General features: G+C 41.1%; 1 protein-coding gene across 4 annotated transcripts; it reads left to right on the top strand.

Annotated features, from left to right (window-relative positions):
- Positions 1-29,587: 29,587 nt before the first annotated feature.
- quo (quattro) lies at positions 29,588-70,297 on the top strand. 4 transcript variants are annotated; one of them, XM_070549334.1, is made up of 23 exons: positions 29,588-29,793; positions 44,621-44,818; positions 45,778-47,233; positions 49,127-49,315; positions 50,335-50,458; positions 51,701-51,794; positions 53,133-53,219; positions 53,327-53,443; positions 55,050-55,148; positions 55,225-55,373; positions 56,614-56,752; positions 56,928-57,050; positions 59,498-59,695; positions 59,786-60,542; positions 60,621-60,759; positions 60,842-61,091; positions 63,265-63,354; positions 65,119-65,343; positions 66,903-67,073; positions 67,574-67,751; positions 68,764-68,880; positions 68,956-69,210; positions 69,472-70,297. In XM_070549334.1, the coding sequence occupies exons 1-23, from the start codon at positions 29,791-29,793 to the stop codon at positions 69,708-69,710; spliced, it is 5,397 nt and encodes a 1,798-aa protein (XP_070405435.1). In that variant the 5' UTR covers positions 29,588-29,790; the 3' UTR covers positions 69,711-70,297. The 4 variants fall into 4 exon arrangements, with proteins under 4 accessions (XP_070405435.1, XP_015814954.3, XP_015814956.3 ...); XM_015959468.3 differs by having other exon boundaries at positions 49,130-49,315; positions 59,786-60,759; XM_015959470.3 differs by having other exon boundaries at positions 51,701-51,788; positions 59,786-60,759.
- Positions 70,298-72,089: the final 1,792 nt, after the last annotated feature.

Genomic DNA, 72,089 nt, shown 5'->3' with positions numbered 1-72,089 from the left:
CCAACACCTTCACATCATGAGGTATGGATTCTTGTATTCGTTTAGAGAAACGATCTTGTTATGGGAATAGGCTTTTCTGATGAGTGCATTTTGATTTTTAAAAAATCAGACTTCCCTTCATTAAAATGTTCTCTTGTGTAAACAACTGAAATGCAAGCCTATAGGGGACCGATCCACGCGACACTCAACATCAGGGAGGCTTTGGTTTTTTGCACGTCAATGTTCGAAAACACGATTTGTCGCACGACAGTAAACGCATCATCATTTGGGCCTTAATTTTGGTTGGTTTTCAAAAACTGTACAAAGCACACAAAAATGCAGATTACTGGAGGTTGAAACAAAACTTTCTCAGTAACACACTATTTGATTTGAACAACACGTGTTTTTACTGGGATACTTTTATTGTGAAGTACATTTTTTGTGTCACGCATTAGAAACAGACTTCAGAGAGCATTGCCGTGTCTCTCCTTACACCTGCCGATCCTTTTTATCCTCTTCCACCTTCTTGGTAGAGATTAAATAAAAGATGAAAACAGGAAGCTGACATGATGGAAATGAAATCTCTGGGTATCATTCATCCCTCCACAGGGCACCACAGCTGGCACTCGCTCTAGATGGTATACACACCACACTTTGCTGCAGAGGTGTAAGGATTGAGCCCACATTTAAAGTGCATCAATGCTGAAGGATGTTACATGTTGAACACTTCAGTTTTCCGCATGTTCTAATGACAAAACACAGCTTGATGCTTAAAAATGCGGATCTCCACATGTGATGCTTGGCGTTTACTTCAGTTGCATGCTTCTTTATCATACAGTGCTATTGCTCAGCTGCCATTGTTGACTAGCTGGAATTTATTTAGATGCTTTCCTTTCGGAAAGCAGGTCAGGGTTCATAAACTCTCATACTCACTGCTATTTCCCTGCTGGATAATTTCTCTCAAAAATTACTTTCTGTCATGGGAGTTTGTGAACGAAGGATGCAAATCCAGAGTGGCCCAAGTAGTGGGAGATAGGATAGGTGATGGAGAAGTATCTGACTGGACCTGGACCTGCCTTAGGCTCAGAGGCTGCGAGGTTGCATGAAGACCAAAGAGCACAATTCCTGGGAGCTACACTTCCCAGAAGAAAAGTGACTTGTTGTTCAAGTATCCAAGACTTGTGACTCCTCCTCTTCCTCTGTGGTACTTGGCAGGATCAAATCTGGAGAATATTGCCTGAAGCTTTCTTCCTTATTCTGGGATCACCTGGGATGTTCCAGGTTTATTTTCTGTGGTTGGTTAGCAACCCATCATTAGAATAACTTCCAAAGCATTATTATTCTCTGTCTAGTTCCTCCTCTGCCAGATTCTACAGTAACGAAATATTTGACTCAAGTGAAGATTGGCCTGAAAAGCATTAGATCAAAGAGCCATTGTATTTATTAAATAACAGAAAATATCCAAAGAAACAGAGAGAGGAATCCAGAGGTCTAACGTGAGACTAATTTCACATCTACACAGACACAAGTTAAGAAAAAAAACTCAGCTGAAAAAGCTGACAAACCCAACACTTCAGTCCCTGTGTGGTAGGGACTTTTGGACATACTGTACTAGTTTGTACATTCTTGTGACATCAGAAATGTTGCATTTACAACATAGAGTTCAATATCTTGTTTATTTTCCCTGTTTTTGGTTTCAGAATGGAGGCTGCACAGTGGCGCAGTGGCTAGAGCTCTTGCCTTGCAGCAAGAAGTTCCTTGGCTCACATAGCAGTGGGGTCTTTCTGCAAGGAGTTTGATTGTTCTCTCTATGCTTTTGCAGTGTTAAAGAGTTACAATTTAATTAATGACCATAGACATTAAAGATCCATATCTAGTATGGACCCCATCTAATGGACACTGGGCTATTTGAATAAGAAGATTGGTTCTTTTTATTACAGGGAAATTAAATAAACACTTTGCATGAACTGAGAGACAAGAGAAGAGAGAGAGACTTTCAAACGTTTAAGAAGTTTATTATCTAAATGATTTTAAACTGTTTAACAGAACTAACTCTCTAATGATGGATGCTTGTGGAATGGAATGTGAGGTGAAGTGTGTGTTGGTGGGATGTCAGTTCAGAACCTCCGTTCTGGAGAAGCAAGTCTGAGTGGGAGATGATGTTTTGCTCCTAACTGTTCAACGTTTGAACCGTGGTCATAAAACAACATGAGACGCCATTTATGTCGCTCTACATACCCTTCAGTGAGACTCCCGTACAGATCAGGATGCCAGGTTCACGACCTTCCACTGGTACAGGAGCCGATGAAACAGCGTCGACAGCACGACAAACCAGTCTTTGGATAGTCTCCAGGTAAAAAGCGACAGATTTTTCACAGCGTCAAAAGGGACCCCCCTTTGGGTCAGCGGGTTCAGCTTTTATTCAGAAGGAACCGTTGTTTTGTTGATAACAACGACAGGTTTTCCCAGCTTGGCAGTTCTAGCTTAAAAAGAGAAGTATAGATGCCCTGTCCATACTTCAATTAGCATGCGGTGAACTTCAGGGGATCTTGAGATCTTGTTGAATACTGAACTTAAAATGGCGTTGGGCTGTTTTATTAATCTTGATGTTTATGATTCTGGACGAATCACAGCTGACAGATTAAATAAACACCACAGAGACTCTGCCACGCTTCAGACGTGAAGGTTCTGATTGGATTTGCAACAGCAATGTGTCATGTGATTATTTACCTTGGTTTATCGGCATGTCTGGTGGCTAGAATAAGTCATTTTCTTATTAAAACATATTAATCATAATATTGTGATTTCACAGATCGGTCACATGGTTATTATTGACTAACAGTTGTTTTGATTAGCTTTTATTGAAAATAGAGTTCTTTGGCTTTTAATAAAAGAAAAGAAAGCAGTCTTCATCTTCTGTCTTCATCGCTGGAATGTAAACAGTTTAGAAGTGAATGCATGACCTTGAGGCTGTTTCATGCACTCTGGCACTGCGTCAAAGGGACTGTGGAAAACATTAAATAATCTTGGTTGGAACAGCTCCTTCATCATGTTACACATGCGTGCGTTCTCTCTGGGTTCTCTGGCGTCCTCCCACAGTCCAAAAACATGACTGGCAGGTTTACTGGTTTCTCTAATTTGTCCTTAGGTATGAGTGTGAGTGTGTGCTTGTTCGTTTGTCCTGTATCTCTGTGTTGCCATGAGATGGATTGGCAACCTGTCCAGAGTGTACCCTGGACAGGTTACACTCTGGACAGGTTGTTTACACTAAACAAGCATCTAAATAGAATTTCCTCTATGTGGTAGCCTAGCACGGCTGCATGGTGGCGCAGTGGTTAGCACTGTTGCCTCGCAGCACGAAACTCGGCTGCGGCCTTTCTGCGCAAAGTTGGATGTTCTCCCCATGCATGCGTGGGTTTCCTCTGGGTACTCTGGTTTCCCCCACAGATCACAACATGCCCTATAGGTTATACATTGTAAGTCGCTTTGGAAAAAAGCATCTGCTAAACAAATAAACAAACAAATAGCATGCTTTGAGATAGAGGTGCAGAGATTCATCCTCATCCAAGCTTGAGCCACTCTACCTCCTCATCAAAAGCAGTCAGCTGAAGTGATTCGTACATCTGATTGGGAAACTTCCAGTAAGAAGGTAAAGGTAAGTTGCGGCCAAAAATTAGATTAGTCGCAGAAAATATGCAGAGTGAATAATTATGAACAAGTCAGTGATGATGACACTGGCTGTTGAGGACTTGGAAGTCCCTATAAGTAGATAAGAGTAATGGTTTATTTCTCTATTTCAAGATAAACAAATCTCTGCCTCAGTGGAACAATGAATTGGGGAAATTTTGCATAAAGAACTTGTTTTTACTTTGTTTATAGAAATTACTGGAGCCCTTCATGGCAATAATGTTGTATTTTTTACTAGTTTATGTTACTATTTACACACCAACTCACGCCATTTTCCAACCAGGTGACAGAAACGTGCTTAAGGTAATCCCAAAGGAGTGTTTTTCCATTAATCATTCACTATACCCAAACCCACCTCCAGCATGTGTCAATGACATTAGTCCCAATGGAGAAAATCAAACATCAAACATTTCACAGTTTATTAACCACAGACAGATGCAGATTCATCACGTTAGCTAAAGCAGTTAAAAGCTTTTATTTGGTTTTCTGATGTGGGGATCATCAAGCAGATATTCTGGATGTTACTGGGATATTGTGTATTTGGACTTGTTTGGCATATAAATTGGGCCTAAATATCCCGCGCTTGACATTTACACAGTGGCTCAAAGCAGAGCAGGAAAGTCTCTACTGACCGGACCTGTTGGGATGTTTTGTCCAACGTTAAATTTAGGAATGAAATACAAAAGAGTAACATGAGAGGCTGTTCAAATAAGCTGAAGCGACCTAGTGGTATGAGTGTCCACCCTGAGACTAGGAGATTGTGGGTTTGAATCCACTGTTGGGTCATGCCATTGACATAAACACTGGGCAGTTTGTGTCCATAGGCTCAAATTATATGTTTTTGTGCCCAAATGGGAGGCTCCAACGACCGCCATTTTGACTGTGTCATTGGTCCCGTCACGCCTAGAAAATCCAAAAATGGGAAAAGAGGTGGAGCTAATTCCATTATTAACATTCAAACACGAATGCACACACAGAAAAAACAAAATTCAGACAGTTGAAATGGCCGACCATCTATTAACGTGATGCCCAGGGTGACGCCGAAGTCATGTGGTGTGCATTTATTATTCAGATTTTTAAGCATTAAATTCCACTTGAACAGAAAAGTTACAAAAAAAATTCACCCCCCTCAGAGTTGTCATTACTGTAACTAGATCTATTAAACCTAAAATTGTTTGTTGAACCAACCTGTAAACACGTTTATTTTTGCTGTAAAATTGGCATTTTAGCATAAACTTTTTATCAACTTCTGCTGCCAGACCCTAGTGGATGAGGGTGGAACTGCAGTTTTTGCTGCTTCCTTTTCAGCTTCATATTTGCTGCAGAATTATGGGGACTTGGGTTATACCAAAGACTTAGAAAAAAATGGGACCCAGTGCCTCTGTGCTTGACTCTTAGTTTTAAGGGTCGGATTGGGGGGTAAACCACCAAATAGTTCCTGAGCGCAGCTGGGTCTGCAGCTCACCGCTCCCCCAGGGCACGGGTCAGATGCAGAGAACAAATTTCACACACCAATGTGACAACTAGTGGGTCTTCAACCTTTAAATTTGGAGCTCTACAGGTACACCTCTGACGTTTTTGAGGAGGATTTGTCTTTCAAAAACCACATTGAACAGTTTTCTTTGTTTATATTTCGCCCGATTGTTTTGAAAGGACATCATTCCGTTACCTAATAGTAAGAAAATTAAGAAAAAGTTTTCAATTTCATTCACATAGCAAAACAAAGTAAATCTTCTTTCAGACAACACAAGTGTTGGAAGCTTGCTCCAGCTCTTAGACAAGGAAATGAGTCACATTTGCCAAAAATACACATCTTTGAAGTCAAAGTTAGCCTAAGGAGCAGCAGTTTCCCTTCAGACGGATGCACTCATCTGTGTGAGCAACAACTGCATGTCTCGTTGATATAATCTAATAGGCAACACAAACAAATTCTGACTCCCCAACATTTCTCTTTGGTCTCAGACCTGCATCTCTGACGGCAGATGAAACCCCAGCTCATTAGAGTTTCTGTTTCTGTCCTGCTCCCTTCTGAAGCAGCGTGCCTGTTGCTCACGCGGGGTTATCAAGTGCTTTCATGAGTAATTTTGTTGTAAATGTCTGCTTTGCCTGGAAGAAATTCTTCCACAACGGGAGCATGGAGGCAGCATGTTCAGTTGAGATCATTTCTGTTACTCATCATGCTAGCTTGGTGAAATTAAAGCATACTGTTTGCATCAGACATTAGGTCTGCACCCCTTCTCTGAACCAATGTCAGTAAAAGAAGACTTAAAACGAGGGGAGGATTAGCGCATGGCCTTAAACTGGCCTATGCCTCCTTCCACACGACAGCTCAGCAGGGAACTGGAGATAAAATCACTTCAGTGGAAGGAGGCATACTAATGTTGAGACGTGCTTTGAAATGAAAAGCTTTACACTGCACTATGTCTGCAGTACAGCGGCCCTTCACACTGCATACGTATGTAAGCCATGAAAATCACACCAGAATGGCCAAGAAGGCATCGGCTTTCACAATGGCGTTGTACATTAACTAGTAAATGTTATGAAGAATGATCAAGAAAAATTTCTATTAATTGCTAATCCCTTCTTTGGCATGAAGAATAACTTGTGAAAAATGGCTTCGAGGTCCCTTTGAAAGTCCAGCCATCACACAACATCAGTCAGGAGACTTGTGGAGGATGGCCTGGTGTCAAGAAGGGCAGCACTGAAGCCTCCTCTCTCCAAAACGAACATTAGAAATAGGAGTGGGAATTGATTAGTTTTAACCAATATCAATGGCATTGTAGATTGTCTATCAATACAGTTCCTTATCAATTCCCTCATCAATTTCTGAGTACTTCAGTAGGCGGCAAAGATTAATTGCACATTGTCTCCTGCATTATAAGTGTCAGTTTATTAATAATACTTAATCAGTTGTACCTAGTATCATTTAAAAAGATCTTTCCAAACGTCTTTCATGATCCTTGTGAAGACAGCCATCTTGTTCAGTGCAGTGTTGCTGCAGCTTTAGCAAAATGGGTAACATCTCACCACAGGTCGGACTTTAGTCGCTGGAGTCTGCTAGTGTGAAGGTGTGTATATAAGACTAATGACACCAATATGATAGGCAGTGTTAGTTGATTAGTTACCTGCAGTATTAACAAAAGAGGACGTGCAAACATCATTGCTGATGCTGCGTTAAAATTCTCTAGTTCATAGCAGGTAAAAGACGACATTCACTTTAAGTTATTTTGTGCCCAAATGCTTTTGCATATTCAGCATTTCCTCCCTTTGATTGAATATGTCATCCTTTCTCGTAAAGTATAACCAAACGTTAGAGTGTTTGTGCCACTTAGGCGCCATGTTTCCTGCTGATTAAATGTGTGAGCTATACATCGTGTGTGGTGACATCATTTGTGCCAACTGGAATTGAAAGTAACAGTAAATGAATATGACCTCACTGATATCAGGTGTAAGCTGATTATGTAGTATTATAGTGATTTAACATGTTAATTGCATTATGTATATATTAAGCAAGTTGTGCATTAATTAACACTTTGATCATTCTAAAATTTGTTCCTTGGTAATCTTAAAATTCAACTTTTCTTCTGATTTCTGAAAAAATTCCAAGCAAACTTCCAACGTCAGCCTACCGATCTCCCACTTCATTACTCCAAACCAGGAGAGTACAATCTGAATAGTGTTCAGGTCCTCCTTGTCACTTTTCATTGTTTTTAGGAGAAGGCCTCCAGAGTACCTGGATTCATCAAGGATTCTAGTTCAGTCTGCTTAACCCATTCATATTCTGGTTAGCCATTTGGTACAGCACATTTGAATAATATAGTATTATTATTATTATTATTATTATTGTTGTTGTTGTTGTTGTTAATATAATTATTATTATGTTAGCCACAATGAAAATATTTGGCTAAAATATGTAAGCATAATCATTTTCTATTTTTATTGCCTTTATATTAAATTTAGAGTTATTTCATAATAAATTACAATATAACTCATTGACACAAATAAATGAAAACATTGGATTCCATAATATTTCATATCAGTTTTTCTGTTAAAGATATTAAATACTTATCCAAACCAGCCAATCAGAGTGAAGAGAGGGACACGAGCTTCTTTAAAATCGTGTTTTAAAAAATCCTACATAAAAACTGACTAGAATAACGGGCATCTTAATTTACAAAGGAAATCATTAACATTGGTATAGTAATTTAAGTAAAAATTTCACTTGCTTGTTTTCCAACTCAAATCACTTTCAGTTACTAGTTATAGCTGTAATTCCTCTTTTGATGGTAGCATTCATGATATTCTTGTTTTTTAAAGTTTTGTTCTTATTTCTCTAGCTTTCCACCAAGGAAGTATGGGAAGTGAAAACAAGAAGATAATCTACTTGACTGATGCTCAAAATGCCACAAGGACAAGTTTATTCCTGATTTTGTAACAGCAGCTAAATATAAGCAATTTACTGGAAAAAAAACATTCCTCCTGTGGTGACGGATTTTAAAAATTAGAAGCAATCCAAATGTGAAACATCATCTCAGTCCATGAGGGAGGGAGGAGTGGCAACGATGCTGTAACACCTGGTCACCCTCATTTTCTCCTTTTGCAGATGATGCTGTTCTGTTTGCTTTAGCTGAAGACCTCCAACTGGCTCTGGAGCTGTGTGCAGCTGGGAGGGAAATTAGCTCCTTCAAGTGTAAGGAAATGGTTCTCAGGCAGACAAAGTTGGTCTATTTGAATTAGACATGAACCTGTCCATCCTGAGTCTTAAAGCAAGTGCAACACTTCCACTAATGAGCAAAGCACTTAGGTAAATGGGACGTAAATGATACGTGTGTGAAATGTGCAGGACAGAGTTTCCATTAATTAAACCCACCGTTTAAATATGTGTTCTTGTTTCAGAAGGATTGCGTCAAAGCATAAAGGTAGGCAGGACGCTTGTGCCTGTGAGAAATGCTGCAGACACACACTGTAGTCTGATTCACAGTCTGAGCAAGATGACCTTGTAACTCTTGAGGCTGCTTGACCCAAATTCAGAGCTGCGATGGGTACCAGGCTGGTACACTGAGAGCAGGGTCTCGCTGTGCACAGCTACATTAATTCAAAAGAAGTTAACTCTGCAAGCATTCACCACTAAATGGTGTTTGATGAGGGACCAAAATGCTCTCTGTAGAGGGCTCCAATCAGAGCAGAATCACTTAGCTTTAGCAGATAGACGTTTCTGTATTGTTACTGTTAGTGTAGTTGGCAATGAAACAAGCTGTTGATGTGAAAGTTAAAAAGGGGGTTTGCACCAGAATCTCTAATATCATGTTTTCTATTTATACTTTGCAAATAAAGTTAAAGAGATGAACAGGCAGTCACACAGTTTTATCTGTAAAAGGAAATCCCCTCATTCATTCCTCCTTCTGTCTTTTTGTCCTCCAGAGACACCTTTTTGGATGATCCACGGCAGTCTTCCCTCTGGAGATTCAGACCAACAAACAAATGTCCAGCAAAAAGCAAGGCTGACTATCTTTTGGTAACTGGACCAATATTCACTGCCAGGTATTTTGGAACTACTCAGTTCTCATTCTTTCTTCATTTTTTTTTCTCCATCTTCTAACATGTTTCTAATGAGAAAAAAGAATAGAACAGTTATGATACCCTGATTTGAAAAAATAAACTATTTAGAATAGCATAGCATAACATAGTTTATTTATAAAGCACATTTAAAATGCAGCATGGGAGCTGCCCAAAGTGTGAATGATTGTTTTGAGCTATTTAAAAGAGGAAGTTCTCAGAGAAATAGTTTTTTACTTGTTATTTTTGAAAATAAATGTCCAAATAAATAAATACGATCTGTGATTCTGATTTTAATTTGCAGGTAAAACGTGAAAGTAGTCTTCTACCCCTATTTCCCATTTCGGCTAGTAGAAGCTACGCTAGTAAAAGCAGCCCATGTGGCAAATTTCTTTCAGGATTGTGTTATATGTGGAGATAAAACAATGTGGCAAAGCAGGAAATCAGAGGTGAGATATCCAGATATCAAGAACTAAAACTCCTAATCCTGCCGTCTGAATACTTTCTCCGCCAGCTAACTTCTACCTCCTGAAACGGCAGCACAAAAGCTTTTTTTCCCCAAAGAGATTGCCTCACAAGGCACACATTTACACTAGAGAACACTGCGAATGTACAGAAAAAATAAATTACCTTTTGAAGCAGCTTGAATCAACTGAAGAGGTTTGGGACGAGACGGGGCGAGGTGGGTCATTGTGGACTGGCATGTACCAATGTGGGTCAGCAATTTCAAGAGAGCTTTTCTATTGCAGTTTGGGCTTTCAGGCAGGTGGGGCTAAATGAACTGCCGTGTGCAATTTCATAAATAAATTGTGCAGATATTCAGTATTTTTGTTCTGCAATAAATGGTCTGCAGAGCTAAAGACAAAAAAGAAATGCTTACAAACAGACTCCCCAAGTGACTCCAGAGTGCGGTCTCTAAGTCCAGGCCTGCCTTGCTTTCTCGATTTGCTAGTGTGTGGCTATAAATAGCATCCAGTGAGTCCTTGCACCTCTGTGTATTTCTCCCATTTCCACATCGGCTGTTTCTGTCCTTAACTTTTCTTTATTGGGGTTTCATTTCTTCAGCTTGGCTCGACACCATTCCAACATCTGCTCTAATCTTCTTTGAAAGCGGCATTCCTTACCGATCTGTCTAGCTCCTGAGCCCATCATTGTGAGAGTCCACCCTAATCGAATAACAGCAATGCAACTCTACTCCATTTGCTTTGCAGCGTTGATGTTTTATCTCCCAAAAAAACAAAGCCTGAAGGAGTTTTGTCATGCTGTGGAGTTGCTAATGCTAACTGTTTGCTTCGATGCTCTCTCGTGGTTCGTTAAACCAACAACAGCCTTCCCCGTCGCGAGCCAACATGCACGAGTCCATGAATGCTATTTTCAGCGTGACATAGATCTGACTGGCTTTTCTGATCCGAGGTTTCCCCCATCTGTTTCCTATTGGCAGGAAATAGGTGTAAGAAGACAATTTTACCTTCAGCCTGCATTTAGAACTGAGAGTTTTTGTTCCATAAAAACAAGTAAAAAAATGTTTCTCAGTGAACTTGGTCTTTAACCCTCTGGAGGCAGACGTTGCAGATTTTAATGTTAAAACTTACCTACCTGGCTACTCCACATACGTATTTCATGAGCATGTTTTAACTCAGAAGTACCCCTGAAGGACTTAGTTGTTCGTCCTTTTATCAAAACTTATTTTGAGCCTGAAAGGGTTAAAGAGATGTAAAAACTGAGCTATGAAGGCGGCGTCTAGTAACAGCTACGGTTCGTACTTGTTGCAACATTTTTTTAAGTTATTTATTTTTTTGCAGCTGTAGCTAATGTTCGCTCTGTGTGGGAAATGCTTTCTCCTGCTTTGGCTAGGCTGTGTTCCTGTGGAGCTTTCAGATCTTTTCAATTGTCAGTGCTTAACGAAGGACTTTATTTATTTAGTCTTGCTTTTATTTTTACTCTCTTGTGTGTTTAAATCTATGAGGGATTCTAACAATCTCACAAAGAAAAACTAATAACGAAACGTGACATTTAAAGATTTCAAATGTCAAAACTCTCATGGTAGGATAAGACAATTCAGGATGGCATTTCAAAAGTCGAGTATAGAGAGCTGTTTCTGTTGGATTTCTTTGGACAAAGACAAGGAAGATAAATTATGTGTAGCTGCATTTCCTCAGAAGGTAAAATTTGCTCATGTGAGCCTGCAGGTCTGACAGACTTCACTAAAACACTCTAGCTTCACTGATTGAACTGATAGAATCTGATTTTCTTTCACAAATCTCACGTGTTGGACATAGCGATTGATCGAGTGTGTGTGTGTGTGTGTGTGTGTGTGTGTGTGTGTGTGTGTGTGTGTGTGTGTGTGTGTGTGTGTGTGTGTGTGTGCGTGCGTGCGCGCACGTGCGTGCGTGTGTGTGTGTGTGTGTGTGTGTGTGTGTGTGTGTGTGTGTGTGTGTGTGTGTGTGCTTTTTCATAAAGTAGTCCCAAATCTAAAATGGCGCCAGTGATTCCTTTGTGTTATTATTTTCACTTTAAGTCAGTGTGATTATTGAGGTCACCAAGCAGAATTAAAATCACTATTGAGCAATTTAATGACTGTTTCACACAAAAGGCTAGTTGGAACCATTCACTTATATTGTTATACTGTATGCTAAGCTAAGCTAAAAGAGTACTGCTGGATCAAGAGAATGACTGGGCTGGTTACAAATAGTTTTTTCCTACTTGTCTGACTATGGGGAATACGGCAAAAGACAAAATTTTACTTGGGGTGGAACATCCCTTTAAATTTTGGAGGGCGATAAACAACTACACCGAGCGCAGAAGAGCTCAGGTTGAGTTTAAGAAGCTGAAGCTGGAGAAAACAACAGACTGTTGTATCCCATGGCAGCCGCAAGTGTCATTAAACAGCGTAGCGAGATTTCCACCTATTCTCGAGGTCCCGGGGAGGCTAAAAAAGGAGTATTTTAGAGCTTTCCACGTCGCCTTGGTTGATCCTCCATGGTGTGGCATTGCTGCACAAAATCTTTGGAACAGCAGGTCCAAAAGCTGAAGATGAAAAAAATCATATTCATGACCTTTTCCTCTTCTGACTCTGTGATGTTGTCAGAAGGTTCCACCATTTCAAACACAAGGTCAGTCAGAAGGACGTCAAAACCGGTGTCCAGTGTCAAACCCAGACATCAGATCAGGAAACAAGTTTTGACGTATTTCCCAGTCTAATGTGGTTTGAGCCATAAAATTGTCCTTCTTGTTGTCACGCTCCTTCTTTTTATCTTTAGTCTTTTAAGGACGAGACTTTTCACCCTGTGGTGCCAAAGGTTTTTAGATTTCAGATCCTTTAACAACTTTAGAAATCTTCTCTTTTGATGGGATGCTCTCTGTTGTCATCAGAGGAACTTCCTGTTTGAAAAACTTTTGAATTTCAAGGGTTTTAGATTCCGTGGAAGTCTCTAATATTTGGTTTTTCACAATCTTAGGTTCTGAGGGTGCGAACAGTTCAGTTTCATCACCCATGTTGTGGTTTAAATTAGTCTCTGCCTCACACTGAGTGTTTTTCATGTGAGAAGCTTCTTTTGGAGGAGCCTGGAGAACATCTACGTTCAAGATTTCTTGGTTTTCCGTTTTGGTTGTAAATCATAAACTAACACTGATTCAGAGAAGATGTTTTCAGTGAGCTCTTCAGTCTGAATATTCATTCAACAGACAATTCTGTCCGAGTCCAGATTTCTAAACCAGATGTATCTGTCTGAGTGCACATTTCTGTACCAGACGTTTCTGTTTGAGAATAATTCATTCGGTGTTCTGTAGCGTTTAGGGTCATTTTTTGTTTAATGTTGATTTCCTCTTGTTTCCTCAATTTATGAACCAGATGATGGCATCTTTATTGTCCAGTTCTTTCTGTAATTTATCAGAAAATAATCGTTCGTCTTCCAGGATTTCTCTGCAAGCAGACAACATATTTTCTCAAGTTTCACTGCTTTGTTTCTTCATGTTGCTATCTGGGTAGAAGTTTTCTTCATATATCGAGTCGTAGGGATATCCAGACAGGACAGGAGATCTCTACAGACTATAACAATAGCAGATTATAATTCCTACGTCTGGTAAGTCACCAAGCTCTTGCATCATGTCAGCACAGTATCTGATGGAAGTTCAAACTTTGAAAGATAATGCTGTGAAATGCTGGTGCCATTTCATATCCAGATTTTGGGTTTTTCACCCCATCGTCACCCAAATATCCTGATCTGAGACCTCTATAACGCATGGCCACGATCTTGTGGCCATGCAGTTCTGTTTTCACAATTTATTCAGGAACTTTCTGCCGCCGCAAAGAATTTGGTTACTGAACACATTTAGTTTTGGTGATTAATGAGACAACTATGTTTGTTCCAACACACACACACACACAAACACACACACACACACACACACACACACACACACACACACAATTTTATCCAATCAATTCAACAATTTTTTACTCTGTCTAAATCAAGTCCAACTTCACCGTTGTCTGCACCTCTCAGTGAGGTTTACAGAGACTGATGTGCAGGATAACCATCTCAGGGCAGTTTAACTGGTCTGTTGGTAATCAGACTTCACAAGGAGGCAGCTGAGTAGGAGGTCATGATACTTTTAGAGCAGAGTGTAGATACCACCTGGATCCATTTATCGTCACCTGACTACAGAGCCCAACACTTATGGTCCTGGTTTGCTCCAAAGGTTTAGCTTGTATCTGTAAAGAGGGTCAGATCAAGATATTTCTGTGAGATCTGAAGTCAGTTAATGAAATATTCAGGCCACGCATAATGGCAGGAGTGTGTTTTGTGTATTAGTAGAGATGTAAGTAACTTTTCTGCTGTGTGTCTCAAGTTGCGGTTCCAGTAATTATTCTGGTTGGTAAAAGGTGACATCTAGTGGTTGGAAATGTGCATTACAGCATTAGACGGGGAAAAGGTCCATACAAGGATGGGGCAAAGCTCTGGGTCAATGTGTGGATTAATTATCACCATATTCATCAGGAAAACATCATTTTTGAAAGGATAATTAGCTATATTCTGTTTAATCTATTCTCTCTTCAACGGCTTCTTTTATATTTCATCCAAATCTGAATCATTTTCACTCAAAATTTAGACTTTTCTTGTCTGATTTTGTCATCACTGTGCATCTCCCCCGTTGTTTGATGGAGAGATTATTCACACATTCAACCCACTGCTGGGGCTTCATACTTAGACATAACTTCATATTTCAAGCAAAGAATGATTAGTTTTATCTTGTGAAAGCAAAAATAACCATGCTTAATCAGACTACATACAAACTTTAGGTTAATTCCACTCTGAGCAGCTCCAACAGCTGTTTCTGATGATTGACCTACTTAATGTCTGTATATGTTTAGGCTCTGTGCTGTTGTTGTTATCTGATGTTCCCAATGTCTCTCTCTCTCTCTCTCTCTCTCTCTCTCTCTCTCTCTCTCTCTCTCTCTCTCTCTCTCTCTCTCTCTCTCGCTCTCTCTCTCTCTCGCTCTCTCTCTCTCTCTCTCTGTCTCTCTCTCTCTCTCTCCCCCTCCCCAGCTTGGTGGGTCAGAGTTTTTTTTTATAGTCTGGTACAACAATATCCCATATTTGTCACCAGAAAATGTGCTCTTGTCTTTGTTTTCTTTCAGGTTTATTTTATTTTATTTATTTATTTATTGTCTGTAGACATTTTATTTTGAAAAGCTAAAAACCAACAGAACTGCTGGTCACAGCTGATCGGATGCTGGATGTAAATATTGTCTTAACTTGCAGTAACACGTAGAAACATGAACATTGTCTTAATGAAAGCAGAGTGACAACATAATGCTGAGGCGGCAGCATGTAAAATGCCTGAAGCTTTCGATTGCTGGGAACTATTTGAGAGCCAGTAAAGCAGTTAGAAGTATTCAGAGACAGGGATGATCTGGGGACAGTGAGACAGCTGATACCAGGGAAAGATGAGGACAAGCAGGGGTGGGGACATGTGACAGATCAGATTTACACAGACTCAGTGGTATTGTAATAAAACGCGTTCATATTGTTCTTTCGTCCGTCTCAACAAAACGACCTCCTCCTGCTCACATCTAGCTAAGTCAAGTTAAATCTGCTTTTAAAATGTGTGAAATTCCACTTATTTAAAGAAAAACTGAAATGAACTCCACAGCCGCCTCCCAGCTTCTCTCCTCTGCTTTTGCATCTGGCAGGAACCAATTACAACCTCAGTGAACCACCGTGTGTTTACACTTGACTGGTCACATGTGACCAGAGATATCCCCTCCCAGCTACTCCTCTCTCTCTCTCTCTCTCTCTCTCTCTCTCTCTCTCTCTCTCTCTCTCTCTCTCTCTCTCTCTCTCTCTCTCTCTCTCTCTCTCTCTCTCTCTCTCTCACGCACACACACACACAAACACACACACACACACACACACACACACACACACACACACGCACGCACGCACGCACGCACGCACACACACACACACACACACACACACACACACACACACACACACACACACACACACACACCTGTTGTCCTCAGATTAACCTGAAACAACAATGTCTGTGTATGCAGCGGTTTGACTCAGCTACATGTGTGTGTCTCTCCCTGTTTCCCATGGCCCAGCAGCAGGCAGTCTTTTCAGGCGCTGCTTTCCCAAAGCACCATTGTGTCAACAGCATGGCTCACACAGGCAGCAACAGTTGGATGTTAGCCACTGAGTGGCGTCTTGGTGTTTGTTTCTAATCAGTCCTGCAACTTTCACAGAATGTTTTATCATGTGTCAAGATGAAAGTCTGCAGGTTTATTATGCTGCGGTAAATTTCAGATTAGCATTGGCTAAGTTAACTCTGTTGTGTCCGTTACAGATTCAACCTAAATAGATAGATAGCCACGTTTCCTAACATTTACGTCTCTGATAAAACAGTTTGTTTTAGATGTTTGGAGGAATTTGAGGCACCAGAAGGCAGAATATGCTAACTCCACACAGACATCAGAGCAAACTCTACTTCTGATTTCTAACTGAATGCTTTTTCCTAGAGAAGACAAATACCACACATCTGAGTCATAAAAGAACAGACAGGTGGTTTAGAGGTAAATGTTTAAGTGATGCTGAGGCCGGTTTGGAGATGTTAATTAGACAATTGCGCTTACCCAGGTTTTACCAGGACTTTAACGTTTAAAGGCACACCTGGCACCCCCTAGTGTCCGTTTAGTAGAACCAAAAGCGAAACGTATCTCGTCGTTTTGTGTTAGTCTTTTTAACACCTTAATCTAACTGCTGAAATGTCTCATGAGCTTTCATTAGTTCCTGCAGGAGTGTCTAAGTCCAACAGGGACCGGACTGCCACTCTGAAGTTGCAAGTGCGATATTCTGGCCACAGAGGGTGGTAGGGAAGTCGTTAACCCTGTATAGGGTCATTTTAGCACATACTGGCTCAATAAATTAGTTAAAAATATGAAAACGTTGCATAGTATCCCTTTAAAGTGAAACCAACCACATGAAAGCAACATTGTTACCCAGTTCATTTGATTTATAAACTCACATTGTAATGATTTGTTGCATTGACTGTCAGCCTTTGTACATGATGGAGGAGATCAGAGCAAGATAAATCTTCTGATTACTATTATTCTTTAAACAGAGTGTTATTGATATTATACTGAGTACACTACAAAAAACTACCATTTTAATGAGTAGGAGGCCTTTTGCTGCAGAATTGCTTTTTTAAATAAGAGCCTCAAACTTGCATACATACCCCAACACATCTGAAGATTTTGAAAAAGGTAGAAAAATAAGTTCTTCATAAAACCTTAAAAGACATCAGAAATCAGTAATGTCTTCCAAATTTTATTATCATAAACACAGAATGTTTCCTTGTGAGGATTTGTTGAAAACATCATTAAATACAACAACAGGAAACACAATTTTTAAGCTTAATATTTGAATGAGGAACAATTTTGTTTAAAAACTGACAGCTTGTCATTACTGAGATGCGTTTCATTCCCAGTGGGACGTTGCCACCGTATTAAAACGTGACGTCTCATTACAAAATCTCAGCGGGAAGGAATCTGTTTAACTGGGACAGATGGAAAGCAATTTAAAGTGTCCTCTGTCCCGTCTTTTATTAGCCATAAATATGGAGCAAAATTTGCAGGGCCAGGAAGACTGGTGGATTTACAGCAGCAAAAGGTCAGAAGAGTTTGTGACATGTAGCGTCAAAATGAATGACTCACTGGCACCTGAATGCAAGATGAAAGTCAAGTGTGGACAAAAATAATCACACAGCCTCACTCACATCTGGAACGAAGCTGAACATGTATCTTTGTTTTTATAAATGCACATCACACTGTGTGACACACCACTTCAAACAAGCCTTAAACCCACACTTTGAGGAAACTTCCTCTCTAAAACTCTCTGTGGTGGATGGATTTTAAAAGTGAAGATCTTGGTTTAATCTTTTTATTGACAAAATGTCAAATCCCTCATATCTTGACATGCAAGATTTGAGCAGGAAATGATGTCACAGCCACAGCAGCAGATCATCAGACACTGATAAGGCTGCTCTTCCTGGGAAAACAACACACATAGAGACAGATCCCGTCTTTGTGCTCTCCATCATCCTTTCCTCTGGTCCCGTCAAGATACGAGAGATCATATTTATAAGCTGGTCTGAATAAAAAAAAAACACTTCATGTGAATGTGAGAGGCCTTCCTGGAGCAGTAAACAACCCCACACACAGCCTCCCTCCTGTTTTAGATAAAAACAACCTGTAGCACATTAAGTTAATTAATATTAACCCACGGAGAGGGAATGGGTTCAGGTAACTGAGGCTGGGAAGCAAGTTGATGTGTTCACACTGTTTTATAGCTTACTGTGGTATGTACTCAAAGTGTAACTCGTGCTTTATGGACAATCAGATCTGTAAGTTGCTGTGTGTATGTCTGCGTGTGGGCAAATGTTGGTTTAAAGTGAATCATTGAAGGGGTCCCACGCTCTTGCCCTGGGGGACTCTCCCCATGTGGGAAGGAGTTAAATTGGCATGTAGGAAGTCTGTGTATAGAGATGTTTATGAATTTGTGTGTTTATGTCAGTGTAATAATTTGCACACAGCATACGTGTTTCTACAGCAACTCAGGGAACCGGTCAGGGTGTGCTCTGCAGATTTCCTGTGCAACGTTGATTCCGGAAGTCTTAATGTTCTGCCTCAGTGTATATTTCGTCTGGTGCAAAGTGTGCAGACCTGTTATAGATAATCGTATAAATCTCCACAGTCACTTTACTCTCCTGCTGCTTTAGGTGGACAGCCCATCTGGATTTCATGCCACAGGAAGGAGGGAGGGGGTGAGGGGGTCAGAGCTCAGAGTTGAGTGTCGACCCGCCGTGGCGTGCTTTCATCCAGCTTTGATTGTTCTAGAGTCTAGACGTTGACAGTGAGCCAACACTTTGGGCTTATCACAGATGCATAAAATTCCAAGTTCAAATGGAACAAACAATTAGGTTAGGGTGCTCGGGTTGGTTCTGGGAAGCTATTCAAACTGTATCTGGGCCAAGGTATTTGCCCAGCAGGAAATTGGGCTCTATGAGCCAAAACTCTTTGGTCACTCAGTGTAATTCCCTTTAGCTAAGGCACACAGCAAAAAGATGCTGAACTAATTTTACAGTAACCTGCCAGCTCCAAAAAGCTGTAGGTGACTCATACCTCCTTATTTATGACAGCCTGAGCAGCAAGTTAATCAGGCTTCTTTTATATGATAACCTCTGTCTAAATGGACATGTTGCATTTTATCTGGCATTTTTTTTTATTGTTTATACATTTATAAGTTTTACACATGACATTTCTGCACCAGAGGTGGTGAGAGGTGGTGAAATCAAACGTAAACATTGCACACAACAAGCTTTCCTTCATTATTTAGTCATAGTTTTGCTAGCTCTGACTCCACTGCTTCAGAATCAATACACACATGCTAACGTGTGCAGCATCTGTATTGATGCAGGCCGTTTTAGGGCTGTAGCCTGCTCACATAGAGACTGATGGCATACACCTTAGATTAACAATGTGGACAACTAAGCATTTTTGAGTAAAAAAACACTAGAAAAAAACAGCTGTTGTAAATATTTAGGAGCTGCAGTGTGCAAGTATCCTAAGTTGGTCAAAAAAATTCTGTCCTGAGTTGTAGAATAGTATCATAAACAACTAACAATACACTTTTAAATTGTTTATCTATGCTAAATATGTATAAATATATATATATATATATATATATATATATATATACATAGGTCCTTCTCCAAAAATTAGCATATCGTGATGAAGTTCTCCTCCTTGAACCGTCACCTTATCGTGGTGGAGGAGTTTGAGTGAGTGAGTGAGTGATGTTTATTTGACATGGACACAGCAATTGTATTGGACGAACCAGATGCATTGTTTAGTGTGTTAGCACACGTGCTAATTTGCAACACTTGTCCATAGAACCTTTCTAAAAAGTAGACTACATTTAAATAAAATACAAAGAGATCAACAATAAATCAAAGAGAAAACAGATTAAAATTGCAAACAATTTTCAATAAAAAAGAATAAAACAAGGCAATTTGAGCAGCAATGCAAGACTTTAAAACTATTCATGTAGACATTGTTGTTTAGACTTTAACCATTTTTTGAGTTCTTTGTTAAAAACGTTACTGTCCGTTTCTAGTTTTAGGTCAACAGGTAGAGAGTTCCAAAGTTTGGCCCCCTTTACAGAAAGAGCAGACTGACCAAAAGAAGTCTTGCACCGCGGGACGAGACAATCGCTGCAGGTGGAGGCTCGAGTGATCGTTCTATGAGAGCTCTGACGTCTGATGGCCACAGTAGAGAACAGTTTAGACAAGTTATCATTTAGACAATTGAAAAAGAATCTTAGAGTGCTAAAATTAATAAAATTTTCAAAAGTGAGAAGATTATGTTTCCTTAAAATGCGGCAATGATGCCATTTCAATGGTTTCTGGTCCATAATTTTTATTGCTTGCTTGTATATTAAGACTATAGGTTTTAGAGTGGTGGATGAAGCCTGTGACCATGATGTAATGCAATATAATAAGTGGGGAAAGAACAGTGCATGCATATACAGTTTAGCAGTTTGGTGTGACAGGTTCCTTCTGATAAAACGGAAGCAGTTTAAATTTGTTTTAACCTTATTACAGACGTGCTTAACCTGACTGTCAAATTTGAGGTGTTTGTCTAGGATGATCCCAAGGTACTTAACATCACTCCTTACTTCAATGGTTTCCTCTTTAATCCTAACCTGAAATAGTTCCTGATCAGGCCTGTTTCTCATGGAGAAGCATATGGACACAGTTTTTTCAACATTAAGAGTTAGGTGGGATGACTCTAGCCTTTCTGAGATGTCTGATAAAGCCTGCGTCAGACGCTCTCCTGGCAGGCCAGGTGTTTTTGTGGACACATAAATGACGGTGTCATCAGCATACATCTGGCAGTTGAAGCCTGAGCAGCTCATCGGAAGGTCATTAATGTACATTGTAAACATTTATAAGTTTTACACATCGGAGTACCCTAATGATCCTAGGAGCTCTGTTTTCTGGGGCACTTTGTGCCCCTGGTAGGGTCTCACATGACAAATTGGTCTTAGGTGAACAAAGAACGGTTCACAGGATCTTTCATGGAAGTAAATTCAAAGAGTCTGAGTACCTGGCCCGGAGGGTTACCGGGGTCCCACCATGGAGCCAGGCCTGGGGTTGGGGCCCGTGAGCGAGTGCCTGGTGGCCGGGCTTTCGCCCATGGGGCCCGGCCGGGCCCAGCCCGAACCGGATACATGGGCTCATCCAACTGTGGACCCACCATCCGCAGGAGGAACATGAAGGGTCCAGTGCAGTGTGGATCGGGTGGCAGACCAAGGCGGGTGCCTTGGCGGTCCGATCCCCGGACAAGAAAACTGGTTTTTGGGACATGGAACGTCACCTCGCTGGCGGGTAAGGAGCAGGAGCTTGTGGCAGAGGTTGAGTGGTACCGGCTAGATATAGTCGGACTCACCTCGACACATAGCATTGGCTCTGGAACCCAAGTCCTTGAGAGGGGTTGGACACTCTCCTTTGCTGGAGGTGCTCCAAGTGAGAGGCGGAGGGCTGGGGTTGGCTTTTTGTTACCCAAGACTCTCTGCCTGTGTGTTGAGGTTAACCCCGGGGGACGAGAGGGTTGCTTCCCTGCGCCTTCGGGCCGGGGAACGGGTCCTGACTGTTGTTTGTGCTCATGGGCCAAATATCAGATCAGAGTACCCACCCTTTTTGGAGTCCCTGGGACGAGTGCTAGATAGTGCTCCATCAGGGGACTTCATTGTCCTGCTGGGGGACTTCAATGCTCACGTGGGCAATGACAGCTTGACCTGGAGGGGTGTGATTGGGAGGAACGGCCCGCCTGATCTGAACTCAAGTGGTGATTCGTTATTGGACTTCTGTGCAAGCTGCAGTTTGGCCATAACGAACACCATGTTCGAACATAACGATGCCCATCGGTACACTTGGTACCAGGGCAGCCTAGGCCGCAGGTCGATGATAGACTTTGTAGTCGTATCATCTGGTCTGCGGCCGTATGTTTTGGACACCCTAGTGAAGAGAGGAGCGGAGCTGTCAACTGATCACCACCTGGTGGTGAGTTGGATCAGATGGCAGGGGAAGATGCCGCGTAGACCTGGCAGACCCAAACGCATAGTGAGGGTCTGCTGGGAACGCCTGGCAGAAGAACCTGTTAAGATGGTCTTCAACTCCCACCTCCGGCAGAGCTTTGACCGCGTCCCGAGAGCAGTGGGGGACATTGACTCCGAGTGGGCCTTGTTCCACTCTGCGATTGTTGAGGCGGCTGTTGCTAGCTGTGGTCGCAAGGTGGCCGGTGCCAGTCGTGGTGGTAACCCCCGTACCCGCTGGTGGACACCAGAGGTTTGGGGAGCCGTCAGGCTGAAGAAGGATTTCAACAGGGCGTGGCTGGTCTGTGGGTCTCCGGAGGCAGCAGACAGGTACCGGATAGCCAAGCGGGGTGCAGCAGTGGCAGTTGCCAAGGCAAAATCTCGGGCGTGGGTGAGGCCATGGAGAAAGACTATCGATCGGCTCCAAAGAGGTTCTGGCACACTGTCCGGCGCCTCAGGAGAGGAAGGCAGCAACTCGCTCACACTGTTTTCAGTGGGGATGGGGAGCTGCTGAAGTCAACTGGGGCTATAGTTGGACGGTGGAAGGAATACATTGAGGAGCTCCTCAATCCCACCTACGTGCATTCCGAGGAGGAACCAGAGCCGGGAGACCTGGGGATGGACTGTCCAATCTCGGGGGCAGAAGTTGCTGAGGTAGTCAAACAACTACACAGCAGCGGAGCACGGGGGCAGATGAGATTCATCCTGGGTATCTCAAGGCTATGGATGGTGTAGGACTGTCATGGTTGACACGTCTCTGCAACATTGCGTGGTCATCGGGGGCAGTTCCTGTGGAGTGGCAGACAGGGCTGGTGGTCCCCATCTTTAAGAAGGGTGGCCTGAGGGTGTGTTCCAGCTATAGGGGGATCACACTCCTCAGCCTCCCTGGAAAGGTCTACTCCAAGGTACTGGAGAGGAGGGTCCGATCGATAGTTGAATCTCAGATTGAGGAGGAGCAATGTGGTTTTCGTCCTGGCCGTGGAACTGTGGACCAGCTCTATACCCTTGCAAGGGTGATGGAGGGGGCATGGGAGTTTGCCCAACCAATCCACATGTGTTTTGTGGATTTGGAGAAGGCTTATGACCGTGCCCCCAGGGGCACCCTGTGGGGGACGCTCCAGGAGTATGGGGTGGGTGGCTTTCTGTTAAGGGCCATTCAGTCCCTTTACCAGAGGAGCGTGCATGAGTTTGGTCCGCATAGCCGGTAGTAAGTCAGACCTGTTCCCAGTGAGGGTTGGACTCCGCCAGGGCTGCCCTTTGTCACTGGTTCTGTTCATTACCTTTATGGACAGAATTCTAGGCGCAGCCGTGGTGTGGAGTGTGTCGAGTTTGGTGACAGGAGAATCTTGTCTCTGCTTTTTGCGGATGATGTGGTCCTCCTAGCTTCATCCAGCTCTAACCTTCAGCTCTTGCTGGGTAGGTTCGCGGCCGAGTGTGAAGCGGCTGGGATGAGGATCAGCACCTCCAAATCTGAGACCATGGTCCTCGACCAGAAAAGGGTGTCTTGCCAACTCTGGGTCGGGGTAGAGGTCCTACCTCAAGTGGAGGAGTTTAAGTGTCTCGGGGTCTTGTTCACGAGTGAGGGTAGGAGGGATCGGGAGATCAACAGGCGGATTGGTTCGGCGTCTGCAGTGATGCGGACGCTGAGCTGATCTGTCGTGGTGAAGAGGGAGCTGAGCCAGAAAGCCAGGCTCTCGATTTACCGGTCGATCTACGTCCCAATCCTCACCTATGGTCATGAGCTTTGGGCAATGACCGAAAGAACGAGATCGCGGATACAAGTGGCCGAATTGAGTTTCCTCCGTAAGGTGGGCGGGCTCAGCCTTAGAGATAGGGTGAGGAGCTCCAACATTCGGGAGGGTCTCGGAGTAGAACCGCTGCTCCTCCGGATTGAAAGGAGCCAGTTGAGGTGGTTTGGGCATCTGGTCAGGATGCCTCCTGGACGCCTGCCCAGGGAAGCGTTTCGGGTATGTCCTGCCGGCAGGAGGCCCCTGGGTCGACCCAGGACACGTTGGAGAGGTTACATCTCCAATCTGGTCTGGGAACGCCTTGGGGTCCTGCCGGAGGAGCTGGTGGAGAAGGCCGGGGAGAGGACGGTCTGGAGCTCCCTATTTGGGATGCTGCCCCCACGACCCGGGCCCGGATAAGTGGAGGAAGACGACGACGTGATGAAGTTTGTTATTTTCTGTAATGTACTGATAATCATTAGACTTTCATATATATTAGATTCATTACATACAACTGAAGTAGTTCGAGCCTTTTATTGTTTCTAATATTGAGTATTTTGGCCTACAGCTCATGAAAACCCAAATTTCCTATCTCAAAAATTAGCATAACATGAAAAGGTTCTCTAAACGAGCTATTAACCTAATCATCTGAATCAACTAATTAACTCTAAACACCTGCAAAAGATTCCTGAGGCTTTTAAAAAACTCCCAGCCTGGTTCATTCATGGGTAAGATGCCGACCTGACTGCTGTCCAGAAGGCCATCATTGACACCCTCAAGCAAGAGGGTAAGACACAGAAAGAAATTTCTGAACGAATAGGCTGTTCCCAGAGTGCTGTATCAAGGCCATCATTGACACCCTCAAGCAAGAGGGTAAGACACAGACAGAAATTTCTGAACGAATAGGCTGTTCCCAGAGTGCTGTATCAAGGCACCTCAGTGGGAAGTCTGTGGGAAGGAAAAAGTGTGGCAGAAAACGCTGCACAACGAGAAGAGGTGACCGGACCATGAGGAAGATTGTGGAGATGGACCGATTCCAGACCTTGGGGGACCTGCGGAAGCAGTGGACTGAGTCTGGAGTAGAAACATCCAGAGTCACCGTGTACAGGCGTGTGCAGGAAATGGGCTACAGGTGCCGCATTCCCCAGGTCAAGCCACTTTTGAACCAGAAACAGCGGCAGAAGCACCTGATCTGGGCTACAGAGAAGCAGCACTGGACTGTTTCTCAGTGGTCCAAAGTACTTTTTTCGGATGAAAGCAAATTTTGCATGTCATTCAGAAATCAAGGTGCCAGAGCCTGGAGGAAGACTGGGCAGAGGGAAATGCCAAAATGCCTGAAGTCCAGTGTCAAGTACCCACAGTCAGTGATGGTCTGGGGTGCCATGTCAGCTGCTGGTGTTGGTCCACTGTGTTTTATCAAGGGCAGGGTCAATGCAGCTAACTATCAGGAGATTCTGGAGCACTTCATGCTTCCATCTTCTGAAAAGCTTTATGGAGATGAAGATTTTATTTTTCAGCACGACCTGGCACCTGCTCACAGTGCCAAAACCAATGGTAAATGGTTTGCTGACCATGGTATTATTGTGCTCAATTGGCCTGCCAACTCTCCTGACGTGAACCCCATAGAGAATCTGTGGGATGTTGTGAAGAGAAAGTTGAGAGACGCAAGACCCAACACTCTGGATGAGCTTAAGGCTGCTATCGAAGCACCCTGGGCCTCCATAACACCTCAGCAGTGCCTCCATGCCACGCTGCATTGAAGCAGCCATTTCTGCAAAAGGATTCCCGACCAAGTATTGAGTGCATAACTGAACACAATTATTTGAAGGTTGACTTTTTTGTGTTAAAAACGCTTTTCTTTTATTGGTCGAATGAAATATACTAATTTTTTGAGATAGGAATTTTGGGTTTTCATGAGCTGTATGCCAAAATTATCAATATTAGAAACAATAAATGGCTCGAACTACTTCAGTTGTGTGTAATGAATCTAATATATATGAAAGTCTAATGTTTATCAGTACATTACAGAAAACAATGAACTTCATCACAATACGCAAATTTTTTTAGAGGACCTGTATGTATATATGACTAAAGGAATGAAGGATTCCATTTAAGATCAGAGGCTTGCTGTGCCATATTGTGATGATGAAGTTGCTCCTCTATGGATTGTAAGAATCAACTTAAATGAAGGTATAAAAAGTATCTCCGCATTATTTTATTTTGAAAAGTGAGGGGAAAAAATCATGTTTACAGACGCTGTCAAGTTGTAACTTTCAAACCAACGTCTGTGCAAAAAGTAGAATGATTGCATGTGTTTAATATTTTTAAAATACATTTTGTTTAATCTAATAATTTATTTCACAGTTAAATTGCATGTAGAAAAACCTAGAATTATTTTAATAACCACTCTATCAACTCCAGTACAATCTAATAATAGCATGTCAGTCTGAGATTATAAAAGCTATATTTATAAGTTTCAAGTTACAGCAACAACTGTGTTTTAGACACTAAAATGTGTAGCATAGAGGAGTCATTCCTATCCATGTCCAGTAAAGTAAACTTTCAAATTTTAGTACTTTCAATCGTATTTCATATGTGCATGCATCTTAGTTCTCCTCACATAAAAACAAGTCTATTTTGAAAGCTATCAAATATTTGTTGGTAAGATTTCTGAACATTGTCTTATAATGCATGAAATTGTTGCAAAACTCACATTTTTAAAGACTAATAAATATGGTTCGTATTTGTATAGCACCTTAAGCCTGATGTATACTTCTCCCTCTGCGTTGGCACGGAGATACGCAACACCATTATGTGTCGGCGCAAGGGCTCTTCGACAGGCTTGCAGAGAGTGACGTAGACATGCCCAACATTAACTATCCATCAAAAGTGACAGAGACCGCAAGCTTATGATTGGTCAGGAAGCAGCTTACTTTAAATTTGTCAACAGCACCGCCATTGCCCGCCTCAAAAAATAAAAAGATATGTAGCTGCAGAGACGTAACAGATTGAAGAACGTCTCGCAGAAAAAGTTCAGAACTATGAACGTTTATTCACCTGTGGCGTGGCTGAAGGAGTACAAAGATACGCAGCAAGAGTTTTATTCGTGGACAGAAATGAAGAGAAACGTCTTTAGAGCAAGATTAAGAGGTGCCAATTGCTAGAAGAGGTGGAGGAGAATGAAGGACAAATTAGTCTGTGTTATAAAGTCTCTGAAATACATTAAAACAATAAAAAGATAGTAGTGAATACACTATTGTGGACCAGATACGTGACTGTAATGGTGGTAGAATACCTCAGAACAGCGTTACACCCTCTGATATCCTGGTGTGGTGACGGAGAAGATCGGAAGTAAAATGTCTCTGTCGTTGCATGTCCCTTGTGGAGCTGGCAGATAAGTATAAATCAGGCTTTAGAGTTCTACAACCCCCCAAAGCACTTTACAACACAATCATTCATCCACACATTCACACACTGGTGATGATGAGCTACATTAGCCACAGCTGCCCTCGGGCGCATTGACTGAAGTGAGGCTGCAGCATACTAGTGCCACCGGGCCTTCCGACCACTACCACCAGGCAATGTGGGTTAAGTGTCTTGCTCAAAGACACAACAGCATTATTCTCTGGTGGGATCAAACCTACAACCTACCGATTACTGGACAATTCGGTCTACCTCCTACATTACTGCTGATCTCGTTTTGGGTTTTGTTTAGTTTGAGTCTTTTTCCAATTCATAAAATGTGAAAATACAATATCATTTAAACACTCCTGCAACATATTTCTTGTTCCTTTTGGTTTATCCTGGGGGTTAGGGTTAGGACCCTGCAGAAAAACAAATTCTGCTTCAGTGGCCTCAGGTTGAATTGTAATTTTACTGCTGCTGTTTTGTATCCTGTAAAATATAGCTGGTTACAGATACAAAAAAATGGATGCTGGGAGAATCCGTTCTCTTGGTTTAGCTTTTTGCAGCAATAATAAGTAGTTTGCTTGGATCTGCAATAATACCACTGGTGTGTCTGTGCACAGCAGGTGTTGCGCTGAGTTGGTTTTTCAGTGCATAGCTGCAGGGAGAGGAGGATCTCAGCAGGGAAACAGAAGACAACATAACAGCTTTTGGTTATGTTTTAGGGACAACATCGAATTATTTTTTTAGACAAAAATATCACTGCTTGTGAAATTATCACCAAAATGATATAAAACACCAAACGTTGATGGTATAAAACATTTAAGATGTTGTTCCAAAAGTTACATGAAAAACAGGTTTGTTTGTATTACTTTAGTGAACATTTTTCCACACAGACATGATTTCTTCAGCCAGTTGGCCTCTACTGTACAGTCTGTTTTGCTGTTGAAGAGGAAACTGTGTTAACTACAAGCAGGGCTAACTCAACAAGTATACTGTACTGTCCTTTAGCACGTGTTCATGCACTATTTAATAACCACACCCAAAGATTCACTGAAAGGATTAAATGCATATTTGTTCAGTGATTTTAGATTTCTGCTTTTATGGTTTCTGGCACATTCTGAGGACTCCACAATATCCCACTTCTGTAAGGGGAGACGAAAAGGAAAAAGCCACCAGAGTCTAATGTTATTTCAAGATCCACCTTGCAAAGGAATGAAGCAACAACTGAAGAGCAGAGACATTCAATATTCAATATAATTTATTTCATTCAAGTTTAAATATACAAACTTCAAATCAGAATATAGGCATTCGAGTGAAATACAAACATACATTCAAAGTGTAAACCACATTTTAAGAACCTCTTCTGTGTATTTTGGGAGTTCAGACAAATGAACCGTCTTTCTTTACCAAAGAAAACCATACGAGGCATGTTCGAATAGTTTTCTGCAGAGTGCAAAATAACTGACAGCTGGGGAGAAGTTTTCTTCGAGGATTTGTTGCTGAAACTTAACCTGAACTTTTGATTAAAAGAGACCCTTCTCCTCATGGTGAAGATGGTCTCAAACTTTCGTGCAATTTCTGGAATTTCTGTGGAAAAACAAACCAAAGCGGAGGCCAGCTGTTAGTCTAAACCTCCGGAGTCACATGCATTCTCTGGTCCTCAGCCGACAGAAACAAACACAGCCCTGTCAATCTCTCTCCTGAAGAAATGCCATAATAATGAATCTCACTTCCTGCAGCAGCAGGTCCTGACTTTCATTGTCTGCATACCCTCTATGCTCCTTTCATTTTCCTCCCATAAGGTAAACTATCTTCAAGACATTCCTCTGATATGGAGGTAAACGTTGACCTCTGCAGGGAATGCCTCTGCTGTCTCTCCTTTTGACGTGAGTAAATAAAAAAGAAACAAGAAAACTTGGGCAGTGTGCAGAAGGACAATCGCTGAGGAGAGGAAATGAAAGAGCCTGCAGCAGACAGGGGAAGTCTATGAAGTAAAGGAGAGAGAAGAAAGAAAGGCTGACTCCTTAAAGCTCTCGGTGATTAAAGCAGAAAAGAAAGGGGCCAAAAATGAGGGGCTGGATTTCTGCAGCCCTAACGTTTGTCTCTCTCGTGTGTGTGTGTGTGTGTGGGGGGGTGGGGGGGGGGGGGTGGGGGGGGGGGGCCAGAGAAATGTAGAGATGTTGTGATTCCATTGCAGGACAAAACAGAGCACTTCTCAGAGTGTGTCAGTGAAGGCTTTGTGCTTCAGATTGTGACATATTGTGTCTGTGGGTGTGCTCGGGTGTGTGTGTGATAAAGGAGAGAGAGAGAGAGAGAGAGAGAGAGAGAGAGAGAGAGAGAGAGAGAGAGAGAGAGAGAGAGAGAGAGAGAGAGAGAGAGGTCTGAAAAGCCTGGAGGGGGATTTTCCTCTGAAAGAAAACGCTTTTCTCCTCCTCCCCCAGACAAGCCCTCCTCCCCCCTTTGCTCTCACCCCCACAACACAACACCAGGGAGGAGAAGCAAAAGAGGAGCAGGAGGATCAACAGGCAGCTTGACAATTTGTATCTCCGTGTGCTGCATTCTCCAAGTTTGTGAAGAATGGAGCTGACTTCACTCCTTTTTCAGTCAGGACAGCTCACTGTCACGTGGATCTGCTGGAGGGAGCCTCTGCTGTTGATACACTAAACATGGCAGGACTTCCATTCGCCAGCTCGGGTTGTCTGCAGAGGAGATCCAAGAGGAAAACATGAGAAAACTTTCTGCCTGCTAGAGGAGAGGCTCCTACAAACATGGTAAAGTATGATTTAAGCCGCCTTCCTGTGTGTTTCTTGGTCCTTTGTTGCCTTGCGGCTGCTCCACTGACCTACAGCTCTGAGCGTGTTTCCCCAACCATGTGTGGGTGAAGCTATGACCCAGCATGATAGGATGTTTACAACCCCACATTACTTCACTTTTGTCGTATTTTCTTTACTGCACAACAATATTCAGCTATTTATGTTCTTTGTCCAACATGTTACTAGCCTGCACAGCACTTGCCTAAAATTCAAACTTCAAAGCTTTTATTTTGTTATTCACAGCACAGCTGGTGGAACAGCTTCATGTCAACACTTCACAGCATCTTAAACTTTGTAGGTGTCTGTTCACTGATGAAAACACAAGGACGCACCTTTGTCTTTTGTTCAGAATCTTTAAACCCTCTGGATTCAGGCTTCATTCAAGCAGGCGGCACACACTAATGAGTGGAGAGTGCTTTTGTGAATAAATGATCTGACTGCTTTGGATGTGTACTTAATGGATTCTCCAGTTCGGTGTTTTGGGTCTCTGAATAGTTTGAACCACAAAGCTTTTTGTTTTTTATGACTAGAGAGGACTGGTTTGATCGGATCCCACTCCCAGCAGCCTCTGATAATTATAAGTGAGACTCAGGATGGGGGGATACCCAGGAATAATGAGGATTTTCTTATGTTTAAAATAAAAGCAAGCTTATCTTGAAGATGAACAACATCTGAGAAAAAACATAGACAACGTATTCCCGTCTCCACTTGCTGAATGTGTCATAATTACAAATGGCAGCAATGAATGAGACATGAAGAAAGCCAGACTTGGCAGGCCATCATGGCCTCCATTGTACTCCCTCTCATCCCCTGCTGCACACTTGTTTGACCAGCTTTAACAGCCTGTTTGTTTTACCTAAAACATGAGTGATGTTTTCCTCTACGACCACCCTGACTTACAGTCGTACGAGCCAGGAGTCTTAATGATCTGATTACAGCACGGTGCACGACCAAGAGTTTCTATCTTAGGTCAACACTCTCCGATTTAACAAAACCCAGATCCCCGGTGTGCATTGTATTTGCATTTAGTTACTGTGTGACCACGACACACACGAGTCATTCATTCACCATCGAGGTCAAGCACTTTCTTCCAAAAGCGTTAGTGTTTCTTTTTTCAGTGTCAAGCAAACCCCCATCTTGATTTTTTTCCTGATGCTTTACTGAGAGTTGATTTGAACTTGTGCAAACCATAAACTGTGAAGGAGCTTTGCTTTTGTGTTTGTAGTTGCACTCATTTTACAGGTAATAGGTTTAAAGCTGCAATAAATCTGCTAAACAAGCTAGCTTTTAAACACAAATACGGTTACGGAACTCTCATCCTTCCCATCAGTTATCATTCCCCAGGCCACACCCCCCTGATACCAGAACACGTGAGTAAGCAAGACAGCACAAAACACCAGCCACTGTTTTCTACATCCAAATGTCTTTTGTCGTCCAAAACCACAAATGATGTTTTTCTTTTTAGGACTCTGGTAGTCTGTCCTAAAGTTGAAGTGGTAGCAGCCGGCTGTTTCTCCTTCTCTGATATTACTGAGCGGAGAACCTCTCACACCAGTGGTGTTTTGTTGTTAAATGGGCAAGCACGAAGTACCCAGAAAAACAGTGCTTTTGTTCAGTGAGGGAGACAACCGCATGGCCCAATCGTTGGCTTTGGACAGAGCCGTGTTATTGGCTGAGGTCTCTAGACAAATGCGAGAGAACCTCTTTTCTTTTCCTTCTACTCTGCTTCACCAGCTACTTTGCCAATTATAATAAATGTTGGTTATTTGACAGCGTCTGCTGATGTCATTTCCCACCGAGTTCAAAGCAATCAGCATGAGTTAACCACAAATCCCACCTAGCAACTTTACTGCGCCATTTCCAAGTACATACCCCTGTTCAGGTACTCAGTTGGTTCAGAAATGGCCCGGAAAATGATCCTAATGGACCGGCCCGGTAAAATGCAGATAAGGGCATGCTCAGAAGGTCCAGTAAAATTACCCGGACGTTCCAAAAATGCAAATGGGTCTACTCTGTGCGGTGGAGATGGTGGGACCTTTAGTTTCACCTCTCTTTGGTCCAGACTCTGGTTCCAAAAAATCCAACATGGCGGCCCCTGTAAACAGGAGGTTTGAGCAACAGAAATAGACAAAAAGGGTGCAGTAATTAACAGAGTCAGAAACTTTGCAGCTCTGGAAATGTTTCAGTTCCTGTGATGTAGAACCCTATTTAAGAGATGAAGAAACTCAGAGGATTTGACTAAAGCTCCACTCAGCCACCAAAACAATGGGATGCTCTTGTTAAAAGTTGGGCTGAAGGCCAGTAAAACGAGACCCTTTTGTCTGAACGGTTGTTGTGCTGTGAGTTTACTGTCAGGATGTTTGGGGGAAGGTGTGATATGACAGTCCTGCTAGCTAGTGTAACACTTTTACTTTTGTTCTTTTTAAACAAAAGTTAAAGACCAAGACAAAGTCATAATTCTGTTTCCTCTATGGGACGTTTGTTTCTGCTTGTCATAGACATTCTTTCTTTTAATGATTTAGTAGCATTTTTACGGCTTTCACTGAAAATATTTTAGCTGATTTTGACGTTTTATTCAAACACATATTTTAGAACGGGGCAATAAAAGATGCTTTCATCCTGACATTAACACGGAGTCGACGTGCTTTTATAAATCTCACTTTCTTGGGTTCGGACACAAACTTTGTTTTTCTAGTGAAGGAGTATACTGTACGAACAGCTTTTCTGCTGGTATCAGTATTTCAGACATCTGCTCAGTGGGGCCTTTTAAACCAGATGGCTTTCTTGAGACAGGAAGTCAGAATATGGAAGCCGTGACCTGTAATTTTAGCATGCTTGCTGTCTTCATAAAGGAAAAGTGGGCCAAACTCAAATGCTTTGCAAGATATTTTCAAAACAAAGTCCGTGTAGTTCTCAAAAAAGCATTTAGATTTCAATTCCTCATAGTTTTGAATTACAAAGGAACTCTGATTCAAGGCTCCGATGGTTCATGTTGGATGGAGATTGATAAGACTTAGATTTTTTTTATAAGCTTCTCAAATTTCTTGATAGTTTTCTTTTAATGCGACTTAAAAAAACTTTTATCATTGTTTTGTGGCACTGATGTCCTTATCAAACCAGCTGTTGGGCAACCTATCTAACGTTTTACCTGTCTGGTCCTGTGGTTGCAAGATGAGATATGAAAATATCTCATGGAGCATTTCTATTCAGTGAAATACTTGCTTCAGTCAAAGATGCAGGCTTAGTTTTGGAGCACTTTACTTCCCTGATGGAATCAAACTTGTCTTGAATTGCAGCTGTGAGTCAGAGATTGTTTCTCCTAAAGAGATGACAACAGAGATTAATGCAGGATTCAAACACATTTGGTTCATTGTTCTCAGACATACTTCAATAATGTTTGTGTTTGGTGAAGTTTCTCAGAAAGTTACAAATCATTGTTTTTGTGGAAACAAATCTACTTCTAATGATCGTATTGAAACTTTTTGTACCATTAACGTTCTATTCATCCACATGTTTTTGAAATGTTACTGTTGTTGCAGATTAAAAAATCCTGTGATAGATTTGACATTTCATTTCACTCCTTTTTTCTACGTTGCAACATAACTGAACGTATGGAGAACATCTTATAGAATAAAACAAGCATCACAAAACTTGAACGCATACTCAAAAAGTTTTGCTTTCTCTCGTCTGAGAATTTTAATCAGTTGAAAGGATTTCAGATGGTGATTGCTGAGTTCAGCTGGAAACCAAATTCTCTCATCACCAAACAGAAGATGCAGAGGGATTAGCTGAGAGACAAGGTTCACATGGTTTTCATTATGACTAAGGCTATGACTAATGCTATCGTTTTAATTATGACCATGATTGCTCCAAGACTCAACATCATCTCAGAGCTAGGATCTGTGTCTAACAAGAGACTGTATCATAGTGGATGAGGCTTCTCTGTATCTGATGATTTTTAGCCTGGAAAAAAAGTTTTATTTCTTTAGATGGAAGGGGTGGACCTTCAAGTTTACTCTGCAGCCAGCCACTAGGGGGCTCCATGTTCATCGTAATAATAAATGTCAATAGGGAGCCTAAGTCACGCCCATCTACTTCCGGACCATGGGACCCCAGAAGAACGAAAAAATGAATGCAAGTCAATGGGGCTAAAAACGCAATTTTCTAATTCCGCTTGTTATGTGCCATGGATTTCACATATGATGTCTGTGAATTTTAAAGAAGCATTTTGATACCAATAACGTGTTTATTTTCGAACGAGGGGAAATGTTATTTTAGGTTTTATGTGAAAATTAGTCCAGGACTACAAATGCGCTTCACAAAGTGATGTCATGGAACCAGACCCGGAGAAAAACAGAGGGAAAATGTCTACGTTCAGCAAACTTCAAATCCTTCCCACAGGAGGAAAGAACCACCATAAATCTGGTCATGTGGTAAGTAGCAGCTACGCTAGGGGAGAGGATATTATGTGGTGATGTCACAAATGCGACATGCCAATTTTTAATTTGTAGTCATGCTAATTACGAACTTTTATCAAAGTTTGTGACAGGTGTGGTCGAAACATCCATCATTATTTTCATTTAAACTGCAGTACAACATATGTGCGATCCAGGATCTGAGGCAAAGCGGATTAGAAAAAAACTCTTTTAGCCCCGTTGACTAGCATTCATTTTTTCGTTCTTCCGGGGATCCATGGGCCGATCGGAAAGGGAGGAGATTTAGGTCCCTATGTGTAAAACTAGTTGGAGGAAACTATGGATAAAAGGAAGTGACACTACCAACACCAGTGATCTCTGCTGATGGCTAGAGATACTAGCTGAAACATGCCAGGTAAAAAACTATTTTTTTACTAAACTGTAGGAAGAGAACAAGAAATAGATTATGAATAAAATCACAGAATGAACGTACAAAACAGTAGGAGGAAAACTTTTTGGTCATTAGAACGAAAGTAAAACATGGAAAAACAAACCTGTTTTAGATGACTCAGAACAAACACAAACATCAAGATGAAGAAGATGTAACAAATTAAAATACATTTTCTTTGAAGTTGAATTCTTCAGGGCAAAAATCAGAATTCCAAATGTGGATTTATATTTTGGCTGAGGAACTCGTGCATGACAAGACTTGTGCTTCAATAGCCCTGAAAAGTTTGGGCAAAACGCATTTTATGCTTTTAGTGACTTAAAATAAGACGGTTACGGGTGCTTCTCCTGTTAGTACGCCGAGGCTGTGCTGGTCAGCTTTTAGCTAGATCTTCAAGACCATACATGCAAAAACCAGGCAGTTCCCGGGATTTGGAGGCAGATCTTGACTCATGCATTGGCTTTAGCCTGGAGCTAGATTGACTGAGTCCACTGTTTGACAGGAATTTTAAAGACTAATCAACAGAGAGATCAGTGAAATGCTTTGACATGTTGGTGTTTTATTGGTGTCTTTGTTCACCTTCACATTTATTCTCCAGTCTGCTTTTCTTTTGCTAATCTTGACCTTTTGCTGACTGATGACACAAATAGACATTGTGCCATAAATGAGTTGACAGTTTGTTTGTTCAGTGGCCCACATTTGGAGTAAACCCTTCATTAACTGCTGCCTGGAGCAGTGTGGTTAAACTTGTAATTATTTGCTCAATAGTGAACTTGTAGAAAAATCCCAGAGGCACCAAATGGTCATCAAAAGAAAAAGGCCAACCTTTAAAACAAATGCCTCGTGTCCATGCTAGCATTAAGGTCAAACAGTGACCTTTGTTGGAGACTGGAGCTCTTTCTGGAGTAAAGTCGAGTGACAATCGTGAGAGAGAGAATCCTCGTGTAGTGAATGTGAAGAGGAGGCTGTGGTGGAATTTGGTCAGCTGGGCATCAATCAAAAGCAACAGTCTGCGGGGATAAAGCTTTGTCTGACTGACTCTGTGGATCACTGTGGGAGTAAAATACTTTGGAAATTAACAACATCTCTTAGAATAAGCTTGTTATTGTCTACAGTGGTAGAATATACAGTAAAGAGTGTTATCCTTAAATCAGAGGAAATAATATAGTAAACTAAAGTAACCTTTTATAATTTCCAGCTCTGCATGAAAGGGGACCAAAACACATTATAGCAAAGCAAGTTTTATATATAAGTTGGTTAAAGCTACAAAAAATGTCAGCAAAGGTATGACAAAGCTTTGCTTTTGTGTTGCTAAGATGTAGAACTGTCGTCTATTGTTAAAGTGGCGGTGTGTAGTTTCCTGGCACTAGGAGGCTGTGCATTCATTTCAGGGTAGTTTTACAATGGCTGTCTAGTTTGAAATAACATTACGATAAATGTTGTTCCTTTTGGAGCAGAACGTATGCAACCTCGGCGTGATTCCTCAGACTTTGATGCTCCTTCTGTCAATCCCATCGAGAGCTGATTGTAGTTTTCTGAAGCTGTAGTTTCCAGATCTGCTTGGGGTCCTTCACCTGCTGATGATGTCATCATAATGCAGCAATACCGCTCATAATATCATAATTATGTCAATAAATAATTAAATAAATGAATGAGTGAATAACCAATATCGTTAAGAGTAAAAACCCATACTGATCATTTCTGATCTTGCTTTTTATGCCAACATAGGTTGACAATAGTGGCCGGCTGGTAATGTTGATCATCTCTGCATTTTGCAATGTGCTATTGACCTACTTTTTGTGAGGTGAATAAAAATAACAGAAATAACAAAAATACAGCAGAATTCAGATTTCAGGTTTTAAATTTTATGAAATGTTTATATGAGTCATGAAAAGTTGGACTTAATGGGTCTAAACTGACACTTTGATCATAGCTTTAACACTTTTTCTACAGCCTACACAACAAAACACAAGCATTTTGGCAAAGGTGTAGTATCTTAAAATTCCTAGAATACAATTTTAAATTTTAGAATCAGATTGAGATTTAAATTTTAGGCATCAGTTTAATTTTTCTAGATAACGGCTTTTTCTAATGTTTAGCAGTGTCACACGTAGGCCCGTTTGCTCAAAGAAGACATATTCAAACAAACCTGTTTATAAAACTTCAAGTTAGCTACTTAACTTAATGCTTTAACTGTTTTTTATCCTGCAATGAGCACGACAAGCCTCTAATAGCTGTTTTTGCTGTAATTATGCCTATGATGACAACTGTGGTTGAAGCTAAGGGAACAGAACATATTTAGCTCCTTTGTTCTGTTCTTATATCAGAATTATTCATGCTGAGCAGTTTACAGCTCATGTCTGTTGTCTGGTCGTGTCCCATGTAACATAAGATCTCAAAACACCAGAAGTAAAATTTTTATGGCTGCCTAGAACATCTGATCTGTTTCCAGCCAAGTAAAGTCTCTAGAGGTTCTCCCTAGTTTATCACCAGTCAGACCAGCCACAAACACAACTTCCATGTTGGTGAAAAAATACCTTTTAGACAAGATAAACTAATAAAACTTATATATTTTACACTTTTAAAATTAAATGGTCAAGAGCCACAATGTCCCATCCTGGTCCTAAATGGTAACAATCCTTGCTGTTTTAGATGTGTCTCTGCTACTCATCTAATTAGATTATTTTGTCAGCAAGTCCTCAAGTTCTGTCTATTAATCATTGTTTCATTAGGATAAGGTGTGTTGAAGCAGGGAAACACCTAAAACATGCAGGCGAGTGGTCCGTAGAAACCAGACTCAGACATCACTGACCTAAAATAACTTGCACTGTTAGAGTTGAGTCACAGTAATTTGGGTCTGACTGTATAATTTAAAGAGAGCTGGGATATATTCTGAATAAAGTAGATAGATATTGTTTTTTCTATTGCCGATACAGACACCGATTTGTCATCAGCTGATGCACCAAAATGCACCAAATACTGAAGCTCAGTGTTAAAACCAGACATCTAACTAAAGTTAATTAAACAAATAAAATAACTAAGTAGTAAACAATCAAAACTGGTAAAAAGGACATTTTAGTTCACTTGAAAGGTATATCGACCAATGTCGATGAATGAAAAATGGCAAATATCAGCTCGATATTGCAACCAGCCGACATTGGTCTCCCCCTATTTCTGATGACATATCATTTTATTGTCCGTAATCTTTTTTACTTGTCATCAACTTTTTACATACTGTCTGCTCAGGATTACATCTAAAATCACCAGTTGGGTTATAATCTGGATTTAGAAAAATCTAGCCTTGAAACTGAACTAATGTTGTACTTTACCAAATTTACACAAGGGTAATAGTTCGTCTTGGGTTGAAACGTATACCACGTGTGGTTTATATTTCAATTCAATTCAGTTCAAAAATACTTTATTAATCCCAGAGGGAAATTGATTGCTGTAGTAGCTCAGAATAATAATAATAATAATAATAATAATAATAATGAAGTCGTCAATGAGTTGTTGTATGTTACAATGGCTGTTGGCAGGAAGGATCTCCAGTAGCGGTCAGTGTTGCGGCGAAACTGAAGAAGCCTCTGACTGAAGACACTCTTCCGTTGTCGGTTTAAGGGTTGATAAGTCCCAAAAGTTCAATGAAATGAAAGGAAACCTACTTCTCACATGCAACACTTAAAAAATCCTGCTGGATGTCTGAAATAAAGAAAAAGGAGCAACTTGAAAAATGTGTTTCTCTTTTGGACCTTTTGTAAACCAGAAAAGACTTTACAGGCAGTAAGACTCTCTTTGAGCTGGTCTTAATCAGGAAAACCGTTAGCTAAAACAAAAATACAGTACAACCACATTTTCAGGAACTCTAGTTGGTCCAAAACAGCTGCAGCACGTTAGCAGTCAAAGGCCTGTCTGTGAGGCGTTCTGCTTCCATTTCACAATCTATTGTGACAGATGTACACAATCAGAAAAAAGGAAGGAATGCAGCGACTACAGGGGCTGCTTTGATGGAGAGGTGCTCAAATACAGACGCTGATACGAGTCCAACATCCTCCACTGATCAGTCTGGGCCAACATTACCTACAACTATTCTGCTCGATTCAAAGACGTGAGGAGAGTTGTTTGTCAACTGCAGCTGAAATGCTCTGACATTTGTTTCCAGTTTTATTTGCACAAATGCTTCTGCCAACTGGTCCCAGTGTTGACCAGTGTGAGCTCTTTGAAGCCGCTGCACTTGTGTTTATTTGAGCTCCTCTGGTTCTGCTCAGGCCATCAGGGATCAACATGAACGGGCTTAAAGCTGAGTCCTTTGTGGGGTTGGGAGATTACTGTATCACAGGAGGCTACCGAGAACTGATCGTATAAATAGCTCACATGCTGTGGATCCCAAAGAAGTCCGTGTTTCCAACACTTACTGTAATCCAGCAGGAAGACCACTTTGACCGAGGAATTAAATAATCAAGAATTTGGGTGAGGTTGTGCCTCTCGGTCATTGGTACAGATTTATAAGTGAATGAAAGATCTAGTTTTCCTGGTGATGCATTTTGACTACTTCCTTGATTTTATTTTTTGTATGTCAACCGATATCACAAAACCTGCAATCTAGAGATGTGTTCGGGGAAACTGGGCCACCAAAGTTTACCTCAATATTTGTAAAACTGACAGATTTAAAGCAATTTAATGTTTTACGGTCACTTGGCTTGAATTGTGTTGACTCTAAAAGTTTCAAATGGCCATCCGGTGCTGTAGCCAAAATGATGGATGACAAAAAGCAAATGTGTGATATTTGTGGCTGGATTAGAGGCGTTGCTTTGTAGTCCTTTGTCTGTCTGACAGATGTTTTGATGAACTGGATGAGTTATGTGTTATTGTGTGGATCCGTGGTCGTTAGTGGAAGATTTCCTAACACTCTGGCGGCCTTAAACACGTTCTTCTTTTGCCACATTGAGGTTAATTTGTTCGGTTTCATATGCAACGTCTGTGTGGCTGACATTCATTTTCCCTGCTGGGGCACAAATTTTTTCCTTCTTTTAATTTTGTGCCAGTTTGTCCAGCGGATTTGAGACTAAATGCGTACAATATCGTGGAGCTCTTTAAGCACAATGTGAGGCTGTTTACTGGCTCATGTGCATTTGATTTTGCACATGATCAAAGTCAGAAAACAACCTAACTTAGCCTTAGAGTCATATTCCTTTAAATTTAAACTATAAACCATGTGGCAAATTCTTCCCACATTTTGCAGCCAGCTGACATGCAAAGCCCCAGATCAAACAAACTATATATGTTCAGCACTGTGTAGAAATGCCCAGCAGTTTAACTGATCTGATCTCGGATCTCATAACATCCACAACTCATCCTTGCAGCCGGATGGGTTCACTAAAAACGCTTTAAAGACGCTTTCCTTTTATCCTAATAGGTTCCATGTGTCTTCACTAATAGCACTGCTGGTGCTGATACCTTGTCCTTGCAGACATTCATGAGATTAGTGAAATCAGAGCTGTGCATGTAGTAAAAACATGTGCATGGCTTGACACAAATCAACCTTATGGACAGTTTAATTTTGAACGGCGTTGGTGATCAAAAAAGATTCTTCTTTTATTTAGCTCAGACCTTGTGTGGCTGCAAACACCCCAGAGGTAACTTGGCCCGTCTGCAACCAAACAAACAAAAAAAAAACAAACTAACTAACTAAACAAGCATGAATATTAGCAAAGATATAAAGGAACATCTTTGAAAAATCTGTTTTATATTTTACTTTTGTAGCAATTAATACATATTAATTATGACCAATAAGATGTGATATTCCATACAAATATGAAATATCAGTCTGATTGATCTTTGACTGTTTAATCAGAAGATTCTAAGGTTGTTTGCTTATTCAGGGACCATAAACACACTTCGTATTGATTCAGACAGAGTCAGTGTATAGTTTATAAAATGAATTTAATTCTTTTTCCTAAACTAATGATACATGACAAAATATGAATAAGGAGATGTGGTGTGGTGGATGTGAGGTGTTGTGATGGAAGCTAGATGTGTCATGACCCGAACTTAGAGGACCCGTGAAGACACCAAATACAACAAGACAATTAACAGTCTATGAGCCTGAAGCTATGAGGAGGTGTTACCGGAGTCATACTCAGGCAAGGGCAGAGTAGAAGGCAAGCGTGGGTCGAAGCCAGATCAGGACGAAGCAGGTACAGGGAGCAGGCTAGAGACGTGGTCGTAGACAGGCGAGGGTCGTGGTGGCAGGCAGAGTTCTTGGCGATGTTCAGACGTGGAAACGAGGTCGAGAGGCTACGATCAGGCAGGATAACAAAAGGCTGGAAGATCTACTAGCAGGGGTGTTCAATAATCTGGCTGAGTGCTGGTGGTTGACTGTGGAATATATAGCTGGTGAGGCATCACAGAACGTGTGTAGCCAGGGTTATTTGCTCTGGCTGTGCATATGGACTGTGGGATCTCAAAATCAGTCCATTTGGTGACGTTACAGTGAGTTGACTGTGGTTGCTAGGGAAACGGGGCCTGGCTGGAGCTTGATGAGGGGACTAGGTGTGATGCATGAAGGCTGATGAGTTGAATGATGGTGCATGGAGGTCAGGGCATGGCAGTATCATGACAAGATGTTGTAGCAACCGTTCTCTGTATCTGAGAGAAATTGTGAAATATGGGTGTAAAAGAATTAGTTGTTTGTTATAAACTAGAGAGTTGTTTATTTATAAACCTCGTCAGACACCAGTATGCAGGCTTATGATACCCTTGTATGAGTTGCTCCCGGCGGTCCGGATGGTTGCGGTCAGAGTGGTGAGGTCACTGGACGTCGAAACCACGATACTCAGAGATTAGTAGCTTCCTCTGATTTCAGCTTCCCCGGCCATGAGATGCAACCTGGGGTCTGCAGATTAGGCGTGAAGTAGCTCTGAAAAGAGCTGGTGTGTCTGTAATCACTTGCAGCGTCGCAGAAAGGTTTTGACTTAAGGTCAAAGGAGATGGTTTCAAAAGAGAGGCTTCTTTCCCGATTTGGCCGAATCTGGGTTCAGCTGGAAACTGAATTAATCGGGAAGTAATTATTGTTTTATTAAACTACTTTGTTATGATTTCTGGCCAAGTTTGGCCAATCAGAATTTGACAAGTTTCTGAGTATTTACCAACATCCCTCAGAAAGCCTACGCCCTAGTTCAGATACAAAAATCTTTTTAACCTTAATATGTATCTTATTGTAATGTATGAGTGTAAACAATGATTAACTTGTTAAATCAAACACACAGTGATTTGTGATATAAATGGATCATTTGTAAGAACAACATTCATTTCAAAGCCATCATTGATTTAAGCACAGATTATTCAAACATTTCATGAACATCTTGTTCATTCATCACACATGATTATTCACTTATTCAGAGTGAAGAATGTTGACGACTGGCGTTCACACAGTGAGTGCAGGAACCTTGGGAGAGAATGTTTGTTTGAATGTTTTGTCTTCATGGAAGGTCAACACGCGCTTCTGGATTTAGAAGGTCACCTAGAAAGTGGATTTATTTCTGTAGATGAAAGGCTATTATGTTGATCAATATATAGGAGAAACTTGACCCTTTTGGACGTTACACTTTTAAACATGTAACATGGCAACCAGTGTGTTACAATCAATTCATATTAAGTATTTTTTATTACATTTTAAATTAGGATCATTTATGTTCACATTTTCAATAAGAACAGTGTAGGCTAAAGCTTGGTTTATGCTTGACGCATTTACTTTCCGCGCGGTGATACGGCTCGCGGATGGAACGCGCTTCACAACTCGCAGCGTTTATGGTTCGTGCGGCTCATCTCTGCGGTGAGCCAATATTCTCCCAAACTGAACGGGGCAGCACGGAGCTCTACAGCATGCATCCAACACTACACCATAGTAGAAGTAGAAACTACTGTTTACAACATGGCATTTCAGCATTTTTAACAGCGTCCTCATCTTTTCCGACAGTGCGAGCTATTTCTCTCCAAGAATTATTAGCAACATGTTGATCACGGTGATCTCTGAGAGCTGAAGCATACAAATGTCTGTATTTACGAACCTCTGCCATACTAGTTCTTGCCGGTCCGCCATGTTTTTCCGCGTCCGTCCGCGTGGTTAGAAATTTTCCGAGGTGCGCGTTGCGGAAATCTTGAGCCGTGCGGAGACGCGGGGGAGGGGCGTGGTTGTTAAAATGATGCAAAATGACGCGACTTTTCCGCGCGGAGCCGTGCGGACCTCGCGGACGCGTCAAGCATAAACCAACCTTAAGGGTCTACAGTCTGTGGCTCTGGGGCCTTTTGCAGTGGCTCTTTGTGACTTTGATAAGAAAGAACATTAAAATAAATTAATCTGTTTTAAAGGCACACTTTACAGTTTTGCTTGCTTTTAGCACTCCCTAATGTCTGTTTTTAATCCACTGTGGATAAACCAAAAATGAAACCTATCTTTTCGCTGTGGGTTCGTCTTTTTAACACACTTATTCTAACAGCTGAAAGATCTCTTTGGCCTTCATCGGTTTCTACAGGACCGATCATCACTAAATAAAACAAATCAGCTTTGTTTACGATCTAAAACATGTTGGAAGTGTGAGACTCCAGCTCCACCATGTCTGCTCCATCCCACAGTTCCCTCCACCAGCAGGGACTGGCGACTCGGAAGTTGCAAGTGCAATATTCTGGCCACAGGGGGCAGTGGGGGTCTGAGTGACAGTTCTTATTTAAATTAATTCCTTGTCATAATGAAATATCGGCAAACCCTAGTTTTATGCTCACACTCATCATTTATTAGTATGCGGTTTATCTTTTAGTATTTCAATCTGGGATCCTTGTTTTACCACAGAAGTAGTTCTGTTTCAATCTTAGAGGAAAGGAAATATGTTTTTTTTTTTGCATCTTTGAAAGTCTTTCCTTTTGTTCTAACACAAATATCAATAACTGTCCGTCTATAACTTATTAACGTTCCTTAGTTTATCAGTGTAAGCAACTATACATGTTTATACGTAGTATCGTTGCTTAATACATTTTTATTTGTATTAAAAGCTTCAAAAAGTTTTTGATGCTCTGGATGAATGTAAAAGGGAAAATGGGGTTTGTGTTTGTAAAGGTTATGTAGGCCTTCATAAATAAAGAAATAAGAAGTATTCTTTATTACTGCTCACCTTGTTAACCCTAGTGAGGTACAGGTGTTAAAACTGTGGAGAGCTTATTATGTGGTTTGCTGTTTCGGCTATTTTTATTTATTTATTTATTTGTTTGTTTGTTTAAAAGAAAGGGAACTGAGAAAAACAGCATCTCTGTGTCTGTTGATGGCTTCAGATCCGCTGTAGGGCTGGCAGACACAGTTAGACTATTTTTCATATGTTTCCTTTTAGTCTTTAGTCATATTCTTACTCACTGTTTGATGTGTAAATCAGAAATGGAGTTGATTCAACTGGTGAGCTGCTGAGACTGTAAAATTCTCCTCCAACCTCAATACCAAGCAAATAAAAATACAGACATCTCAGCCAGAAAGGGAAAAAAAAAGCCTTCTCTGAACAGCTGTTTCTGTGCGCCTCCCCCTGCAGGGCTGGCATGAGAAGTCTGGAACGCTACAGTCCTATGAATAATGCTTTATTCATTCAGAGGAACATGTTTCTGGTCATTAAAACAAGCATGGAGGCTTTTTGAGTGATGTGTTCCAGACACCGTGAATCTTTTGGTGTGTTTATTGAATTTTTTTAATCTGTTCTGACCAGAAGTTGATCCGTTTATTTGGAATAAACTGAGTGATAAATCTTAAAGCCCTACTGTAGATTTTAGTTTTAGATGTTTTGCATCACTGAAACTAGTTTTGGCAGCAAAAAAAAAAAAAAAGAATTAACAATGAAAAAGAATCATGACATGAACTTATTTATTGTCTCTTATGTTTCTGCTCTAGAATCCAGAATCCCTGGAGTTGTCCATCCAGAGCGCCCTCTCGGCCCTCTTCCCACCTTTTGAGGCCACGGCGCCCATCGTCCTCAGCCAGCTGTTTCGCACCATTGATGAACGTTATCATGGCGACGCTCTGCAGTGTCTGCTTGACTTTCTCATTCCCTCCAAACACTTGCTGGAGAGTGTCCAACAGGCTGCGTGTGTGAGTATGAACTCACTAAAGAATGGTTTTATTGACACCTAACTGCAAGCGTCTCAGACACCAGGCCATTTTCATTATTGGAACTCCTGGATAATTTTACTGGACCTTTGTGGCATGCACGTGTCTCCATTTGATTGGGCCGGCCCAAAATACCCAAATTCCATTCCATTTCTGGGACCAACCGAGTACCTGAACAGGGTTGTGTACTTGGAGATGGCCTGGTAGAGTCGCTGGGGACTTGGTTGCGACTCAGTGGGAAATTTTATCGGCACATGTAGCCAAATCACCGGCATTTTTAAAATTTGAAAAATTGCTGGTGTAGCAAAATGGAACATAAAGTATAATAAGCAGTGCTGATGCTGCTTTAGAGTCCCAACGCCAAAAAATGTGGCTGAAATCTCTCAAAAACATTGTAACCCAATTATGTAACATTTAGTAACAATAAAGAAAGCCAGGAGAAATTACTGAGCAAGTCACCCCAAATGACCTTTTTCTCTAATATTATACTGTATAATTGAGTGGCTAATAGTGCTGTAGACACGTGTAGTCATTATTTAGGCTTTTTATTGCTGCTACTGAATTACATGGAGGCACTGCACTTCAGCCAAGTCTCAGCCACGCCCCCAGCTGGCCTGGCCGCTCGCGAGCCGATACAAAACGATACGGTTCAGAGCCGCTTTCCTCTTTCAAAGCAAACATCTTCCTCCCTTTCTTCAAGTGAATGAGGTAAAGGGAAAATCTTCCAGTGTGCTGGTTAACAGCTCGTTTGTCAAATGTAGAAACTCAGAAAGCGTACGGGTGGGGGTCTGAGAAGGGATGCTGTCAGCCAGGTGACACATCCTTTTGGTGCATTTTTCTAACAGGAAATGTGAAGTAAGACTCTGGTAGGGGGTTGACTTGATCTTTACATAAAAACCTCAGTATCATCCCGTATTAATGAGCTTTGTCCTTGTTTTCAGGCTGGATACTCTGACGTGGTTTTCCGCTGTGAAGGCTGGCCTCTGTGTCTCCACGATAAAACCGTCATCCAGCTGGCCTCTGTTAACCCTCTCCTGTTGCGTCCCGGAGACTTCTATCTCCAGGTGGAACCTTTTGGTGACCAGGCAGCAAGGATTGTCCTGAAAACTCTCCTGGAGGAGGGATGTCGAGAAGTTGAAGAGACCCCAGTCCCTGAGACATCCTACCCTGTACTCTTCACTGAGGACTGGCTGCAGGACATCAACAAAGGGCGCCAAGGAACATCTCTGTCCCGTTGTTTGCTTTCCACAGATCAGGGAGTAATCAAGCTGCCTTGGGATAAAATCACCATCCCAGAGTTTCTGGACAAGCCTAAGATCATGCTCAGATGTGTTGAAGCACCTTCTGAACCTCGGAGGGTTTCTGCCTCCTCCCACTTTAACTCATCCACCCTCCCAGTGGAGGCCTGGGTTCCCCCATCAGAAGTTAGGATCTCAGCATCCCTGAGACCTGCACACTCCTCATCCAAACTAATTAAAATTGAAAATGAAAGACAAACTCCCAGATCAGCCCCCAAACCGCTAATCAAACCTGTGGGCTGGGTGTCTCCTAACACCTGGGAGAGCCTTAACTCTAGGGAGATGGAGGGAGATTATGTAGACCTGGTGGAGATCGCCAAAGGGAAGGAATTTCTTGACAATCGTATCAATCCACCCAATCCAGTTTTGGTGAAACCTGTGAGACCGCCCCCACCTATACCACTTGGAAACAGTGCCCCCTGTGGACGCAGCCTTTGGTGCACGGGTGAGTCCTGTACGCCATGCAACCAAAGAACACTGGAGCTGGAACTCACTGATCAAGACTTGAAGTGTCGGTACAGAGACTCTTACCTAGCTGCACTGAAAAACCCTGTCCAATTTGAGAAAGGGAATGTGGACCTCCTGTCCGCCTTGGAGGAGGTGAGACTGTGTGAAGACGGCGTTGAAAGAGGTACATTTGAAACCCGAACTGAAGAACACATGGATAACCACTCCAAGGAACGCAGTCAGCTATCAGGGGTTGTGTGCCAAATCAATTCCAGTAGTGAATCTAAAAATCTCACAAAGGACTCACCTTTGGTTTTAAAATCATGTTTGAGCCAAAGCAGCAACTTGTTTCCAACTGTACTCATTTCTGAGCAGGCTAGACATGCTGCCTGTGTCCACCCAGTATCGGACATGTCACTGGCACCCTGTGACGGTGATGTTAAACCACACCAGATTGTGAAGCCATCAGGGAAACACAAAGTCAAAGTGAGGTCTTTGTCCACTGTGTCAGAGACTCCCAAAGGAAGTCCTGCTCTCTATAAACTCAACAACAGGAGCCAAAGCGATGTTTGTCCCCAGGCAATCACAAGCATAATCCAGCATGAAAAGAGAGAAGTGGATCAAGTAGAAGGACAGAGACACTTTAGGAAAGGTAAGCAGTGACATGGGTTAAATCCAACATCATTTTTATGCATTTACGCTTATCTACTAACCTAGTGAACTAGACCAAATTCTTGCTTTGCAAAGTTTGGTCTAGGAACGCTCCACTGGAACCTCTGCAGCCCCAACATCATTCTGGCTGGCCAATCACAGCTCTCTAGAGGGGTTTCAAACACATAAAGAGCTGTGATTGGTCCATAATGGTGGGCCAATCATAGTGCTCTATCTGCTTAGTGAACAAATCACAGAGCTTTATCTGCTTTGTGGGCCAATCAGTGCACTCTATATGCCTGGTGGGTGGGATGATGCAACAGAGTGAAACAAGAGTATGTCACATTCATTGTCCAGTGGAATGCGGAGATCATTTGAAAGACAACGGTAGAACCCGCCCCACAACCGAGAGCCGTCAATGGAGCGTTGCCAGACTAAATAATACATTTATTTAGTCTGGCTTGCCAGGCTACTTATATACAACACCCTGCTGTGACCTTGCCTGTTTGAGGGTTTTCCTCAAGGTCTCGCATCATAAAGATTCATCAGTTCAAAAAGTCAGAGATCAGACATTAAACTGATCTCCCAGATCTGTCTGAGCTTTCTGGCAGCACGCTCACATGCACGTCATTCCTCTTATCAAGGGAGTGAACGGAAATAGCACACTAAAACAACAACAACAGACATTCATCTAATGGAGGGAGATGGCAGGATGTTTCTCTGTCCTCCACACCCGTCTGCATAGACATGCATGTCCACACAGGGGAGAGCTGGGGTCTTGAGTGGTGACGTGCTTGTCATGCACTATTGAAGCGGCAGATAGAGTACAGACGCAGCTTTGTCGGCCCCAAGAGGACGATAATTAGGATGTCTGAAGTCCAAGATGAGCCGAGTATCCCGGCTCTTGATGGGTCAAGTTGTGGAGACTTTGTAAAATGTTTAGAGAATGCCTCTGGTTGGTGGAATTTGATTTGGTGAACGGTCTGACTGAACCCAGTAAATATAGTTGCTGGTCTAATAGGTTAAAGGGATACTTTAGCAACTTTTCATATTTTAAAGCTTTTTCTTGAGCCGGTGTGGGCTAAAATGACCCTTTACAGGGTCCCTGCTGGTGGGGGGAGCAGTGGACTGGAGTGGAACTGACATGGTGAAGCTGGAGTCTGCTTCCTGCATGTTTTAGATCGTGAACACAGCTGATTTGTTTGATTTAGTGATAAATCACTCATGTAGAATTTAGTGAAGGCCGAGGAAACATTTCAGCAGATGTTAGAAAGACGAACGCACAGCGAGGAGATGAGTTGCATTTCTGTTTAACCTCAGTGAATTAATAACGGACACTAGGGGGTGCTAAAAGCAAGCAAAACTGCAAAGTGCGTTTCCCTTAGCAAAAAGTAGTAAACTTGAAGGTCATTTTATCAAGTATGCTTGAGTATAACTATACTATGGACCATGTACTAGAGTACTAGAAAATATACCATTAATACTTCTTTGTACTAAATTGGAACATTTTAAAAATTATTTAAGTAAACTTAAAGTTGACTTGTAAAGGATCATTTTAAGAGAACAAAAGTACACATTCAATTATATAGCAAGTATGCTCCTCTATGTACTGCTATATACTTAGATTAGGATAATGTATTGTTACTTAGCATCAAATATGTGAAAAATATACCAATATACATGTATAAGCTGTAAGTATAAGTGTTAGTCATAGTATTGATGTAGTCAGTCGAAGACTCGTGTTTATAATTTTTAATATAATAAAAGTAAATCAAATGCCATATAAAGTATTCAGGCTCCTTTTTAGTACAAAATAAGTACATCATGCTTTTTCTTCAGATTTTCCTCCTGTTTTATATTTTAATTCTCACCATTTGAACATTTTGTTCACCAGCAGATTCAAGCAGAGGTGAACCTCCAGCCAGCACAAATGGACCAGAATCCAAAATGTCAGAAAATCAATTTTCTCCACATGTTCAACTTCCTGCAACAAACTCTGGCTGTCAGCAGCCTCCACAGACCAAAGAATCCGGTTCCAGGAAGATCCGCAGCCTTCTTGAACTGGGCATCATTTGTTTACCAGGTAACCAGCACCAATGAGTCTGCTAGTAAATAATCAGGATGTTTTCACTTTAAATGCCCCATTGTTGATTTTTCAAATAGATTTGAAATGTCTAAAAATATTTTATGCATAGCCAGTAAAGCTGCGATGATGTTTTTAATTTGTCATTTGCATGTGACCTCAGCTGCTGAGAGTTACCGCTGAAACTCGTAAAACTAAAATACGGTGCAAAAGTTTATTTATATCAGTAATTCTACTCAAAAGGAGAAACTAACATATGAGACAGACTCATTATATGCAAAGCCAGATATTTTAAACTTTTATTTGTTATAATTGTGATGATTGTGGCTTAGAGCTGATGGAAACCCCACATTCAAAATCTCAGATGATTAGAATATTGTGAAAAGGTTCAATATATAGACTCAGTGTCATGCAGCAGTCAGGTCATGAATGCAGAACACCTGCAAAGGGTTTTCGAGCCTTTAGATCAGGGGTATTCAATCCCAGGCCTGGAGGGCCGGTGTCCAGCACGTTTTAGTTTTAATCCTGTTTCAAAACACCTGATTTCAATCAGCAGGTGATTAACAGGCTTCTGCAGACGCTGATGAGCTGCACAGGTGAGGAACCACTGAATCAAGTGTGTTGGTGCAGAAAAACCACTAAAACAAGCTTTATACTGGCCCTCCAGGAACGGAATAAAATAACCCTGCTTTAGATGGTCTCTCAGTCTAAAATGAATTAATGACATAAATTGACTTTTGCATCATATTTTCACTCTTCCAGTTTCACTTGTAGGTTGAAGCTTTAAATTAGTTGTTTATATGATTACTTTTCACACACAGGATCATTTTGGCACACACACACACACACACACACACACACACACACACACACACACACAAATGTATTTCAGATTTCAAATCCTGACTTCTGCATGCAAACTGAAAACCCTTTTTATTCTTTTTTTTCTGGCAAAACCCTTCACTCTCTGGTGTGTTTAAGAAATTAAAAATAAATAATTTTATGTTTCCTGCACACAGGCAGCAGGGACAGGAACGGTAGGGCAGTGGTGGAAGTCCATGGAGACAGGAAGGAGTGGATGTCCCCTCTGGTGACAGCACATAATGTTTGTGAACTACTGCTGTATTTACACTCCTTACCAAGGTACACAAGTGTTTCATGTTTTAGATAGCTTTTTATGGTTTTAATGAAAAGATGGTTCATTTTAAACTCTCCCTGCATCCTCAGATCAGGACATTTGGCTTCCCGTCTCCATAATGATTTACTCTTTTCTACTAAGACCTGTTTTCCTTTTTCACACAGACTTGTCTCCTTAAGAAAAGATAATAAGATTAATCATTAACACGGAAGATTCACACCCAATAGCAGCACACACACACACACACACACACACACACACACACATATATATATATATATATATATATATATATATATATATATATATATATATATATATGAAATCTAACCTGGTAATCACATGTTAATTAATGGTTGGGTTGTGTATCCTCAGTGCTGACTGGATGACAGTCAGGATACAATGATGTTGCATCCTGGCAGGTGGTGGTAGGCAGATTTAAATTAGGACAACCTGGACTGGTTTTTTAATATATTTATTTATTTATCGATTTGTATTTTTATTACAAATTTCCCAAAGCAATGTTTGGTTTGTGAGTTCACAATGTTCAGCTTTTTGCAAATTACTGGTTTAAATAAAACGACACATTGTAGGACAGTTTGATCCGTGCCCTTTAAAGACAAGCGAAAGCACCTGGTGCTCCTGATGTTTTCAAGGGGATCTACATGCAATTATGAGTATAACCAGAAGAGGGCAGCATATTATTATTCGAAATCAAGAGTCTAGTGAAAGTTTTGACCCATAATATATTTGCATTATCAATGCTTTGCATATTTCTTTGATTAGAGGATTTAAAATGATCTGTTTTCTAAAGTAAGTGAGTATCAAAACTAACACACTTTAAATGATAACAAGTAAAGTTCAACTGACCGTAATTTAAGAGTTTTAGGCGTTTCCATGGGTTTAGCATAGAGTTCTACATTTTAAAGTTATCCCTCCTGCAACCTTGACCCTTCCAGATTAGATCAGAGACATACCACAGCAGTCTGCTGCTGGAAGGCTGCCTGTCAGCTGTCTGGTATGCACAACCTCACAAAAGTTAGCAACCATGTTTGACTTAGGCTCACACAACAGTCTCTCTACTTAAGAAGAGCCTATTAGGAAGTGACTGTGAGAGCATGAACAGCAGTGTGTGTGTGTGTGTGTGTGGGGGGGGGGGGGGGGGGGGCTGTCAAGCCCAAATGAAAAGTAGAGCTATGAAGCAATCGGGTCCCAGCGTGTCCTAACATGATGTTGTGTGTTGGTAGGAGAGAAGTTCGAGAGCTGGGGCTGACTTTGGTCATCAATGCCAGGAAGAAGCCTGTCCCAGTTCACCTCTACAGAGCTCTACTGATGGTGCAGGTTGAATTGAATTTGAATTTATTCAGTCAAAACATAATAATAATATAATCAATAACACATTACATTTAAAGTGACTGAAAAGGCTCAGGCCGAAGCAACATGCTTACATTTACAATATGCCTGACCTTTTTAACAAATTAAACAAATGAATCCACCCCTTTAACACAAATCTGTACAATTTAAGCAAAATAGAAAAGAAGAAGAGAAATATACACCATTTAGTCAAATAAGTTCACAATACTCTTACATTTATAACTTATAAACTCTTATAACTTATAAACTCTTGCAACCATCAAAAATGATCTTCAAAACCATCCTTTTAAACAACAAAAATGTACCACAAGTTCTTACATTTACACTGGCCTTATTCCATAGTTAAAGCCCCACCACAGATATACATTTCCTTTTAACTTCTTCTTTTTTTTTTGCCAAAGGAACAATAAATTTATTAATATCTCTAAAATCAGACTTAGTTTCTACACCAGAAAAAAAAGTTTGTATACTTTGTGGAATTAACTTTAATTTAGCTTTATACATTATTTTCATTATTTTATAGTAAACTAAATCATTAAATTTCATAACGTGATTTTAAAAACAATGGATGTGTATGTGCTAAATAATCAGCCTTATTAATAATATGTGTTGCACGTTTTTGTAAGAGAACTATTGCACTAACGTTTGATTAGTCAGTCCCCAGCCTTCCACACAGTATGAAATGTAAGGTAGTATGAGTGAACAATAAATGATATGTAACGCTGCATAATTCAACATATGTCTTGATTTGTACAGTATTGCTATAATCTTAGAAAGTTTTCCTTTAATGTAATAAACATGCAGTCTCCATTTCATTGTATGATCAATAACCACCCCCAAAATTTTAATTTCTGTCACGCTTTCAATTTCAATATTCCATATTTTTAAGTTAATTTCCCTGTCAAGTTCCTTTTGATTACCAAATATCATAAATTTTGTCTTTTTTAAATTGAGTTTATTAATATCAAACCAGTTTTAAGGATTCCCAATTATTTTTCTATTAAGGGCAAAAGTTTCTGTAAATTATTACCTGAACAACATAAATTTGTATCATCTGCAAAAATCACAAATTTCAATAAATAAAAAACAAGAACACTGCACACACACACACACACACACACACACACACACACACACACACACACACACACACACATTTCAGAGTATTTTCTTCTGTAAATTGAATAAATATCAAATTTAAAACTAATTCTCTGAGTAAATACATTTTTCCAGAACATAAACAAAAGTACCCAGGCTAAATGTTCTGACCAACTGATTTTTGACCTTTTTTCCTTCCTTATACAGGAGCAAACGCTCCACACCGTTCACAGCATCATCATGTTAAAGGATAAAGACAACTGTCCTCGACCTGAGAAACATCCTGGTCTGCAGGTCAGAAATCAAAACAACTTTATTATCCATCTTCATTTTTTTATTCTAATTGGCACCAGAGAGGTTTTCTACTGCCTTAGTGAGGCTGTATTTGTGATCTTCATTAGATTGACATGGCGACTTCAGTAAGAGCCCTAAACAAGACGGTGGAAGCTTCTCAGCTGACCTCTGACCTGGGAGGGACGTTTATGTACAGTCATTTCCACTGGCTGCAGTTCCACCAGGTAATAAACAACTTCTCTGACTAGAGTGAAGCTTTTCTGTAGAACTCAGATGATGTTGCTGTTTATTCAAAACTGCACAATTTTTTCAATTTTATGCTTAAAGATATTTGTCTTTGAAGCATCTTTTAAATCCGTATATTAAGGTTCCAATGTGGGGTTGATGGTACTGCTTTGAAGGGCGCGTTATAAATGCATTATAGACCATTTTAATGGGAGTTTTAATTGAAACCTACTATGCATAACATCATCGAATGCTGGGATCTTTTGCAAAGTTTGAACATTTATAGCATTTGTTTATATTCTTGCATTAACAATTGCATTCTGAACCTCAGTTTTTAATCGTTTGCTTTTAAGGACAAACTTTATTGACATTTTCAGTATTTTATGCCAGTACTGTAGTTTTTTTTTTTTTTTTTTTGTTATTTTGGAATTTGCTCCTAAAGATGATGATTGTCTTCCAGTTTTAGTCCAGTCTCAACCAGATGTTTGTTTAGCCACTTATCAGGTGTGAAACAAGCTTGTAAGATCAGGTTGTGAACCAGTTTTTTCTTTAAACTTGGACACATTTCAATTTTTAAAATCTAATTTATTTTTTTGGGTCTCTGCTGGTGATTTATCACAAAAATAATGCTTGTTCCAATGTTTTTTGGTGGTATCCGTAAGGTCATCTAATAAAGATATAAAAACTTTCCTGCATGGAACAATGCACCACTTGCCAACATTTGCCACATATTTGGCTAAAATCTCCTACGATTCATCTTGCTGATAACGATATATATTTTATTCTTGTCAAAGTGTGTAATCTTTTTCATTTTTCACAGAGAAATTAATTGCTTTAACATGTCAAAAATGGCATTTATTCATTTATTTTGTTCAGCTTCTGCCATCTACAGACAACGATAGTCATTGCTGTGAGTAAGGTGCATTCTTCTTTACTTGAGTCATACATAAATCTGTTTTAAGTGGAAATGGATAAGTAGAGTCAGATTGTAGAAGAGCTGGGAAATAAATTCAAGTAAACTGGGCTGCAGAGAAAAAGGAGAGATAAGGAACTAACGAGGAGCAACTGGGAACCAGTTATCAGATGATTTAGACAATATCGGTGGTATGACTAACAAATAATGACCAGATGTGCAGGGGAAGCAGTAATCTAGATAATCTGAGACCACTAGAGGAAGAACTGAATCAAAAACTGATCATCAAATGGAAAAACGTAAAAGGAACGTAGGAGTTCTATAGTGAAATATCACAGTCAAATGTCTCAATCGTGTTGGAAAGAAGGTTACATTGAATTCAGCTTCTGGCCGGGGGCTGGACTTTCTGGTTGGTGTTAATTTCCATACAATCACTTTAAATTGACTGTTATAATTATGTCTTAATTAAGTCATAATTTTGTTTGTTAAATTATAAATGTTTGTTGTCTAGGCATCAGAGAGCTAATGCAGGGAACTCATTTACTCCATGCATGTTTTATGAACAAACGTTTGCGGTTTGCAGGATTCCTCTGGGGTTGCTATCCGTGCTCCACTTTATTCAGTCTTTTGATTCAATGTGTACACATTCATTAAACTGCATGACTTTTCTGTCTCATTTTTAATTAATTCAGAAACTAGTATCTTTCATGGCCGATCTGCGAGGAGCCAACAGTTTGCTGCATAATGCCATCAAGAAGGTAGATAGCAGAAAACAGATGCACGCTGCACAGGTAAGATACATTTATGCTGTGATGTTCTGGTGCAGTTTCGTGTCACATGTTGACTTTTGTTGTGCTTTCACCACAGGAAGTGCAGGAAAGCATTCAAGAACAAAGGGTTTTAATGAAAGAGGTACTGGAAGATGCCGGGCTGGTAACTCTGCAAAAGGAAGGAGGGACGCTACTGGCCAGGATGAAGAAGGAGGAGTTCAGATTCTCACAATCAGAAGATTACAGGTATCAAATGTATCATTTAATTGCACATTTATCACCGCAGCACAGTGATTAATGAACTAATCACATTGCAACATAATCCATGTGGTTTGGTGTACTAGACAAGTCACAAACCATCTTTGATTTCTTAATGTTTTTCTTCGTTCTCTTCTATTGAGTCAGACTTTTCATAATCTTTCAAAGTGGTCCTCCTCAACACTTTTTCAGGCTTGTCAGATTTTTCACTTCTTCTCAGTTCAAAATGGTATTTTAGCCCCAACAGGTTGATTCTCTCCCAGCTTTCAGCTGAAAACTTGACTGGCAGATGGATCCAAATCCTTTTTCAGGTCTTTGATTAATTTCTTGCACTCATTTTTCAAAGGCAGAACATTCTGCTCATTTTCTGAAGATGCATTTTTTAGTCTTCTTTTGTCTTCCATTTGTCCACGTTTCTCATTTTGAAGCACGTGCTGCACAAAGTGCTGTCTTAACCAGGTAATAGACTGGGTGACAAAAGCAGCCGAGGTCTGAGAAAAAAACTTTCATTAACTATTTATTAAGATTATTTATGAATAACTTTAAACTTTGTGATTACATTCTTCTTACCTCAGAGAGTTTTAGGAGCGACCACTGTTTCATAAGCTTTGAAAATCTGTAAGGTTCTCTGTTTGTGGCTCTTTTTTGACCTCCAGCCAGATGTGGTGCAGACTGAATATCATGAACCTTTTTTAAATGAATGTTGGATTTATGAGCTTTTTTCCTCCCAAACTTACACAACTTATCCAAAATAACTTGCAGGAGAGCTGAAGCTGCACCAAGTCCAGTCTGAACACTCCCACACAGTTCTGAAGAAACGGTGACTCCTAATCTGACACCAACATGAAAACATCTGTGTGGGTTCATGATAAACAGAGATGAAAAGTCCTAGTCTCTGTTTTGCATCTGGGTTACAGTCCCGATAAAAGGTTTAAGTGGGCAAAAATCATATTTTGCATGGTTTGTTCTTTAAAAGGTTCCAAGTCGAGCTTTAACATGCAGCTTTGAGAAATGGGAGTGAGACAAGGGAACATTTATGATGCACACACTTAGTAAAACACATATCTGATCATTAATCACTGCATCTGGTAATAATTTTTTGTTTTTAATAGACATAGCTGACGTTAAATGAACTATAAATTCCTAAAGTGTTGCAGTTCAAAGCCTTTACTATACTGTAGTAGTGTGAGTTCTCATGGTTAGACCTGTTTGTCTCCTCTTTGTGCAGAGATGCTTTGGAGTCCATGACAGATCTGTACAACCAAGTGGAGGAGAAGCTGCACATGTTGGTGATGAGATCCAACGAGTCTCTGCAGCAGCTGGAATTCCTCCATAAACTCAGAGAGACAGAGGCCAAAATCATCTCGGTAACTTTGCTTCTTTCAGTCTGAGCACACTTTTTTAAAATGCATGAGTGCAGATACGTCCAAAGTTCTGTCATGGAATTCTGTGGTTACGAATAGCAGTTTGTTTCGTCCATGTTTGACTGTTTTTAGTAAACTGTTAGGAGGAAACGCCAAATAACTTCTGTCTGTTTCACAGGTGGGGACGTGGTTCAGTTCGGAGGGCGAACAGAGCCTGAAGAACTGTGAGACAATAGATGACACTCAAGTTGGCACTGAGAAGATCTTACAGGACTTTAATCTGCTGCTGAGTCACTCCAAGGTAATAAAACTCATCCCTGTTTAGTCAAACTCTGCTAGTTGGTTTAGTTTCTTCTCCATAACTACTTTTTCTTCTCATTATCCTACATATTTTTGTCTTATCTCTCACACACACACACACACACACACACACACACACACACACACACACACACACAGTGGGGCAGCAGTAGCTCGGGGGTAGAGCGGGATGTCCAGTAATCGGAGGGTTTGAGGATTGATCTCAGCTTCCGGCGGAGAATTCTGCCATTGTGTCCTTGGGCAAGGCACTTAACCCACCTTGCCTTGTCGGAGGGACCAGTATTCGGCAGCTTAGCCTCTGTCTGTGCAGGACTCCAGGACAGCTGTGGCTACATCTCATCACCAACAGGGAGTAAATGTGTGTGTGAATGGATGGAGGACTTATTGTGTTGTAAAGCACCTTGGGGGGTTCTAGGAATCTAAGAAGGTGCTATATGAAAAACAAGCCATTTACACATGTAACCAACTGCACGCATATTCATATGCAACTTCCATTGTATATTTTTTCCAACGTGCTTTAAACCATCCTCTACCTCCTTTTGCTGCGTTTTGTACCTTATTTATGTTTTTATCATGTTTTTATGGAATACAGTCTCACCACAGAATATGACTTTTTTAGACAGAGAATTTCTGACATAGAGTTTTTATTCTGTGAATTTGATATATAATATTTTTGTTTGTTTTGTTTACTTAAAACAAACCAGCAAAAAACTAATCTGTACAAATTCAACTGCAGAATTCCATCTTCAGAAGTTCACCAACTGAGGTGACCTCCTGGTGACCCAAGCTAAAGTAAACGTCACTCGATTGAGTCGAGTGGCTTTTAGCAAATCAAAATGTACTTCTCTGATCACGTGACACCAGTGAGGCGCCGACTAGATCAAGCGACATTTGCTTTGGTGTGGTCACCAGGAGAACACCACTTTTGATGTAGAATTTTTACTGATGGAAGTTTTGCTGGTGTCATTTAATTTAAAATAAATTCAAAATACATAATAAAAAAAATAGAAAAATAAATGTCATGAATTAAAAGTCTAACTGAAACTCATATTCTGGTGACACTGTTTTTCTTCCATATTTTTCTACATCTTTAACCCTATTTATGCTGCAAGGGGGCTCGGTGTTGGCATCATCAATGTTGTCGGGCCTTCGCGGACAATGACAATAAATGACTATTCTATTCTATTCTTAATTTTTGACATGGGATTCTGTCTAAATGTTATGAAAAATAAAATATCTGTTGTAAATAGTTCTTTGAACAGGCTCAGTTTGGAGAAATGAAGATTATCAGGGCAGACTGTTCCTTTTTTTATTCCTTGTTTTAAACTATCAAAGACTGTAGCGTTGAGATTATCAAATGTTTGAGATATCAAAGGTTTTTTTAAAGAATGACCTCATCAAAGAAAGCAGGTACACAAGACAAAGATTTACGCATAATTCACATGTTACAACAAAAGCACAGACAATACATCAATAGTACAAGATTTTTAAGATTTACCGTAGTGAAACAAGATTCAGTAACCAAATCGGCTACACTTGCCCAGTGAGGTGTGTTCTCTGTCTTTTAAGATTAATTTAAATTCATCTATTGACATCTTTATTTCCTTCTGTAGATAATTCCAATAACTTGGAGCTGCATAATTAAAATTCCCCTTTAGCCAGTTCAGTTTAGATTCTGGGACGAGAGCGGACCATGATGGTTTTGGTCAATTAGCATAAATATGTAAAAAAAAAAAAGATTCTGTTACAAATAATCCTTGAAGCTAGATTTGATCAAATAAACCAGAAAAATGACCGGACTGAATTTTAGAGGCGCATGCATGAAAAAGGGAGACAGCATATTTTTACCATTGAGGCTTTGAACAGTTGGTGTTATACACCTATGTGACTACTAGGTAGTCTATGGGATTTTCCAATGTAACACTCAGTTACAAAATTATTTAATACGCTGCAGCCCAAGAGGTTTTTAGTGATTAAAATTTGGTCTCAGTAAGCCAAAGTACAAAGTGCCTTTAGAAACAGCTCGTGCACTTTTTTATAATCGTAGATTTGTCAAAAATTTTACAAGTCTCAATCATTTAGCAACTGTATAAAAGCTACAGTAGCTGCTCTAAATGCTTCCTTCAACAAACAACAAAAGTCTAAGGATAAAATCATGTAGCATGAAAATGTAAAGGCTAAGACAAAAATCATTAAATGCGTGCATAACAATTTTATGAGTTGTTAGGCTAACTAGTAGCTCACCTGTCTGGTCAAACTTATGCGGTATCTGTTTCTCCAAACTGAGGCTTTTCAAAGAGATATTATCTGTTTGCACCTTTTAAAAGACACAACCTTCAAGAGATTAAAACTTGTTTTGGTGTCAGCTTGCACTGATAAGTGTTGGTAACGGAGGACAACAGCTAAATATTTATCATCCCGTTTCAGGAAAAACAACAGCTTGCTTTGAGCCTTGTGACTGAGGCAGGGGAGATCGTTCAGAACGGCGACTCCAGTCCTGCTGCAGACGTTTTTCAGACCCTGGTTGGCACTTTTAAATCTAACGTAGAAGACTTCATGTTGAGGGTGGAACAGAGGAAGAAAGACCTGGAGCCACTGATGCAAATCTACAGTTTCTGCGAACAGGTTTGTAGTTCTGCTGCTTCGGGTTGATAATTTTGAATGATTTGAGTTAAATTCTGAATGCAATATTCTAATATTCTCTTATCTGTGCAGGCATCAGCTTTTACCGAAGAGTGTAGTAGGTTTTTGGAACAGGTAGAGGACGGATGTCTCTCAGTTCAGACCCTAACTACCATCCAAATGTATGAGGAGAAGTTAGATCGTGAATTTTCCCCGAGATGCTTTCAAGCTCTAAAAGCCAAAGCCCGTGCCATGGGAGCAGGGGCCTCTGGGATGATGAGAATGTGGAATGTGGCCTGGAACCAGAGCCAAGGAGTCAAGCAGCGTTTTGAGGAGATGCAGGAGAAGAAAAAAAGCATAGATAAGAAGCAGATCCAGCCGACCACAGCTGCAACCCCTCTAGGGGAACACAGCGGATCAGAGAGGGAGGGGGAAAGGAATGAGCCGGGGGAGGCTGAGAGCTCTCTGATTGTACAGTCAGTCTCTCCTAAAGAAACCGATAATTCTGCAGGAGATTCAAAAGAGCGAATGCATGGTGCATGCAGTGAGCTCAAGTTTGAAACCACAATCAAAGGTAAGGAAAAGGAAGTGCCAAAGGCTCACCCATCTCCAGAAACAAAACCTAAAAATGAGACAGGGACTCTCATTGTTCCTGAACAAGATGATTGGCGTCCAGAGTGTAAACACAGACCAAGAGAGCATCACAGTGAAGCAGATCTGAGCAGCTCTGTGAAAGAAGGGGAGGGTTTTCCATCGCACCAACATCTGGGTCGATCTTTAAGCGATGGCTCGTGTGTGAGGAGGTTTTCTGGATGTTCACCCTTGAGTACAAGCCACAAACACTGTCACAGTAAGAAACACTCCCTGGATCAGAATCTGCCGCCCACCAAAATTCTGCACATGTACCGTAACGAGAGTCTGTGGCCAGGAAACCTGAACTGTGAGTCAAAACAAGACGGCGATGAAGTGGAGGGTGAAGGATGTGTAGCCCCCACCCAGAGGTCTAAAGAGTTAAGGTCTTCAAAGTCATTACTCATACCAACAGAAAATAATGGCGGCAATGTTTTGTAAGTAACTCGTGACTCTGTGCTCACCTGGGGTTAGTGAAGAGCTTTGAAATAAATCTAAATGTTCTTACTTTTGGAGCAGAAAAGTCCTGAAGATCTGGGAGGAGCTGCTTTCCACGGAGAGGGAGTACGTCAAAGCTCTGGGTTATGTCCGAGAGCATTACTTCCCTGAGCTGGAGAGAACAGACGTCCCTCAGGATCTGAGGGGGCAGAGGGGGAGCGTCTTTGGCAACTTGGAGAAACTCCACGACTTTCACCGTCACCACTTCTTGGATGAGCTGGAGGCCTGTGTGCATGAGCCCTTCAGAGTGGGACACTGCTTTCTGCGTCATGTGAGTGAGACAAATGTGAACGTGTTGACATCCAGAGTGCACCAAAGTTTACTTGATGCATCTCAAGTTTTTCCACTTGCAATGGTTAAAATGGCGTAACCCTCAAGCTGTCTGCCTGTAATGACTCCGCTCTGCATGACCCATGTGAGCGTAATCCGCTGTACGCCGTATAATGGCTAGTAATATGAAATGGCCTTTCATATTTGCCACGTATAGAATTTAAATTATTTTACATAGATTATAAATATAAATAGACTCAGATAATAGACGAGACCTCCGTGCCGCCACCTGTAGCTCTCTGAAGAGCTGAATTGAAGCCCAGTGGACGGTTCCCACCACCGCCATCTGGGCCACGTCACACATCTTTTCACTCCCAGAAAATACAAAAATGGAGCTGAGAGGGGGGCTGTGAAGGTGTGGTCAGGTAAATGACACCCAACAAACCCTGAGACGATGTAGCTACGAGCTAACTGAGCTAACCCGGAGCTAACCGAAGCTCAGTGGATGCTTTTAGTCAGAAAACCGCAATTCTATGACTCTGCTACCCTCTGCCTTCCAGGCTGTAACACTTTTACAGTGAGACTGGGGCTGATGCCTTCCCTGGAGCAGGCATGGGGGCAATCCACTAGTGCTAAAGCTAGTAAAAGGACATGGCCCTAACTATTCATAATTTCATCCATTTTCCTTCGCTTATTCGGGTTCGGGTCGTGGGGGCGGCAGCCTAAGCAGAGAGGCCCAGACTTCCCTCTCCCCAGTTGCTTGGGCCAGCTCCTCCCGGGAATCCCAAGGCATCCCCTGGCCATCCGAGAGACATAGTCCATCCATTGTGTCCTGGGTCTACATTTAGGTCTCCTCCTGGTTGGACTTGCCCAGAAAACCTCACCAGGGAGGCATCCTGACCAGATGCCTGAGCCATCTCAACTGGCTCCTCTCAACGTGGAGAAGCAGCAGATCTACTCTGAGCCCCTCCCAGATGACCGAGCTTCTCAACCTGTCTCTAAGGGAGAGTGCAGACATCCTGCGGAGAAAACTCATTTCGGCCGCTTGTATCTGCAATCTCATTCTTCCAGTCACTACCCAAAGCTCGTGACCATAGATGAGGGTTTAAGCTGTAACTACATCACCCCCCTCAGAGTTGTCATAACTGTAAACTTGACCTATTAACCTAAAAAATCTTTTGTACCAGGCTGTAAACATGTTTTTCTCTGCTGCGAAGTTGGCATTTTTAACGTAGGAGTCGATGTGAACTTGGTCCTTTCTGGAGTAGATGAGGGCAGGAAGTTTTCCCCCTTGTAAATAAAGCATAAATAAAAGTGCCTGTGTGACAGTCGTGACATGAAGGTTTGTCTCTTAACTGCCTTTTTGTAAAAATAGTACCAAAAGAAAAATAATTATCTATATTGTTAATCACAATATAGATAAAAACTAACAAGATCTGAGTTTTTGTCCATATCATCCAGCCCTAGTTGAGATGTGAGAAATGATCGATACACCAAAATATTGCATTTTTTGTGTTATGATGCTGAATCAATATTTAAAAGCTGTGTATTGATTTTAGGCCGTTGGGAATTTACATGCAAATATTTACTGTATTCCTTTTGTGTGGTGCAGTAAAACCTCCGACTGCTAGGGGGCAGCGGTTTTTCCTGCCTCCTTTCTGAGGGAACAACAAGATCACATGTCATGGAAGCGCCTGGCCTGAGTTTTCCAATAAAATTCAGTCTTAAAATTACAAATATTATCTTGCTTATTATCACAAAATATTGTATCGTCTCCCCTGTATGTCGCATCGCCAGATTCTTGCCAATACACACTCCTGTTATTGGGTTGTAAATATGCAATAGATGTAAACTCTGTTTCCCAAGCTAGAGGTGGTATTATTCATCAGAAGCCACTAGATTTTCCAACATCACATAGTAATTTCTCACAATCATCTGATTTGACTCAAGAATCATGATAAATAAGGAAAATCAGGTGTGAAGAAAGTGCTTTCAGATGTTTGGTAAGTAGTCTGATAATAAATCTTCAGCTTCCAAGAGACCTGGTGCTTTTGAACCTATAATAGGATAATTATTGTGTTTGCACACCTTGTCTGCAAGTTTGCATTTCAGTGTGACAGCTTTTAGTTGCTAGTCATATGGAGGATAAACAGCTTTTTATTTTGTTTTTTTAGAGAGAGAGTTTTGCTCTCTATGCTCTTTACAGCAAGAACAAACCACAGTCCGACCGTCTTCTCATCAGTCATGGAAAGAAGTTCTTTAAGGTGAGAATTGCCCACAGCTGTTGTTTTGGTCTCATCATTCATCTCAGTTCAGACCCTTTCGTCAGTTTGTGAATTTCCTGTGATAAAAACGTCTCCTATTGTAGGTATTCCAGATCAAAACTAGTGAGTAAATACAAAGTGCAGTTTTCAAATTAGGATTTCATTTTTATAGGTAGAAAAGGTAGCTGAACCAACCAGACCCAATATTAAAAGGTAATAGGAATTTGATATTCTTTGCTGAACTGCTTAAATCCAGGTCTGGTTCACTGAAAAACCATTTTTACGGATTATTTCTGATTTGGTTACTCTGACTTTTTCATGCAGGCTGAACATGAAAATAGTCTCCTACACCTATCTTGTGCATTAGCTTCTGGTAGAAAACAGACAAAAACAGTGAAAATCTACGATTTGAAAAGCCCGACAGATCTACGTCACACTGTGACTTAGGCTTGCCCATACTGACTCACGACGGGGAAGGCTGCTGTTGCTTTATGGGCTCGACACATGGGAGGCGACAAATGACCGCGATCAGCTAAATTTGTCGCTGTCGCTTTTATTACCTGACACATGGGAGGCGACCTGCGGCCAGCAGCTGTTCCATGGCAAAATCGAAACTTCCGTTGTTTTGTTTGGCTGTGTCAGGTTGGAGGGAATTAAGGTTATTTAAGCGGTTCAGAGTTAAAAAAGTGGTAGATGTGATGTTTCACAAGATGCTGCTAGAGTTATGTGAAATCTTACTTCTGATTTTACTATATAAAACATAATAATAATCAACCTCTCCTGCATGGTTGCTCGGAGATGTACGGAGCATCCTGCCTGCTCATTGGTCAGTGAATGAAACCTCCGCTAGCATTAGCAATTCAAACACACAACTGAAGCTCCTCCAGGCTTTTTATTTGTGGAGATAAAGCATCCATGTCCATGGTCAAACAGAGTCAGTGGTAGAGTCACGTTACTTTTATCCAATCCGAGGCAAGATGTCTATTCATCAGGGAATAAGACTCCAAGTCATCCAGTTTTAATTGCAGCTCTGATGTCGCAGACTTGGTCCTTCTGGGCCATCGGGGATTTGTGGGCTATTTTGTGCCCTGAGTTCTGCCTGCAAGGCATTCATTGCTACTAGAGACCACAGCAGATGTATTGAATAAACAAGTAATCCACAAATTTAAGGTCGAAGGTTCAATATTATCTTAAGTTATTTTCCAGAAGAGAGCAGAATTTATAGTTCAATTAATAATAATAACCAATTACATCAAGTTCTTCAGGTCCTGAAACAGCACAGCAGCCCCAGACCATCACACTCCCACCACCGTGTTTGGATGTAACTCAGTCTTTTCCCCAAAGTGTGGATCATCAGGATGTTTTCAGTCAATTGTGAGATGGGCCTTCAGTTGTGACTCCCTTAGAGTGGGGCCTGTTGCATTTTGAGACCTTTAGGCCAACTCGATGTTCTCAGACATGTCAGGTTCTATTGAAGTGATTTGTTAATTCCAAAAGTCTGGCACTAATCATGCCTAGGTGTGGCTAATCACAATTCATGCATGATTTAACAAGTATGCAATGACATTTTCCAATAGTGCACTCTTTCAGAACAAACTTGCAAGGTGGTAATTACTCTGAGAATTTAGACACATTTTTTTGTAAACACCCCCCCCCCCCCCCCCCAATCCTTCCTCCTCAACCTTCTATTCTTCATATCACGTCCCGTGCAGCCCTAATGGACTTCCTCCTCCCAGCATTAATTTTTTTCTTCTGTTGTTCCAGGAAAAGCAGCTGAAGCTGGAGGATAAAATGGACTTATGGTCATATTTGCTGAAGCCCGTGCAGCGCATCAGTAAGTACAGCTTGCTGCTGCAGGACGTGATGAGGGAGTGTGGACCAGATCAAACCAGAGAGATCTCTGAGATCAATGCAGCTCTGGAGGTTATCCACTTCCAGCTTCGCCATGGCAACAACCTGCTGGCCATGGACGCTATCTGCAACTGTGATGTAAGTGAGCTCTAAATGTGTGTTTTTTTAATTTATTTATTAGTTTAGTGGCAATGTGGATGTCTAGAAAGGATACATTAGAACACTCTGGTTTAGTGCTGTACACAGGAAGTTGGCAGGTCCAATCATAGACATCATACACGTAGACACCATATGGACTGGCTCTACCTACTGGAGCTGGCGTGGCAGCGGGCTGCCATCTTGAATGGGTTCCAATTAGCCCCCAGTGCATTTAATTCTACTGAGGAAGGTGGTTTACCCAACTAAAAAACACATTTAATTACGCATTTTCACAAAGTCAGTAGTTGCCAGTTGTTGCAACCATTGGCTGCTTAAAAACAGGAATTGTTGCTCATTCTGTGTTGACTCTAGTTGGGTTTGGAGAGTGAGGAATCCATCCAGTATGGCGGCGAGGCTGTTACGCTCCAGCGCCCAATGGCACATCTACATATTCATGTCTATGGGTCCAGTCAGCATGATGAAGGCGATGGGGGGGGGGGGGGGGGGCATCATTGTCTGCTTAAAATTTCCATGACTATGAAGGGAGTTGTTGTTTGAATTCATTACTGACTCAATTATCAGATGAGGCAAACAACAAAAGTTGAGTTGGAGTAAAGGCGGGCGGACACTGTGCGACTTTTTCACTCGCAGCGTTCAGCTTCAGCTCAAACTGTACGACTTCCTCGCAGGGCAGATCTCACGAGTCATGTGCTCACACTGTACGACCCATTTCTCGGATGCGACCTGACTGCTCACACTGTACGTCTGGTAGCAACACGTCGGCCCTAAAAATATGCTAAAATAGCAGTTTTTACACAACACGTCAGACTTTTTTGTCTTGTCTTGCCTGTTGTCCTTCGGGAGTGCTGCAGGAGGACACACATGGATTTATGGGGGTTGGATTAGGAAAACGAAATAAAGAGAGTAAATCTGTGTTTTGTGATCAGTTTGATTTGACATGAACACGACAAACACGCATTCTTGACAATCTTTGTGAGTAAAAAACGTGTTGAAACAAAAACGAACAACGTGTGTTATTAGGGAAATAGCGGGCGAGCGGTGTTGATGCAGGATTGTGCATGCGCCGTGAGCGGTTCTGATACTTTTTGGGTCACAGCTGCTCGCAGCGCTGCTTCAACAGTGCGATACCCTCACGAGGGACGAGCAAAATATCAAACACTCCAGAAGTCCGTGCGAGCTTACGATTGCTGATCGGTAGCTGGTCACGTGGTATTAATCGCCTCTCGTAACCCCCCTGTACACTACACGACCGCTCGGCGCAAAACTCGCCCCGATCTCGTGGATTCTCGCACGAGTGGAAAATCGGCTCAAAAAAGTGAAAAAGTCACACAGTGTACGCCCGGCTTAACATTGTTTCTTAGTTGATAATCAGCAGATAAAAGTTCAGCAAAAGTTTAATGGTTTTCTGTTCAATCCTAACTGTAGATTTCTGTAGAAACTCGTTCAGTTAAAAAATAAAATCACTTTTAGGAGTATTTTCTGCAGACTTTAGCACTGAAACCCAACATTGTTTTTCCCCCCTTATTGTGTCTCTTAAGGTCAATCTGAAAGAACAGGGTCAGCTCAGATGTCAGGATGAGTTCCTGGTAACATTCAGAAAGAAGAAATGCTTTCGTCATATCTTTCTCTTTCAAGAACTCATCCTCTTTAGCAAGACTAGAAAGACAGATGTTGGAAATGACACATACGTCTACAAGCAATCCTTCAAGGTGGGAATCTTATGCATCATTTGTTCTTACGCAAACACACACACACACACACACACACACCACACACACACACGCAAAAATTAATTTTCCACTATGGAAATACATCACTTCCCTAAAAGATAAGATCTGGTTTAAAATTTGGAATTTTCCCAATTAATTCTGTAAGTTTTGTCAGTAAAATACAGTAACTTGTTTTCATGCCCATTAATGTTATCAGTAATAAGAAAGGGTGAAAAAATACTCTAAACTGGACCTCTAACAAATCAATTTCTTTATTTTAATGCATGAAAATCAATTTATTAGCTTCATTCTGGAGCCTTTTTGTATCTTGATTCTGTTGTTCTGTCAAGCCTTTAATTTTTCCCCTCTGGCACATTTCAGACAAGCTGATCCAACAATGAAAGTTGTTGATTCTTGCATGAGTTTGATGAACTCTCTAAAGCTGCTGCCTAAGGAACTGTGATGCTAATCAATCTCCATGTTTTTCTCTTTGTATTAAGACGTCTGACATAGGCATGACCCAAAACAGTGGAGACAGTGGCTTGTGTTTTGAAATCTGGTTCAGAAAGAGGAAAAGCCAGGACACGTACACACTGCAAGCTGTCAGCCGAGAAGTGAAGGAGGCCTGGACCAAAGAGCTGGAGCGGCTCCTGTGGGAGCAGGCGATACACAACAGAGGTACAGGGGGGAAGTAAACAGGGTATTTATTTAAGATATGGTATAGTTCTAAGTTCATTTTTAGGATGAAAAATTTTTCAAACAACACCAGCCAAAGTCAATGAACGTCAAACATTTAGGAAATTGTAATGGGTAACCCCTTATAGGGCCAACATCTATATTTAGACACTTCCAATCACATCATAAATGATGTCGGTGTGCCTATTCACAGACTCTGAGAATTACAGGATTTCACCTAACCAATCATCAGACATCAAGCTAGTCAAAGTTCACACCAGGGTGCCATTCGACCAGTCAGTATGGGGCTGTGATGCGCCAGATATTGGTGCATCTACAGAACCAGAGAACTCCTCGGTCTTCTCTTGTGTTTACGATCAGATCTCTAAAACTAGCGATATCTACACTTACATGCGCCAAATCTCCTCTATCCGATTCAAATCTTGGTTGATCGAAAATCCCAAATCTCTGTTTACATGGACACATGATCTGATCATGCCGTGAGTATACATACACCAAGGTTCTGTCACTTTAATAAACAAGCTGGAGCTGGTCATGCCCATCCCTCCTCCACTCAAGCTCCAATCAGGTAGTCGATGTGAGAGGACCTCGGATTAGAGCCGCTGCTCCTCAAGCAGCTAGAGGTAGTTTTATTTCTATTGTCCTCATTAATGACGTCACAAAGGGTTCTTTATGAAATGGCTTGTTTTAGCCACATAATTCCTAAAACCAAACACGGACAGAAAAAGGATAGACGGATTTTTCTACATTTGGAGTGTTCACAGAGGCAGTAGAGACCCACATGGCAGCATGAAAGGATGCAAAAGGTGAATTCTGCATAATATATCTCCTTTAAGGTCTTCCTGTGTCAACTTTGGTCAAATGTGGAAAATTGTACAGCCTTTAAAACAAAAACAAACAAAAAACCTTATTTTGTTTGTCCTTCATGGATTTCTTGAGTTTTTGCTGCCAGTTACAAAAATGCGTAGTCCAATGCTTCGTGTTTGTTTTTTAGAGATCCGCATGCAGGAGAGAGTGTTTCTGGGTATCGGGAACAAGCCTTTCATGGACATCCAGCCCAGTGAGGCAGCCATCAGTGACAGAGCTGTGAACTATGTCCTGGTGGGAAGAGGTAAGTGATTCATGTACCTTTTTTTTGTACTGTGCTTCTAAAAAAGACACTTATTTTCACATCTTCCCCTCACAGAAAACAAGGTTTTCCCCTCAGTCAGGTCGTATAGGTCACAGGGTGAGCTTCCAGGGTCTGACCCACAGTCTGTTGGTTCAGGCAGCAGCTCGTCCTCCTCCTATTCCTCAGGACGAGGGTCCTTGTCTCCTGTGGGATACTCCTGTGAGGCAGAGCGGAGGGCGGTGTTAGCTGGTCTCCCAGGATATGTGGCACTCCCTGGAGCTCTGGAGGAGGATGACTCCAACCACGAGGGTGGAAACCAGAACTTACTGTGTGAGTAAATATAAGCCCAAACTTAAAAGTTTCATTTCTCTGTGGGTGCTGATGACACTTCCTCCATATAATCACCGGTCAAAGGTCAGGGTAAATACTTTTAAAGAGTGACACTCTATTAAAGGAGTGAAAGCTAATCCTGACAGTGTTTGCTCAGCTGTCCAGATTGGGATTTATATCCCAGTAACAAAGTAACGCATTGGTTTAATTCATCCTGAATTAAGTTTTAATCCACACCGTTGTTACTTCTCTTCTCTCCAGTGGACAGCTCTGAGTCTTCGGGAGAGAGTGTGAGTGGTTTCAGCAGTTCCTGTCACAGCTATCAGTCCGCTATGGGAGAGGTGGACGACAGTTCCTCCGTTTGTGCTTCGATCATCACCGTCAGGGAGGTTGGAGCTGCTCAGTCCACTGAAGCCACCGCCGTCTTTCCAAAACAGGACGCTCTGCCAGGATGCGCTGTGGAAAACCAGCCACCTCTTACAACACACATCTTTTTTTAAGATTCAGCTGCAATGTAATTTTTGATTTGTGGTTTTTGTTTTGACAGGTTTAGAGCTTTGAGATAAATAAAAAGAAGCCTGATTGTAAGAGCAGCCATGAAGACAACAGAACTACATCACCATTCCAGACGTTACTATAACCAGCTCTGTAAATAAGCATTTCTATACCATTACCACTAAAACAGCAGGTCACATATGTGTTTATAATTCATCTGTGTTGTGAACATGACCAGGGATTTTTTTTCTAATCTAGAAACATTTCTTTACACTGTAAATTTTAGTTTTTTTGTTCAAAACATTATAAAATTGTCAGTTTATATCAAAAACAAGTTTTTGAAGGTGCTTTTTTAAAAGTTTGGTGCTTTATGCACAAAAACCAGTTACCTAACACGACTCAACTACAGATAATAGTTCATCAGAAAATAAGACGCGTATGTTTTTTACAATTGGCTTGGTGTGAATGATCATATCGACCTCATGAAGAGTTGTACGACTTATGTAGAAACTAGATGCGGTCATGTGTGTCTGCGTTGCTGTGTTGTTTTACACCTGTTCATCCTTTTGTAATAAACGTAACAGCACTGACAGCTAGACTGAGATTTCTTTTTCTGATGTTAACATGTGATATTCTGTCATTTTAACACAAGCTCAAGAATTGGAAGTAAAAAGCAACTGACACATCTAAACTTTATTTTTTCATTTATTATTTTATTATTCGTTATATTTGACTCAAGATGACATCAGTACATTCTCATAATAAAGAGGCAGTGTTTTTTTATGTGTTCTTTTGTAAATGTTTTCTGCCAATCTGATTCCTGAAGCACATTTAAAGGAAGCTCAGGTCAGTGAAGTGTGTTTCTGTGGAAAAACATGAATAACAGATTTTAAGCTTCAGTTTGGAGAAAAAGATTCGTTAATGCTCTTTGTTTGAAAGACGTAGCAGTTTGGAGCTGATGTAACAAGCTGGGTTTTGTTTCGAGCTATATTCTAGTTTTTGTGTTTACAAAATGCAGTACAGATCTAAAAGGAACCAACGGACGTTGGTGTTAAAGGTGTAAGACCGGCATCCTGTGGTCAAATTTTGTTACTGCAGTCCATTTTTCAAAGCAAAAACTCACTTTCTCACTGCAACTACGCGAGTTTCATTGCTGTTGCCAGTTATGGCTCTGCCAGAAGATCTAGAAGACGAGTCATAGACAGTAAGTTTATAAGTGGATAAATACATTGTTACACCTGGTGTTGGTGCTCTGAGGTGTTTTACTGTAAGGTTCACTTACTACACGTTTTACGGTAATATTTCTTTGGCATTAGAGGAAGTGTGGTAGTTTGCCGTATTGCTGTTAGTATGCGCTTATAGTTCTGAACAACTCATTGAAGGAAGGAAAACGCCACAGTTGAGTCATAATTCACTTCAATCATGCATTTCACTGTAATATTGAGTTGTTGGTAATTGAAAAACAGCTTAGGATATTTTCAGAACTGAGTATTTGCTTCAAAATCCTTGTTAGCATTGTTAGCGCTTCATTAGCCTCTAACCTGCTTCACCCAATATTAGAGTAAAATAAAATATGTCGTGGCTTCTTAGGGGACATGAAATAACTTCTAGGTCACTCCTCTTTACTTGCTTTGGTTCTTTAAACAACTCTGAAACTTTTTGTCTGCAAGTGTGGAATTACAAGTGTAGAGTCTGCAGCATTAGCTTGCTGCAGACTTTGCAACCTCATGAACTCACTGATTTCAAACAGTAACTATGTCCCTCTGGTTTTTTTCAAAAGGAGCAAAACTTACAACCCTCCAGGCTGCTGAGAAGGAAATCTGTTTCAATGTAACCTTCCTTCCAATATTATTGAGACATTAGACCTTTTTTGTGATTATTTCTCTGTAGAGTTCATACATATTACTCCTTTAAAAGACATGGGGAGCTCCAAGAACTATAACTTGATATATCTACACCACTTCTAAGAAGAAACTCCACTATGGGGCAAGTTTGATAAGTGCTGCCTCACCTAGTTTAGTTTCATGCTCCAGCACAGTCGTGCTAGAATGTACATCACCAAAAAAACCTTGATGAATTCAGTTTTTTTTCCCACATCCTGCATTTCACCATCAGGACGATTTGAGAGGTTATGACAAATCACAGGTCAAAAGTCTACCTTGTTGATGACCATTACCACAGTCACCATCACGTTATGCAGGAGAGATGGAGAAACACAAATAAACTCAAGCAGTTTTTCTCTGTCAGAAAATCTCATGTGTCTTCATGAGGAGGGAACAGTTTACCTCACTGCATCACATCAGGTCAGGAGCCTCCTGTCAGATGTAATCTGCGTAATTAGCTTTGTCACAAAAAGTAGGCCTGCAAACCATGCTGATGAGACT

The sequence above is a fragment of the Nothobranchius furzeri genome, chromosome 3 (assembly GCF_043380555.1).
Source record: "Nothobranchius furzeri strain GRZ-AD chromosome 3, NfurGRZ-RIMD1, whole genome shotgun sequence".
NCBI classification, from domain to species: Eukaryota; Metazoa; Chordata; class Actinopteri; order Cyprinodontiformes; family Nothobranchiidae; genus Nothobranchius; species Nothobranchius furzeri.
This window is presented reverse-complemented; position numbering and strand designations above follow the sequence as displayed.

What these genes read in the sequence shown, in the direction of transcription:
- quo (XM_015959467.3), top strand. An exon ending in ACAGAGACACTTTAGGAAAG is followed by an intron (nt 47,234 to 49,126) that starts GTAAGCAGTGAC and finishes TTTGTTCACCAG; the next exon opens with CAGATTCAAGCAGAGGTGAA. An exon ending in ACGCTATCTGCAACTGTGAT is followed by an intron (nt 65,344 to 66,902) that starts GTAAGTGAGCTC and finishes GTGTCTCTTAAG; the next exon opens with GTCAATCTGAAAGAACAGGG.